This window comes from Pararge aegeria, chromosome 6 (assembly GCF_905163445.1).
Source record: "Pararge aegeria chromosome 6, ilParAegt1.1, whole genome shotgun sequence".
Classification (NCBI taxonomy): Eukaryota; Metazoa; Arthropoda; class Insecta; order Lepidoptera; family Nymphalidae; genus Pararge; species Pararge aegeria.
The window spans coordinates 7,153,620-7,225,708 of NC_053185.1; the positions used below are offsets into that span (position 1 = coordinate 7,153,620).

General features: G+C 35.2%; 3 protein-coding genes across 5 annotated transcripts; 1 reads left to right on the top strand and 2 right to left on the bottom strand.

Annotated features, from left to right (window-relative positions):
- Positions 1-551: 551 nt before the first annotated feature.
- Positions 552-25,956, bottom strand: LOC120624798. The gene is made up of 3 exons (XM_039891545.1): positions 25,879-25,956; positions 19,741-19,923; positions 552-968 (listed from the first exon to the last, which is right to left on the bottom strand). Exons 1-3 carry the CDS (start codon positions 25,951-25,953, stop codon positions 552-554), a joined length of 675 nt encoding a protein of 224 aa, XP_039747479.1. The 5' UTR covers positions 25,954-25,956.
- A 25,944-nt stretch (positions 25,957-51,900) lies between these two features.
- Positions 51,901-62,722, bottom strand: LOC120624523 (multiple inositol polyphosphate phosphatase 1-like). Of its 2 annotated transcripts, none has more exons than XM_039891121.1 (9): positions 62,606-62,722; positions 61,381-61,515; positions 60,436-60,611; positions 59,889-60,014; positions 57,779-57,929; positions 54,990-55,090; positions 54,590-54,693; positions 53,232-53,414; positions 51,901-52,652 (listed from the first exon to the last, which is right to left on the bottom strand). In XM_039891121.1, the coding sequence occupies exons 2-9, from the start codon at positions 61,490-61,492 to the stop codon at positions 52,496-52,498; spliced, it is 1,110 nt and encodes a 369-aa protein (XP_039747055.1). In that variant the 5' UTR covers positions 61,493-61,515; positions 62,606-62,722; the 3' UTR covers positions 51,901-52,495. The 2 variants fall into 2 exon arrangements, with proteins under 2 accessions (XP_039747055.1, XP_039747054.1); XM_039891120.1 differs by lacking the exon at positions 62,606-62,722 and adding an exon at positions 62,211-62,426.
- Positions 62,723-63,362: 640 nt separating this feature from the next.
- LOC120624522 lies at positions 63,363-71,983 on the top strand. 2 transcript variants are annotated; one of them, XM_039891119.1, is made up of 7 exons: positions 65,139-65,539; positions 65,646-65,816; positions 65,900-66,139; positions 67,566-67,668; positions 68,678-68,784; positions 68,971-69,096; positions 71,633-71,983. In XM_039891119.1, the coding sequence occupies exons 2-7, from the start codon at positions 65,733-65,735 to the stop codon at positions 71,981-71,983; spliced, it is 1,011 nt and encodes a 336-aa protein (XP_039747053.1). In that variant the 5' UTR covers positions 65,139-65,539; positions 65,646-65,732. The 2 variants fall into 2 exon arrangements, 1 of the variants encoding a protein (XP_039747053.1); XR_005658770.1 differs by lacking the exons at positions 67,566-67,668; positions 68,678-68,784; positions 68,971-69,096; positions 71,633-71,983 and having other exon boundaries at positions 63,363-65,539; positions 65,646-65,983.
- The last annotated feature ends 106 nt before the right edge of the window (positions 71,984-72,089 follow it).

Sequence of the window (72,089 nt, forward strand, 5' to 3'; positions counted from 1 at the left end):
AAGCATCAAAAACCAATCCAGTTTAGTAATGTTTCTCGAACAGACGGTTATTCACTCCATTCCATTTAGCAGTTGAAAGTAATTATATTACCTCTAATATTCTAAACGTTTACCATAAAATTGGAAAAATGGGAAAATTTTGTAAGCTAGCAACATTCCACGACTGTGGAATGAAATTTGAAAAAAAAATTGTGCACGGGGCGTTTTTGAGTAAAAAGGGCACAACACAACAGGAAAAATACAAGGAAACAGTAATAGTACTTAGTGCTAGGGTGCATAAGCGGCTTTATCACTTAGAGTGAATTGAAGTTGATTGAGGGATCTGTACGTTCTTAATTATGTGGTAATAATAAACGGGATAATCTTCTCCTATTCCCTGTTTCCGTACTTTAGCAAGAGGACACGATAACTGTATCCATGGTTAGGGGTTATTTTTTATCTTCTGCCTATGCTAGCCGCATAGCGCTATATGTATATCTAGTGATTCTTTTTATTAACAATTGCCTCGAATTATTAGGCATAGTAGATTCCATTTCAGATTACCAGCAATGTTATCCTATTGAATATGATCTTTTGAATATTGCGTGTCGCCTGCTTCTAAAAAATTTCCGCTTAAACTTCCTACGCGGTTGAAGCACTTTCAACCTCTCATTAACAGACATTGCTTCAGCAATATGAGACCATTTCTGGTCTAAATCCAGGTCCTCTGGAAGTTTATCGTTGATTAGTATTATAGGTTTCACGAAACATACACTTTTGTCTTCGGGTTTTCTACGCCCCTTTTTTAATGCTGAAGATATTTCCGACCAGTCCTTACGAGTTGAACCATCGGGCGTATTGACTTTGGAACTTTCTTTGCTGGATATGACTGTTATTTCTATATTGCCTTGCGACATTTCTGAAGTACGTCCATCGGCATCAGGATTTTCCGAGATGACCGCATTTAATGCTGCTTGCGCCGCCAATAACTGAAACACAAGAAAAACACAATATAAATGACTTGCTTACGATTTCTTCGTAGTAAATAGCGCAAAGAGTAAGTAACAATAAGAATCAAAAACTCTATAAGAGCTGTTTAATTACTGAAATTGCAACTACCATGTTAGTCCAGTGAATAGTTTTGTATAGCTAAGTATGATTAGGTTCCAGGTTTAAAACCCTTATTGGATCTACGGTTATTAGCTAAGAAGGTGTTCAGTTTTTCTGCCAAATAATATTATCAATAACATATGATAACAATTAAGGCTCACCAACCCGCATTGGAGCAGCGAGTTGGGTTATAAATCCCCTGTCTTAAGGACCGAAGCGGCCTGTTCCCAGTAGACTACTGATAATAAATAGCGGCTGAACGTATCAAAAGCTTTATGCTCGAATAAAAGACATTTCGCCCTATTACAAGCCCAAAGCAGGACACGGGACTTCCTCCCAGAATGCGATAGGTTTAGTAATAAAGCCGACCAGACCAGAGAAATTATAAATACACAAATTAAGAGCCTTTAAATTCTAAATAAACGGCTTTTACTTTGTCAGTACATATCATACTCTAATATTATACTAACTTACCCTCGTGTATTTATTGACTAGTTGCGGAATATTTTGCGTTTTTTGCGTTAATATTTTAAAGGTTGCTATCCCCAGCAGCACGCACTCAGGTTTTATCTAACCATTTTATGCATACTGTGGCAAAAAATCCGGGCGTGCGGTGGGCGGTGACTGCCGAATAGCATTCGGAACTTTACGGACTACAGCGGGTCATGTAAGGCGTGCGGGTGAAAAATGATTCTTTATTTGCTTTATACCCTAAGATCGTCGCAGTCTAACCTGGTATTTAAAAGCCTTGCCCGCCGTAAAAGTTTCTACGCGACATTTTTCCCGAACGCTTCGCTTTATGTCACGTCTTTGTCGGTAAGTTTATAACGAACCGCCGCGAGCGACCTCTTATAAGGCTAAATCAAGTTGGTATTCAAGAAAGGGATACAGAGTTCATGGATATTTTTTTATGAATAATATACATATATACTTATAATAATGGCCTGTACGTCTTGAGAGACGGTTCAAACACTGTCTAAGCGACACTTCTTTGTTGCCGATGCCGATGCGCGAGCGACATTCACGGCCGCAAATATGGCAGTTAAACCCTTCGGCGCAACCTGAAGATCCAGTGGTATGCCTTCGTATCCTTTTTTGAGTAAGAACACCAAGCCAAGCTCCGTCATAGATATGGCATCCCTCATTAAACTATATACTTATAATATATAGATAAACACCCGGACACTGAAAAACATTCATGTTCATCACACAAACATTGTGCAGTTGTGGGAATCGAACCCACGGATTTGGACTCAGAAAGCACGGTCGCTGCCCACTGCGCCAATCGGCCGACGACTACAAGGATTACTTTAATATTGTCGACTCTCTTATTTCAGCATTATAATACTCATTTAGGGATGTCTAGGTAAATAATGTCTCCGGTGTAATTTATTCTCTTGTGAGGGGAGAATAAACACTTTGTACGCACATTTCATGCAACAATGTATTCTACATTGTATCAACGCTGTTACAAAATGAATATCTAAGCTAAACGTATTTGGCATGCCTCCATGAGAAAACATAATGGAAAAAACGGCACTACTATATGACGACCCGTGATCGCTGTGGTCTTATCCCGAAGGTTCCCGGATTTGATCCCCAGCAGGTACAGTTTGGGAATTTATAATTTGGATATTTTCTCTGGCCTGGTCTAGTGGGTGGCTTCGGATGTGGCTAGTTACCCTATCGGCAAAGACATATCGTTAAAAGATGGCGCATGGAAACCGAGTAGAGGTTATAGGTTTAATATCTATCATCTCCTAACACGTTAACATCCTAGACTGCATTATCAATTAGCACCAGTTGATATAGCAGTAAAGGGCTAAGCTTGTAGGAGACAAAAAGAACAGTAGAAGAAGAAGAAGACAATAGTTACAGATTGGGTATGGTATTATCGGCAACTAGTATCTGTAATGTAGGTAGTTTAAATATATTAAATACTAGCGTACCCAACCCGCTTCGCCGGGCTAGATTTTGCTTTATTTTATTTAAACAATAAACTTACATCATTAAATTTTTAATTTTAGTCTCATAATATATTAAATCATTTATTTCTCTCCGTATTCATTCTCTTCTATTCTCTTCTTGAGCGGGTGAAGATCATTATCTACACCCATGTACACCCAACAATAGAATATCATCATAGTAAATAAAAGCTGTATGAACAGTTCAAAAATAGGAGTGCTCCGATCGTCACCAAACTTTACAGGATTACTCGCGAGGTCAATCCGAAGATTCCCTGAAAGTTTCATTGAAATCGGTCCAGCCGTTTCGGGGCCTATACGGAACATACCCAGAGACTTTCTTTTTTAAATATATAAGATAGATAGATAATATAGTTTTTTAAATATTAAAGTATCTATGTATTATTTTATGCAGTACAAGTATAATCGGTAGAAACATAAAATTTGGAATATTGTCTACAGTCAAATACATCGCGATTTACTACATTTTAATTGGACCGCTATTTCGAGAACAAAGGCTGCCAATGTAAACTATAGTTACTCGATTTCAGCGAAGCAAATAGCTAAAAGCAGATAGCCGTAAAGTTTAAATGCATTGGTGTGTACGCAGGATTTCCACACATTCGCTTCAGACCACAAAGTCGTCGTAAAATCGCGTGAAACGAATCTCTAGAGACTTGGTTGGTGGCAGCGGAACTAGAAAATTTAAAGTGGAGAAGCGAATTCGTCCGTGTGCGATTCGGTTTTTTTAAATCCCGCGGGAGCCGTTACTTTTTCTGGCTAAAATGTATTCTTTGTCGACAAAAATCAATTTATGCATGCACCCAACAATATAAATGAACGTCAATATCAGTGGAGAACATTACTTAATTATTTATTTATTTATTTAGTATATTTATATATTAATTTAATTATTTATTTATTTAGTATCTATGACCCATCACTACGTACTACACTATAAAATAAATAGAATAATAAAAACTAAACTAAATAAAAAAAAAACTTACATTGAATATGAATATGCAATATAATAAAAAAATTTACAAATTAAAATTTCTGCGTCCAGGCAGCTATACAATGTGACTGGCAATTTAGTTATTTATACACTTTATTCGTACACCACAAAAAGAAAAAAAAAATGGACACAACAAGAGGAAACTTAAAAAGTAGGATACAAAAGGCGTCCTTATCGCTTAGTGGCGCCCTCTCCCGGAATTCATATCTTATTTAAGTCAAAATGAGGACAGGGTTTACTGATGGGTCAAAGCTTTAGCCGCGGTCAGTTAATGTAAATAACATTAGACCATGTACCGCAACGCTCGCTCTGTTTCAATTGCCGTTAGATAGAGGTTCCAAGTGCATGTTTAATTACTTTATATAATATATTCTTTGATATCAAGTAATCTCATTATTCTTTTGGATGCGAGTCGAGAGCGATTCTTCTACAATGTGTCTAGGCACATTATTTTACACGAGAGAGAAGCAAGAAATATATAACGTTGATATGAAAAGGATAGCTATAGGTACTTAAGTGGCAATTTAGTTGCACATACATATCTAAATGAATCTGTCCGAAAACCGTTGGGGCAAACGTGCTCTGGAGTGAATACCGGTATCCGGTTAATTAACGTAATGTAGGGTGACCTCCAGATCATTATACAGATGACCTGGGTGGGACGGAGTAAAAGACCGTTGTGATAACGCACTCCCGAAAAGGTCTATATATACTACTATACTACGACAGTACACACACCGCCATCTAGTCCCAAAGTAAGCGTAGCTTGTGTTACGGGTACTAAGATAACTGATGAATATTTTTATGAATAATATACATAAATACTTATAATATACATATAAACACCCAGACACTGAAAAACATTCATGTTCTTCACACAAACATTTTCCAGTTGTGGGAATCGAACCCACGGCCTTTGACTCAGTAAGCAGGGTCGCTGCCCACTGCGCCAATCGGCCGTTTCCCCGGGGAGAGCATAAAAATGTGTCTTCCCCCACGGTTTTATCATTTATCAACCCTCAGAGCACTGTCGCACAAGTGGAAATAATATACAAATAATATATGTGTAATATAATAATAAACGGGGGTAAACTTCTCCTATTCCATGTTCCCGTGCTTTAGCATGTGGACAGGTTCATTATATCACTTGTCAGGGGATATAATCGGGGGATATAATTTTTGGCTTCCGTCCGTGCTAGCCCTGCTCTACAGGCTTCTGAACTTATGGTTGGGATTGGACAAAATTTGTAGGAGATAGAACGCACTTATCTCGAAAATACAGATTATATTCACTATTTTCATAAACCGGAAATTATCTAGACGAAACTACATTCACTATGTTTGATGACGTACATTCGTCTGCCCAGTCAACATTATGGGACATTGAATTTATTAAGTGGGTACATAAAATAATAAAAACTACAAGCTAACATTAATCCCTATCCCTTCCCTATCTCTATCCCTTCCCTATCCCTATCCCTATCCCTACTAATATTATAAATGCCAATGTTAGTTTGTTTGTTACGCTTTAGCACAAAAACTACTTAACCGATCCTCGGGAAACTTTGTAAACATATTTTTGGAGGTGTTAGAATTAATGTAGAATACTTTTTATCCCGATATTAAGCTCGGTTCCTTTGGGAGAGTTACGTTAGTTAGAGTTCCGGTTACACCATAACTCCGACAAATTATAACCGATTTAAATAATTATTTTTTGTACTATAGAGGTTATAATATGTGTTTAATTTTGCCCAACCTTTGTTTAGATCTGATGAATGTGGTTGGAAATTCAACTAAATTGAATGCCACATCAAAAAACAAAATTAAACGCAGACGAAGTCTCGGGAAATAGCTAGTATTCACATAAAATATAAGCCGTCTCAAATACTCCGTTATTTGTAATGACTACGTTCAGTCAAAAAAAGCAAGAAATTTTATGGTACATCTAGTTTACGAGTAGTTTGCGAATAGGTACCTATATGATTTGAACAGTAACCAACACAACATAGAGTGTCAGGTGTTTCAACCTTATAACTTCATAAATTTGAGTAGTTGCGATGCTTGTTGATAGTTGAGAGTTAAGTATAAGTTATAAGTGATGTTGGAAGGCTTAGTTCACATAGTTACTTCTTAGAAACTTTGCCTATGGTTTACATACAATTCACGAAGTTTAAATAGGCATCTACCACGAACGCGCTAAACTCGAAAATGTAACGCTGTAAATAACATTACTTGGCTTCTACGTATTACCTACGAGACAATAGTTTTAAGCTGTAATACAAATCTTCAATTGAGACCGAGTTGACAGGTAAGCATAAAATTAGCAATATCCTGCGGATAATTGCTCCTTCTTTTATTTTTTCCAGATAGATATTATGCTTTTAGCTAATGATAGGATAAACGACAAATTTCGTCATGACAATTTAAATATACGGATATGAGCACATTATTCTGTGGATATGACAGACATATCATAAAACAAAGTGCCTCGGCGCGTCTGTCGATACACTGGCGCGGGAATCGGGCTCTAGGTATTTTTTTTCAGATTGTTACTCATATGAACTTATGTGTTCGAGTGGGCCACTATAGTCCCTATACTTTGGAAATAAAAGTGGACCCGATAGGTGGCGCTGCAAATGGTTTCCAGATTTTTTAAAGATATAACGAATATACCGTAATAACCTATTAGATACAGACGAAGTTGCGCGGGTCAGCTTGTGACAGGTAAAAGTAAGAGACAAAACAAAATAAGGTTTCGAAATCAATATTGTATACATATGTTCAAAAGTAGTGTACCTTTGAACATATCAAACATTCCCTCTTCAACATACCTTTATTATAATATTCAAACATACCTTTGAACATATATTCTATGTATTAATTTGGCTGAAAATGGAGACATAATAAACATATGGTTACATTTTGTCCCGGGAAGTTCACGCACGAATGCCACGCGGACAAAACCACGGGCAAAAACCAACACTCAATTAAAGCTAATGTTTTATCCGAAGATGAAAATAAATGATATACCTAGTATTGCTGAACGGATTTTGATGAAATTTTGCACGCAAATAGACAATGAACAAAAATGACCTTGGTATTGGACACATAGAATACTAATGATACTTAGGTCGTTTTTACATGATATCAAATAACCGACAATGACCTTGGTAAATACACAAAGAATACTTAGGATCTCAGAAGAGAAACAGAAAATATTACTTGTAAGCAAAAGTAACATACCTAGTTGAACAGACAAGATACATAGCAACCGCGATTTAATTTTAAGTCCAAAAGTCCAACTCACTATACAGGTTTATATAGCGATTCGTCTTGTATATTGTTCTCTAAATAATTTAAAATGAAGCCGACATTCTCAACTTTCGCCTTAGAGTTCGTCGTATCGTAGAGAATTTGGCAATGAACTTAAATTGGAAATGATCGATTTAACACTCTATCGTAAAATTTAACCACATCTTTAGATCCCGGTGCTCAATCAAATTGAAAACGATTTTCAACACTTTTCATTTTAGTCTAAAATGCTACTACAATATTATTTATAATCTATAGAATAAATGAAAATTTTAAAAATCAGTTCTAAAATGTACTTACTCTCTACGCGCGTTTCGCTCTGAAAACCAGAGCATCCTCAGGAGATATATTTACTTTAAAATAAACAAATTCTTTACCTAGTTAAATAACTCATTTTGAAACTCACTTTGTAGATTAAGTAATCGTTACAGATTGTCCGGCTACTTTTATAGCGAGTATCTATTTAATACACGCGGGTGAAATCGTAGGCAAAAGTTTGTTTTATATATTACGAATTAATTGGGTTAGGTTACTGTAATAATATTATGTTTAAGTGGCATTAGGTGTGCCTACACTTGTTTGATCTTAATCTTACCTCTTCGTTATCAAAACTGACACCTATATATTTCGTGTAGTTAATGATTTGGGGTAGTTAAACACGCAATATTACAAGTGGCACACCCTTCGGTCGTATGTAAGTTTCTAAAGGTCAAAATCAAAATTATATAGAACTAGATGTAGCTTGCGACTTCGTCCGCGTTTATTTTTGTTTTTAAATTATCCCGTAGAAACTCGTGGAAACGCAGTTTATTTGGAAGATGTGTGGCATTCAATTTAGATGTAGTTCCATAGATATTTTTTTATTCTTGTAAAAAAAATCGGGTGAAGTTAAGTGAACTAACAAGAACTTTTTCAGCAGAAGTCCTTAATATTTGAAACTCGCTATAACTTCTAAATTAAATGTCCAATTGGAATAAATTAAAAAATAAATTACCCTTGATGATAAAATCCCTACTAATATTATAAATGTGAATGTAAGTTTGTTTGTTACGCTTTCACGCGAAAACTACTGAACCGATCTTCATTAAACTTTTTATACATATTGTAGGAGGTATTAAAAATAATATAGTATAGTTGAAAAAAAAAATTATGTATGATAAAAAAAAAATTATGAAAAAATCTCAAAATATTATATATGACTATGTAGCAGTACGCTACCTCCCAAAATAACGCGGGCGAAGCCGCAGGGCACATCTAGTATTTATATAAATAAGAATGAATACTACGTCACTTATGTTACCCAATTTTTTTCTACCGGTGATTCAATAAAATTAAAAACACAAAAGCTGCTATTGCGTCTTTACTTTGATACTTAGATAAATTCCCTTGCGCGTTTTTGTAGGTAATAATGGGTACTTTAATCATGTAGTATATAATTTGTATGTATAAATATAAATAAATATATATATACTTCGACAATACACACATCGCCATCTAGCCCCAAAGTAAGCGTAGCTTGTGTTATGGGTACTGAGATAGCTGATGAATATTTTTTTATGAATATAATACACATAAATACTTATAATATACAGATCATCAGTACAGATCAGTATCATGGCTAGCTTGGTAGACTACGGCCTAAACCCTTCTCTTTCTGAGAGGAGACCCATGCCTTGTAGTGAGCCGATAATGGGTTCAAGATGACGATGACGATGTACTCCTTGATCTAGTTCTTGTTTACTCACTTTCGAGGAATGAAAATAATTTGGTTCGCATTTTTTTATAAGAACAGCAATTTATCAAAGTACGTGCACGAAAATTAATTGAATTATTTTCGTGTTCATGTTAAAATCACCTACACGCGTTACCGTTATTGAATAGGTTAATTTATGGGACGTCAGTCAAAGGGCAAAGATCGATGGCGTAAAACGATTGTGAACGGGAAAATGTAAGCTGACATTTTCCAAACTTCGACCTTTACGTTAATCTAATTGTTCTTAGTTGATTCACGTCGGCTCCCATGTGGTATGCTCATTAGTATTAACCGACGACAGAAAACCTACCAATTGAAAAAAACTAACTTCTATTAAATAGTTTATATCTATACCAATACTATCCAGAGGTAAAGTTTGTGAGACTGTATGGGTAATCTCTGTATCTACTGAACCGATTTTGAAAATTCTTTCACCTATAGAAATCCACATTATTTGTCAGATCAATTCCAATTCATTCAAGGTAAACTACTATTATAAATGGGAATGTTACTTTGTTTGTTACGCTTTCACCCGAAAACTACTGAAACGATCTTCATGAAACTTTTTATACATGTTCTTGGAGGTATTAGAAATAATATAGTATGCTTTTCATTGAAGAAAAAAATTACGTAAGATTAAAAAAAATTTTAGGGTGTAGACTATGTAGCAGTACGCTGCCTCCCAAAATTACGCGGGCGAAGCCGAAGGGCACATCTAGTTGTATATAATTTTTATAACCTGTATTTCGTATTATTATTACCAGATGTTATCTTTGAGATGTCTCTCAACAAGTTTAAAGTTAAAATATAACGTGAGCTTATCGATAAATCTTTGGTATGAATTGCTCTAACTTCTGACCTAACTAACCGCATCAGATCAGTGTGGTGGACTACGGCCTACGCCCTGTTCATTCGGTAAGAAGGCCCGTGCCCTGTAGTTTGCCGGTAACGTGTTGATGATGACGAAATTTTTTATATTCTATGCGCACGAACGTAACACGAACTACAAGTAGTGACAGTGTGTAGGGGCCTTATTTATAAAACGTAGCAGAACGTATGAATTGTTATGTAGAGTTTTTTCACGCTCCGATTAGAAAGGTGCTTTCAGTTTGTGATAAAACACTACATAACTGTTCCGAGGTTAAATAAATAAATTAAATAAATAAAAAAGTCATTTATTTCTCTAAAATTTAAATTGATTTTAAATTCTGTTTTATACAAAATATACAGATAAGTCTTGTTAACCAGAGTTAATTTTTATTACCGTGCATTTACTCAGCATAAGTTTCATATTTTCATGTCAATATATATATATATATTTTTTTTACTTAATATCTTTATATTGTCACAGTTATATATATATATATATATATATATATATATGTTTTTGTCGTAGTATTTTCTTATTAGTTTGGTTTATTCTGTTTCGAGGTTATACAACCTTTATTAATCAGGCCAGCCCTTCAGGGTGATCTAGCTCTAGTTATAAAAAGCAAATCCATTTAAATAAAAAAAACGCTTAATTTATCGCCCACGTTAAGTTAGCCATACCATTTCAAGAGAAATTTGTGTAAATGTTATTTTATTTTCCAACGCGGCGCAGGTAGACAAATATTTGAATTTAATTTTCTTGGAAAATTGTATTAGAAACGTTGAAAGAACTTATTTTAGCTAACCAAAGAAACAGCCGTGGTCTGTTTCATTTAATTAATAAATTTCACCTTGTCATATCTTGCCGCCTTATCGTTTCTGAAGATCTAATTTTCGACACCTTCCAAGAGAATTTGAAGCTCCATTAAATTTGGAACTTCATCAAGTTACCTACCTTCAAATAACTTTTAGAGAATGATGTTCTACTAATGATAGCATTCAATTATTTGAATGTTATCATTAGTAGTAATAACATTCAATTATTTGAATGTTTGTGTGAGAGGTAGTACACACGTAGATTTCAAAGTTTACTGGTCTCCGAGATTTCATAATTTAGCATATGTTCTAATTTGTAAAATCCCGCGTAGGCGTTAAACACACCGTTAAAACAACTTAAACGGAAACTTCAGTTTGAGACCAACAAAAATTTGAATTGCATATGTAAATTTCGGAACGGGCAGATGTGAACTCGAATATCTTCTTCAACCGCGCCTTTGTTTTTTTTTTAATTGAATGGCAACGCTGGGAAATAGTTGTTATTTTGTGTAGTTCGGGTTGCAGAACCCAGAACTTCATCATCAGTTTCATTTGAACAATTAATGATGCTTTCCGAAAGAGAATGCCAAGTTACTATAAAACACCCCAGTTGCTATAAGCGTGGCTATAATGTATCAAGAGTTCCCTCAGTTTCTCCATTGTTTAAAAAATGGATCGTAGTAACCTCATGACAATGGGACCACCCTCATAGTATACCGTTTCACACAAAGGTTTATCTGATCTAATCGGTCATGTGACTGCGTCATTCTTAGGTAAAAATCATAAATAAATAAACAACTAAATTAAGAACCTTCTCCATTTTTTTTAAGTCGAGTCGAAAAGCGAAACTCTCAGAAAATCGTTACTACACGTTCTCCGCAAAATTTCTTATACTTAGAAAATCTTTTTGCTTTATAAATCGTTTAGGTTATCTATGGTCTTTGGTATATTATGTAGTATTATCCCAGAATAAAAAATTGAACTGCGGTATTACGGGCACGTACGAAAAAGGTTTTGCACGTCGGTGTGTGGTTTCGTAGAAAAATGTGTAGATTTAGAATAAATTCCAGATAAGTTGAAAAAAGACAGTCGAGGGCAATATCTCTTGCCTGGTAGGGTCCTGTATTTAATTTTTTTTCAAGCCATCATCATTTCATCATCATTTAGTCTAGCAGTGGACTATTATAGTTCATTGATGAAATGGCCTATAACAGTCTACTGCTGGACTAAAGGCCTCTCCCAACTGGAGGGTTTGCCCATAATCACGCAGGCAGATGGGTTGTAGCATGGAAGACGCTGCTTCCCGTTGTTGTTCCCGCATTCGCGGGAAGAGGGAGGGTGGTGACAACTTTATTCTGATCTGCCGTAACCAAACGACTTTTATGGGTCGTGTTAAATAGCCAATAACCCCAAGAATTAGACTATCAAACACAAAATAGACTTTAAGTAGTTCCATACCGGCGTCTTGCCATACCCGCGACTTCGTTCGCGTGGATTAAGGTTTTTTATACCAAAGGGAACTCTCTTATTTCCCGAGATAAAATGTAGCCTATGTTCTTTTCCATGTCAAAGGCTTCATCATGCTTGCCAAATTTCATCCAAATCTGTTTTTGCGTGAGAGTGAGTAAAAAACTTCCACACTTTTATATTTATAATATATTTATATATTCTATGAACCTGCAAAGATCTGGAATGCCCTTTGGGCCTATGTTATCTCGACCATCTTAAGTATTAGTTCTAGTTTTCAAGAAGTGGTTATATCATCTACTTTTCTAAGCTTATTATTAGTACAAAGCTCCATAGGGTGTGTCAAGCTCCAATGTATTCTCGAAAGCAACGCAGATGTAATTTCGTCATGTAAAAATTCTACGTAAGCTTCATAACTTAAATTATGTAATTATATACTCTTGCCAAAATGCATGATTTAAGCTAATCAAAAAGTACCTTGCTTATGTTTTGATGAGCAGTCAACTAATTGACTTTTAGAATGAAAACCCGTAGTATATTCATTGTTTTTACAAGAGTATGAAGCTTCTTCTAAATTCATCTTCATCAATTCATTGCTGGCCCACTATAGGGCACAAGTCTGCTTCAGATTGAGAAGGGTTTAGGCCGTAGTCCACCGAGTGCGAATTGGTAGACTTCACCCGCTCTTGAGAACATTATGGAGAACTCACAAACATGCAGGCGTCCGCACGATGTTTACCTTCAACGTCAATGTATGGTATATTTAATTCCTTAATTTAAAAATGCACATAACTCCGAAAAGTGCAGAAGACAGTAAGAAACTGGACTTACTGAATTCAGCATTCGATAATTTCAACTTGACTCGAAACACACTAACTGACTAACTGCAAGACTGTCACTTAATAGACCCGACAAAGCATCGTTTTCCAATCTTCATCATCTTATGGAACCCCATAAAGAAATATAAAGGTCCGCTGATTTGCCAAGGACGCAATAAAACTAGCTTTGAGAGTCGGAAACGTGAAACGTTGCAAGGTGTGTTCAACACCTATCAGTGATTTAAGAATCATTTAGAAGAAAGAAGGTCTAATCAGTGTCTGGAATTGCACAAATATTTAGAGACGGATTAAGCGTTGTAGTCAGAAACGTATATTTAGTGTTACGTTAGATTTAAAATAAGGTTTAAATGTATTTTGATGCTGATGATTCAGAGATCTGTATCGTCTTCTCCTGCAATCAACTACAAAAAGATCATCTTATATTCTTAAACTACGTTTTTTCAATACCCTACCAGTCTATCACCAGTCTATTCTTTTTGAAAAAGCAAAAATTAAAATTTATAAAATTTAACAGTTTGTTAAATTGAATGATTTTAATGAATAAAACTAAAACGGCAAATAAAGAATGAAACTAAATAATGAACTAAAAAACCATTATTCAATACTAAAAGTCCAGGCAGCTCTATCCACTGTGGTTACTATTCGCATTTATTGTGTCCCTTTTCCCCACTAATGTTATAAAGCTGAAGGCTTTTATGCGTGGAGAGGTTGTAGTTATAACAGGATCACGCTTTAGTTCTATCCCATATCAACTATCTATTGTCGGTTCCGAAATTTTCGTTGGCATTTTAAAATAAAACAGTTTGTTTCAATTTACTAGCCCCCGCCAAGACTTAGTTTTTATCCCTGATAAGTAGTTATTCCTGATAAGAGTCCCGTACAAAATTTTCTTCCGCTATCGTACACAATATACCCCGGCCTATCGCGTCGCCGCTCCTGCATAATGTTAGTAATGTGATGTTAAATAGCCTTTTATACTAGATAATAGTCTAATTGGAAATTTCCTCCTCTTTCAGATTTTTTTTTTAATTTCTCAAATGTTTTTTAAGTTTATGAAATATTGGCAAAAACGGAAAAGTTTTTTTTTTCATCTTCAATTGTTTTTTTTTTCATCTTCAATTGATTATAACTTTTGCATTTTTTTAGGATCTATTAGCACGCTTTTGGCACATTCCGGATCCATTGAGCTATCGCACATAATTTTAAGAGCAGTAGGTATCACTATTTTGTTCCATTTTCAACTTGTCGACTAGACTTGTCTTAGAAATATGGCGATTAAATACAATCAAGATATTTAAAATTGGGGCTGATAATCCCCTAGTTTATCGCGTTCTGACTAATAAACATAATCCCCTATTTATTTCTATTTTATATTTTGTGCTGTCGACGATAGTAACGGTCTAACCTGTTAGGAGTAATTAATTATAAGCCATACCCCTAATCGGTATATACGCGACATCGTACTGGAACGCTTAATCGCTTAGCGGCAATTCTTTGACAGTAGGTTAACTAGCCACAGACTAAAAGCAGCCCACCAGATCAGAGCAGAGAAAATTCATGATTTAAAAACTCCCAAATTGCTCTTGCCAGGGCTCGAACCCGGGACCTCAAAATTCATATTTAAAATTGAACCTTTGGGATGAAAATGGAAAAAATTCTATAGAATATTATATCCTTGAGCAAAAATTAGCCTGTCAAACACACAAAAGATTTTTTAAAATAGACAATTAAACTTTCATTTAATATTTAATCTCTTTCCCAAATAAATAATAAGTTATCTAGCAATCAAAAGGCAAAAAAGATTTTAAATTCCAACTTGTATTTCCAGAAAAAAGCGCGTTACAAAACTCTTTTACTTTATTGGGCATAAATAGATAGTATAGTTTCCTTAGAGCGTCTTAATTTAAGGATACCCGTTAATTTGAATTGTAGTTATAACGTCAAGAGTTATGTGATATCCCTATTGATCTTTCTTTTGCTGACAGTACGCGTACAAATTGAAGTAAATGTAGCTTCGGTATACAGTATTTTTAGCGCTCCAATAAATCGCTGTTTGATTCTAATGACGGAAGCTTTCAGCGATGTTTCAATTAAAATTTTCTTGACGAAAAACTTACTAACAGTTTATCAGCGGCGTGCACAGGAATTTGGACCAGGGTAAGCATAAAGAAGTAAAACGGCATAAAATGGCAAAATCCTCCTCAAAAATCCAAAAATGTTAGGGTATCCAGTGCAGTGCAGTTTTGTGCATGTATGAAGTGCACGCCACTGCAGTATATGTATCCTCAATAGCCTGTAACAGTCGACTGTTGGACTAAAGTCCTCCCATAATCACCACGCTTGGCAGACGGGATCTGCGGGTGATTGCAGTAAATGGTAGTAGTAGCACAGAGGACGCTGCTACTCGCTCTCAGTTATATTCTTAAGCTGCCTGGCACGACACCCATGGGATAACAAATCTATTCTTGTACGGCCGACTGGCACAGTGGGCAGCTATCCTGCTTTCTGAGTTTAAGGCCGTGGGCTCCATTCCCACAACTGGAAAATGTTCGTGTGATGAACATGAATGTTTTTCAGTTCTGTGTGTTTATTTGTATATTATAAGTATTTATGCGTAATATGTTCATAAAAATATTCATCTGCTATCTTAGTACTCATAACACAAGCTACGCTTACTTTTGGGCTAGACAGCGATGTGTGTATGGTCGTAGTATATTTATTCTGATCTGCCGTGACCACATGGCTACACGTATATGAATGTATGACCACGCGAAATATGAATAGTGTGTATATACATACATATATATATATAACCTTGCGGCATGCTTGAGCATTATAAACAATAAGGGAAAACAAACAAGTTCGAGCATCAATAATGTTTGTATAACATACGAGTTGCCGCTGGCCCATTATCATATATTCAATAGCTAGGAGAATTTACCTATGAGCTCGTCTCTAAAATTATACCCACCTCCACAGGAACCTGAATCTGTATTAACAATCATCATCAAATTCTAAAATTCGGTATTGATGTAGGCCTATCACAGGCACTTATTTATTTATTTATTCGTAATCAACAGCGTTACAATAAAAATATATTTGTAAATAGTATCTAAGGCCACAAAGATTACATAAACATAACAATTTTAAATAGTACGGTCTCGGATTTAGCATAAAAGTAATTAGGTATTTTGAATAAATAATATGTAAAAGATATTAATAACATAAAAGTGTGAACAAGTCGTAAAGAAACAAAGAAAACAATTAAGACTAATCGATCAAAAACAATCAAATAAAAATGTATTCGTTGCAGCATGTGAAAATGCACATATATGTGCGTGCGTGCGTGATTGCTTAAAAAGTATTTCTTATTATATAACATATTTGTTATCATAATTATTGTGAGGTAATTAATGGTGGTAACTACGTTTGCCGACTTTCGCCGCGTTAGAACATCCCACAATTAACTTAGCCGGTTATTTTTTTCTTATTACCATCTCACAGTTCATTAATATTTATCTATAGATAATGTTAGAAAAATCGTTTAAGTTATCCTTAATATTATAATTTATAATAGGATTTTTCCATAAGCTTACGTTTCACATAAACTTTAAAATTATTATCAGACATCTCAAAGATTTAATAAGTTAATTTGCTATAAAATAATATACAATTTTATGTAGCCTAGTTAACTGCATAGGTGATTTTATTTTTACTTCTTGTGGGTTCAATTCCCACTACTGGAAAATGTGTGTGTGATGAGCATGAATGTTTTTCAGTATCTGGGTGTTCATACGTATATTCTAAGTATTTATGAATATTATTCATAAAAAAAAATATTCATCAGCCATCTTAGTACCCATAACACAAGCTACATTTACTTTGGGACTAGGTGGCGATGTGTGTATTGTCTAAGTATATTTATCTATTTATCTATTTTATTGTTACAGCCCATTTTCTTTTTGAATTTTGTTATATTTATATGGAAATAAATTACATTTGTAATGTCATCATCATTATTGATCCCATTGGTCTCCAATTATTGAGAAGGGCTTAGGCAGTAGTCCAATACACTGGCCTAGTGCGGATTGACAGACTTTACACGCCTTTGAGAACATTATTAAGGTAATTATCAGGCATGCAGGTTGCCTTATTCTTCACAATTTGTTTTACTTCACTGACGAGCATCTTAAAAACGTTATATTTATTTGTTTAAAACGCACATAGCTCCTAAACTCGGGAAGCTGGTCTTAACATTCTTAACCACTAGACTATCACACGCTTCAAATTTCCGCATCGAAAGTAGTTTTATAGAACCGCCTTAAGTATTACCTCTTGTTTATTTCAAAAAAGAGGAAGTTTATCAATTCGATACGCCTGTATTGTTGGCATTACAAAATATTCACTTGTGATATTCTATTAAGACTTTCTTACAAATACACAATATTTTATATATGCAAATGTTTACATATTTCTCCCAAGAGTTTAATCGCGTTGTGTGTCCATTATTTTTTTGTTGACTTACATTTAATTTTTCTTTATTGTTAAAATTAAATTGTTACAAACATTTTCCAATAAAATTATATAAAATTTGCCATTTTCTTACAAACTTTGCGTTTATGGTGACCATCCTCACCAAGAGTTCGCAAGTTATATCTACCATACCCTTATACTTGCGCTAAGTAAATAAACATAACTTCTTACAAGTTATGTTTATGTACATAAAAGTACATATTTCGTTAAAATTTTTAGACGCAGTAAAGGACAATCATAATATGGATCCCGTGCGGACTTATTTACTCTAGAACCAAAGAGGCCATGGTCTGCAAAGGCTACGGCGCAAGCAGAAGTTGGAGTGAGTGTACTTTTTATTTCGAAAAAGGCAGAGTTCCTATGGGATATACCCAAAGAATAAACGATTTTGAATTTATATAGAAAATAGTACAGAGGACGAAGCCGCTTGCACTTCTAGTATCGAATAAATGGAGCTGGAGTTTAAGATTCTTTCTTTATATTAGCTTTTTAGTTTCTTTATTCATTATAATGTTAGAAATACAAAAAAAACTATAGGATATTATTTCATTATTTCCATTTGTTTATGGGGTGGACAATCTTACCGACCCCGGGCGCTGAATCTTAAAATACGCCATTGTACGTAACCCTAAAAAGGTCCCAAAACATTTCAATTCACAAGTACAACATAAAAAGTGAACTTCAAAATATGAGCAACAGTTAAAAGCTTATTTAAATAACGCAGCCTTGCCGGCTACGTTATTTAGCTGGCGTCTGCTCGCAAAATGAAGTGGTGAAAAGAAAAGTGATTATAGAAACTTACGAAGTTGGCTTAAAAGACCGTTTAGTAATGTTGATGTGTAAACAGTGCGGGCTGATTCATTTACCGCACGCCCGTTTATCAGGGTAAACACCGTTCTAATATAGAGTGATGCCGTTTTGACAGACTGTTTACGATGGATATACCTAGCTAGCTATTAAACGCGTTTCGATCAATAATACACTAGACTAGCTTTTGTCCGCAACTTCGCCTGCGTTAATTACTGTTATACAAATCCCTCGGGAAGGTTTTATCGTAGGTTTATACGTACTTCATTCATGTAGTACATAGTTTTTATGTATCATCAGTAGTTTTCATAGCGCATGTCATATAATGAATTTTATAGGTACAATTATGCAGCTCTAGTTTACAGTATTGCAAATTTCCTTAAGGCTCTCTAAGTATTTTGAAAAAAAATAATAGGCGTGTTACACTAATTAAAAAAAATATGGGAGTGTTACAGCGTAATTATTCAGCTTTCTACTCGTAGAACAATGGTTTAAAAACTGTCTTTTTGATATTTTCAATAGCGTTTAGCCTATGGTATAGAATGATTTCTTAGCTAACTAATAGTAGCACAATATTCCTACTGGCTACTATAAAAATTGTATTTTCCACTATAAAAATCACAGCTCTCCACCTTATTGGGATTATTTCTGATTTCTAGATGAAGTAACAAAAGTTAATTTTAATGAAATATAAATTTAAATAAATTTGTTATTCTTATTAATTAAGACAAACAAAAGAATAAGCAGGTCATAACCTTTCAGTTTCATTCACATAACTTGATTACGATTTATGCTTGAATTTGGGGGTGAAGTAAAATGGGGTTTTCACATAAGATATCTCAGATGCTAAAGCTGTCACATCATATGCTGTTTCTAATGTGTTCCAGCTTTTATCCTGTTTAACGAGCTACGCTCTGGATAAACGAGGATGTTTTGATTCGATGGGTAAGATCAACAGATAACCTCTTTCCCATCTCAATCCTTATGAAGTAGAGTATCGTTGGTGCTATCATCTGCTGATATAATGATACCCTACAATCTTGAAATCTCTGGAGATTAAGTAGAAATTTTAGTATGGAAACTCACTTCGAAAATCGATTAGTATTATCAATAAGAAACCACTTTTTTAGAACACAGTTGTAGTTTCAACTCGACACGTGTAAAGACAACAGCAAAGCAAGTAGAGTTATTTTTTACAATTATGAGGTTCGGAAACTTGAACAAGTAGATACCTGAATAAAATTAATATTAAAAAGGTTTAACAAATTAACATACCCTTTTCTTATCCCTCGACGCGGTATACAGCACCCAGCCCACGTACACGAACATGATAAGCACTGGTACCACTAGACTAGCTACCACTGGTATTCTTCGGACCCACGCGTGGTATAACGCCAGCACCAGCAAGCAGATGCCCACAAGAAGTGCAATCAGCCGTCCTGTGCGTTGTCTCTCTTCCTGGAAAAAATAAGGCGAGAAAAATAAAACTAATATTGATGGGTCAATTAACATAGACCAAGACTAAGGTCAATTAAGATAGACTTAGCAATTGTTTATTGTTAAGTCAACATCTCCTGTACGGCTAGCATAGGCAGGAGACAATGATCTCCCCGGGGAAAGGATAAAAATGTCTTCTCCCACAGCTTTATCAACTCTCAGAGCACTGGCGCACAAGTAGAACAATATGGATCCAAATAATATATGTGTTACCAGCTGTTGCCCGCGACTTCGTCTGCGTTTGATTTTGTTTTTAAAGTATTCAGTATCGCTAAGCCTTAAATGAGGGGTTTGCTGCTGTCCGCTGATGAGTTCTGCCCTCTATCTCCCAACCTCTATGGTACAAAAAGAGTTATTTAAATCGGTTATAATTTGTCCCTCTCCCAAAGGAACCGAGCTTAATGTCGGCATAAAAAGTATTCTATATTACTTGTAACACTTCCAAGAATATGTGTACAAAGTGTCATGAGGATCGGTTAAGTAGTTTTTGCGTGAAAGTGTAACAAACAAACTTAAATTGGCATTTATAATATTAGCAGGGATTATACACGGGGGTAAACTTCTCTTATTCCCTGTTCCCGTGCTTTAGCATGTGGACATGTTAATTTTATCCCTTATGGGATATATTCGGGGGATATAATGTTTGCCTCCTGCCTGACCTAGCCCTGCTGAGGATGATCCGGTTTCGTTGCGAAGCGTAATGTACTCTACATTGTGGAAGATCTGTTTGGTGTGGAGTATAAAGATTGAGGAAATTATAAATGACACCGTAAAGATTTCGTGCTTTTCACGGAGTAAAGCAAATTAAACTTGAAATCATGGAATTACGCAGTTACGTGATTCTGTAATATACATATATTAAGAAGGGCCGGGTCTCCTCCAAGAATGATGACTTTAGGCCGTTGTCCACAATGATGACCAAGCGCGAATTAGTAAACTTTACACGCCTTTGAGAGTTTTATAGGTAACTTTAAGGTGATTCGCACACGATGTTTTCGTTAACGAAATTTAGAGGTACTTGCGGGGATCGAAAATAACACTGTCACCGCTTCACCTTGATATACGACCTAAATATTCAGCTAACCATTTAAACGTTTGCCTTAAAAAATACACTGACCTAGAACAAAGGCTTTTTTTTAACATACTTCACATTTTTTAATATATTTATTTGAAATAAATACGAAGAAGCGACAACAGAATCGGTGATTTGCGCGTTCAAACAATAAAAATCTAATTCAAAATTCATTTATTTCAAGTAGGCAAATAAAATAAGCACTATTGGAACGTCTATTCTGCCTATTTGCCGAAAACCAACTAGTCTACTAATAAGTTATTGATGACGGTGAGGGCAATTAGGGAATTTACAATTTCAGAGTTTTCTGTGGTTAGCTACTAAGTAAGCGTATTATTATGTTGTGTAGAAATCAATAATGGGTATGGCTAAAACTGCCATACCCCAAAAAGATAAGCCCGTTACCATCTTAGATTACAGCATTATTTACCATGAGGTGAAATTGCGGTCAAAGGTTAATTTTGAGTGGAATGAAAATGCATCGTGTGATGAATTGTAAACGTAGAAGATAAATAAAGAAATAAATATACTACGACAATACACACATCGCCATCTAGTCCCAATGTAAGCGTAGCTTCTGTTATGGGTACCAAGAGGATTGCCGAATATTTTTATGAATAATTTATAGATAAACACTCCCAGACACTGAAAAACATTCATGTTCGTTACACAAACATTTTCCAGCTGAGGGAATCGAACCCACGGCCTTTGACTCGGAAAGCAGGGTCGCTGCCCACTGCGCCATTCGGCTGTCCAAAATCCCCCTATATGACCTATATCTGTGAACGTGAGTTGCAGCATAAACTGGCGAAACTTCCATCGAAGTTTAAACGTAAAATAAATAAACACTACGTCTCTAAATGCAGAATATTTAGCATTGTTATGTTAGAACCGCAACTTGACATCACGTTATGACCTTTAGGAACCGAGCAAACGAAGTAATAGCACGGGTGGGTGATGCGACGCGGTGGGTTTATAGGATCGAAAAAAATACACAGCCACACTAGCTGCGTGTGTTTTTTGGTTTCTTTTGTAACAAATTTGTGTAAACAATAAAGATTTCATACAAACGGACATACTACAATATTCAAACTTAACTATTGTTCTTAGATATTACGATATTTAGTAGGAGTGCGGTGTAGACCAATTATTTATCAAACATTATGGGATACAGGCAAGTGGCAAGTTCATTAGCCCAGAGGTAGACAGCCTTTAAATTTATAATGTCAATTGAACTAGGGTCCTGATTCTCTGTTAAATTATAATCACTCTTAAGCGCTCTTTGAAATAAATTAATAGTATTAGTTAGTACGAAGAATTCTTAGAACCTAAAACTTCAGCTACAGATATTTATTTCCACTAATAAATATCTGTATACCAAAATCAATCAAGCAATCAAGTGTTGATGGCCTATTGTACCCACCCACAACCGACCTTCTGCTTCACTTTTGGGGGGACCCAGTTGGGCCCCCAGCACTCACCTCTAACTTTTCGGATTTATGTAAGGTTTTTTTTTTAAATTTAAGCAATTAAAAATAACTTGCTAACGTTGAAGGAAACCATCATGAGAAAACCTGCATGCCTGAGAGTTTTCCAGTTCTTGCAATATTCTAAGATTGATTCGAAACGTAAATCCGCAGATACGCAACTAACTACGTGATTGTACTCGTACGCTTGATTTAAAAACCATTCAGAAATTGTTTAGCGCCCGTAAGGAATTCACTGAAAGCATTGCTGTAAAAATATCGTAGGCGGGAGATCACAACACGTGGCTCAGGTATTTAACAAGATTATTTCGCTAGCTGGAAATCTTGTCTCACTCACGTGATGTTAAAGTAATTTTTAAAAGCAAGTCAATGATAAAATTTTGAAATCGTGTTGTTATTTTCCAGTATTGAAACACTACAACATCAAAGTGAAATGAACCTTATACACCTGGTTTTGTGGTGGTAATTTATTTACAATAGATATTTAATCAAATCTATCTTTGTAAAAATATATAGTTAAATACACTAATTGTTTGTAATTTGTTTGTAATTTTGTCCAATAACATCACTACTTACTGTTAAACGATCGTTTATGAACGACGTCAGAACTTAGCGAACTTATATAGGACCAACAACTTTTTCCTCTCAATACCCGTACTCGGAAACGAAGATTTCGTAGTCCCCTCCTCTAACTAGATATTTCCGAGTGTAAGTAGTTGTTCTTACATAATTATGTCACATATTCAGCAGTAGTTGTCTATAGTTTGAAATGATGATGATGTTAAACCTCTTTGCACCCTAGCATTAAGTACTATTACTGTTTTCCTTGTATTTTTCCTATTGTGTTGTGTTGCAATAAAGTTTTTCTATTCTATTCAATTCTCTTTTTTAGGTTAGATTATTTATTTGTTTATTTAGGAAAACCAACAGCTAATACATTTTTCTTGTCCAAGTTTCTAGGTTGTGAGCGTAGTAAATGTTCAGCTTATTACAGATATTCACATCGTTAGCAAATAATTTCAAAATTAATTATATTTTAAATAACTCATTACATCAAACTGCATTACAAAATAAATGTTTAAAAATATTCTACTGATTAATAAGGTTATAATGCTAGAATTTAAAATAGAAATTTAAATAAAATTAAAAGTTTATTTAAAAATCGTACCGCAGTTTTTACAAAGCTATTCAAGCTTAGCTTACAATATAAAACATGCTTCAATTATGTTACAAAGAGTTCATAATTCTATGACGTTAAAAATAAATGTAAAAGCATGAATAAATGTAAAGAGATAAGTGTAAATGTAAAAAGTAAAGACTGAAATAAGTGTAAAAGAGTGTACCTATGTATTTTTGTTAGGGTAGTAATATTTTAGTCAGTTGTTAGATATTAAATTAGTTTTATACAGTTTAGAATAGCAATGTGCTAAATGTTAAAGTCCATTAAATAAAGTTGTATGTCTAAACGAATTGTATTTCTTTACGATTTCTTTACTCTCGAGTACTTACTGCACGAAATTTAACAGCACTTGCTCAGTTGAATTAATAGGGTAATAAGGATATAGTGTTGCTGATTCTATTGTACATAAATCTAGAAAGTAAACGAAATTGACACGCAAAGTACTTGCAATTCGCAATGTACAGTTTACAGATCTTTGTATATATATCAGCATTGGCATCGCTATGTCAACACCATCGAGGCCTCAAGTCAGCCCACTGCTGGACTCGAGGCCTCTCCCTACGGGAGGGTTTGCCCTAAATCACCACGCTGACAGACGGGTCGGTAATCGGAGTGGATGGTAGTAATAGCATAGAGTACGATGCAGCTCGCTCACCATTATATTCCCCAAGTCTCATAATAAGGTACCGGCCGGAAAAGGTAGGATGAGGGCAACTGTATTCTGATGTAACTAACCCAAGGGCCCCAACCAGAGAATTGATTATAAATGAAACCATTTCTAATAAATCGTTTCGTAGGCTTTCATAAATTTCTTGAATAATATTGGTGAATGTCCCGTACAGTTTAACATAAGACTTTAGAGCGCCAAAGGTTTACTAGACCAGAATCATTCTATTTGTCCTTAAACGGCATAAAGCAAAGGATCTTGGCAAATGCTAGATCATGTTATCAAAATAATATAATACCACAAGAAGTGTGATATAAGACCATCTAGAGTCTTCTTCACCTCGACATTTAGAACTTCATAGCACGTCACCTTTGCATCCATACTTCAGCGATGTCTGCGTTTAACGGTATAATGCATTCATTATGTAAGTATATGCTTTTAGTAAAGGTATAAGTCTTTGATGGCAACTTTATCTCTTCCTACAAATATAATATTATATTATATATTTATTATATTATTATTATTATTATTTATTATCTCTACTAATATTATAAATGTCAATGTAAGTTTGTTTGTTACGTTTTCACGCAAAAACTACTTAACCGATCCTCATGAAACTTGTACACATATTCTTGGAAGTGTTAGAAGTAATATAGGATACTTTTTATCCCGACATTATGCTCGGTTCCTATGGGAGAGAGGATGAGTGTTTGACGATTTTACACCATAATAACTCCGACAAATTATAACCGATTTAAATAATTATTTTTGTACTATAGAGGTTATAATATGTGTTTAATTTTGCCCAAACTGTGATTGGAGATAGAGGACAGAACTCCTCAGCGGACAGCAGCAAACCCCTCATTTAAGGATTAGAGATACTGAAAACTTTAAAGTTTTTTAGATCTACAACTAAATTTAATGTCACAACAAAATCAAACGCAGATGAAGTCGCGGGCAACAGCTAGTAATATTATAAATGTAAAAATGTGGTTGTTTGTTACTCAATCACGCAAAAACGGTTGAACGGATTTAGATGGAATTTGGCATGCATGTAGCCTTTGATATGGAAAAGAACATAAGCTACCTTTTATCCCGATTAGTTAAGTAGATCTCGAGGGAAAATTGAAAATGGTTTACGAGCCAAGCCGCGGACAGGTAGCTTTGAAATTCGGTATGCATGCCACCTATGCTATGGAAAAGGACGTGTACTTTCTCTAATAGTTCCCGTTGTGAGACAAAAAATTGTTAACGAGCGCGCAGGAATAAAAAGCTCAATCTTCGCGAACGAAATCGCGGGTATCAGCTAGTATTGAAATAAAAATAGCTCTATATGTTACTATAAGTGGGAAGTATGCATTGGTCAGCATATCTCTTAAAAACAGTGGTTAAGTAAACGGAACTTTACATCTTTAAATCAAAAACTGTTAACTAAAAACTGTTATTTAAAAATTAGTGAGAATAATTAGTAAATAAGTTACAAAGCTTATGTACAATTTATTAGAATTACCTTTACAGAAGATACAGGTGCGTTATGAAGCAAGTTGACTGAGCTTCTTACCTCGTTGGTTAGTTTCAGATTCATAGTGCTGTCAAAGGAAAGTCGCGATTAACAATTAATTAAACACTATTAAACTTCGCACGAAATAAATTACACTGTTTTATTTATATAATTTACACACTTTTTTTTTCTTACAATTTTTATTTGTGCTTTTACCTTCACTTGAAGGAGTTGTCAATTTTATAAACTTGAAATGCTTATAAATAAAATCCTGTCCTGTCCGAAATTTTTTATATGAATTTTAAATCAATAAAATTGACGTTTATTTATTTTTAGAATCAATTAAGTACTTGCAATAAAATAAACTAAGGAATTTGAACATGTCTACTTTAATTTAAATGTTATGATGTCGTTAATTTTATCAAAATAACTTTCTTTTTCCCCTACAAAACCATAATTATTAGATCCTCAATATATTTCTAGTGGTAGCAAATTAAAGCCCTGGCGATATTGCCTCTTTGAAATTAGACTTAGTAAACTTATATTACCTATCTAAGTTACTTAGTTATGTAAGTTTTTTAAATTGTATTAATCGTTGAAATCAATATTAAAAATTGGATTATGTTGTATAATAGTTTTATGTTTATTATAAAACTTTTTATTCATATTGTTTCAGAACACACCTGCCACTCATAAACACGCGTGTTGGATACGATATCCCGCGATCTCACCCACAGTGCGTATGCGCGTATCTACTCACTGTTGGACGCCGGCACACTGCAAAATTAACGTGGATGCATAATCATTTCCACCGTATTTACTTCGCTCGTTAAAAACGCGTAAACTTCTACCTCAGTGAGCAGTTACACCTACAGTCTATCATTTACGAAACGTTTTTTTGTGTAGGTGAGTATATATGTACTTTATAATTTTGGACCAATCAATGCTTCAATTTTATAAATTTTAAACACTAACTTTTAAGCACTAAGTGCTAAAACTTATTTATTGAATCAATGCACTATAATACAATTTTACTGCATAATAACTAACTCAGAGGACCGATTAACGTTCGGGCTTAAAGATGCTGGAGTAGTAAAAACGCACCGGTAACTGTAGCGTTGGTAGACGTTCACAAGGGAGACAGGTGACATATAAAACGATTGCTGGATACAATCGGCTCGGTCGGTACAAAATACCTACCCTAGGTAGGTTATGTCCAGTGGACGACTTTAAGTTCAGTTGATGTTGATGATAATGATAATGATAAAATTTATCATTTTATTATTGATAAGATAGCTTGGAAGCTTGCCACATCACATTCATCTCTTAGATGGTAGTGTTATCCAATGTTAAACATTTGATAGGAGCAGGCGTTACTTTTAGGAATTCTATGATATATTATGAAAATTAATTCGGTATACTCCGCGAAAAAAAAACCATGTTTCAGAGCCATAGTGATGACCTATGGCTCTGAAATATGGTCGTTAACTATGGGCCTCAAAAGAAGGCTCAGAGTTAACTTAATAACTTAATTTAAATTTTTAATTTTAATTTAAATTTTTTTTTTTTAATTTTTTTCCAAATTTTAATTTTAATTATTACTTTACTCAGCGGGCGATGGTGAGAGCTATGCTAAGAGTATCTCTACGCGATCGAATCATTAATGTGGAGAAGAACCAGAGTTACCGACATAGCTCAACGAGTCGCGGAGCTGAAGTGGCAACAGGCCGGGCACATAGTTCGGAGAAAGGATGGACATTGGGGTCCCAAGGTGCTGGAATGGCAGCCCCAAACTGGTAAGCGCAGCGTCGCTGACGTCTATCGGTTGATCTGATGATGATGATGACCCCGCGAAAAGCAGGAGAATCTGTATGGTGTAATTTATAAGTTCTCTTATCTTAATACTCTACACCAAACAGATCTCCGGCAATGTATTCTGCACGTTTCGCTCCGACACCGGAGCATCCTCAAGAGATGTTGACTTTACAATTGTTAGGCAACGTTGAACCATTAAACGTTGATATGATTTTATTAAAGTATAGTAAAGATTTTAGTAGTAAAGCTTTTTGTGACGTGTGAAGAAGTGGGTAAGTTGTTTTTGATAAAGTTTGTTTTATTATTATGGTATTTATTTTTGATATTAACTGGTTTACCTATAATTATATTTTTTATTAGAGTATTTTGATAATAATATATATCTTTATATATTTATTTTTATTATTAATATTATTATTACTTTTCTTTTATTTAGCATCATACTATGTGTGATATACTGTCGGCCTATGATGACGAATATTTTTCATGCTCTTCCTCTGATGAGTTCCAAAGTGTCACGAGCAATTTATCTTCTGATGATAGCTTCTCCCTTGATCGTAAACTAAACTCAATTTTTATTTCTGATTCACGCTGTCTTAATTTTGTTCATATAAATGCACAAAGCATTCCAGCTCATTACTCTGATTTTCTGGCATCTTTTAGCGGCGTCCTGGTTGATGGCATTCTCGTCTCGGAGTCCTGGTTGAAACCATCTCTTTCCTCTGAACTTTTTACTCTACCCGATTTTACACTGATACGCAACGATCGAACTGGCAAAGGAGGTGGCGGTGTTTGCATCTATCTCCGAAACAATCTACCTTTTAAAGTTATTAGTCGATCCCCATCTGCTTACTCTGGTAGTCTAGAGCATCTTTTTCTCGAAATCTGTGTTCTTAACTCAAATCTTCTTCTAGGTGTGGTATATATCCCTTCTTCTACTATCAACTATTTCGTTTCGTTTGAACAGCTCCTAGAAAATCTTACTCCTTCGTACACTGACATTATCATAATGGGTGACTTTAATACGTGTCTCCTAAAGAATGATAGTAGGTCTCAAAAATTAAGATCGTTAGTGTCTTCTATCAACTTAGATATCCTTCCTCTCTCAGAAACTCACTTCCCACCTAACTTTGATCCCTCTCTTCTTGATCTGATAATTAGCTCCAACCCTCAGAAGGTTCTTGCACACGGACAGCTCACCGCACCTTTCTCCTATCATGATCTTCTGTTTCTTCGCTATAATTTGCGTTCTCCAAAACGAAAGCATAAGGTTATTTTGCAGCGTAATTTCAAGAAAATCAATATTGAACAGCTAAATAAAGATGCGTCGAATATTGATTGGACTAGTGTATACGAGGCTACAGATATCAATGTCAAAGTCAAACTTTTTGCTTCAATTCTTATCGGTTTATTTGACAGTCATGCTCCAGTTAGACCTGTTACTATTAAGCACTTACCAGCACCCTGGCTCACTGACACAATCAAGAAGTTGATGGCTAAGCGTAATAAAGCTAAGGCAAAATGCAAGAAAGATCCGACGGTTGAAAACGTTGCTTCCTATAAAAGGTTGCGTAATCTATGCAACAGGATGTGTAGAGATGCAAAGCGCCGCTATATTCACTCTTCAATTGAAAACTCTTCTACTACTGAGAAATGGAGATTTCTTAAGTCCTTAGGTGTGGGTAAATTTCGAAACACGTCTAATATTCCATTTGACCTAAATGCACTAAATACTCATTTTTCTACTCCTCCTGTTACGCTTTCTGATTCAAAAAAAAATTTAACTCTACAGAAATTATCCAATTTCACCCCATCTTTGTGCGAATCTTTTAGTTTCCATGAAATCACAGAGAGCGTCGTTAAGAAGAGCATTCTTTCTATCTCTACTAAAGCTATTGGAAGCGATGGCCTGAGCCGTGACATGTTGGTTCTTGTGGTGGATCATATAGTGCCTATAATCTCCCACATTCTAAATTTCTCCCTGGCCTATGAGATCTTCCCTACTGACTGGAAAATGGCTCATGTCATTCCTTTACCAAAATCTCCTAATCCAAATTCTTTTTCACAGTTTCGGCCTATTTCAATTCTACCTATACTTTCAAAAGTCATTGAGAATGCTGTATTTATACAACTGTCTTCTTTCCTTTTCACTAATAATCTTTTAAGTCCCTTTCAATCAGGTTTCCGTCCTTCCCATAGTACAGTTACTGCACTACTTAAAGTCACTGATGACATTCGGTTTGCTATGGACAACAAACAGCTTACTGTTATTACGTTGTTGGATTTTAGTAATGCGTTTAACTCAGTGGACTTTGATATACTCTTTGGTATTCTTCGCTCTCTTAACATATCGCCTTCTGTGATTAACTGGTTTCACTCTTATCTTCATGGACGCCAGCAGAGAATTCGCACGGAAGAGGCATCTTCTGACTGGGCTGACCTCTCCGCTGGTGTTCCTCAAGGTGGCGTGCTTTCTCCTCTTTTTTTCACAGTCTTCATTAACGAAATTACAAAAATTCTTACTTCTCACTACCATCTTTACGCTGATGATTTGCAGCTTTATAGGCATGCAACTTTAACGGATCTGGACGCTGCAATTTTTGCTATTAACGAGGATCTGAATGCAATTAAAGACTGGGCCGAATCGTTCGGCCTACTAGTTAACCCTAATAAGTCACAGGCTATGATCATTGGTAGTAGACAGCTAAGGAGTCGTGTGACTTTTAATGATTTGCCTCCGATTTCTTATAACGGTATACCAATTGTGTATTCGTGCACTTCAAAAAATCTAGGACTTATAATTGACAGTAATTTAACTTGGTCAGCTCATATAAACCAGGTAAGTAAACGTATGCACTATGTCGTTCACTCATTGAGGAGGCTGCAGAATTTTCTTCCGCTTCATACCAAAATTTTGTTGGCCCAATCTTTATTGCTACCAATACTTGATTACGCCGACGTCTGCTATTTGGATGCCACTGAAGAGCTACTTGACAAACTTGAAAGACTTCAGAATTTGTGCATTCGCTTTATCTTCGGATTGCGCAAATTCGATCACGTTTCTGATTTTCGTCGTCAATTAAAGTGGCTGCCAATTCGTTTTCGCCGGAATGTGCATATTTTAACTGTCCTTTACAACATCCTATATAATTCTTCTTCTCCTGGATATTTGTGTGAGCGTATAAAGCTATGTCTTCCGCCTACGAGACCCTTGCGGTCTTGCGTGTCAAAAAATCCTCTTGATGTCCCTTCATATAATACTATTTTTTTCCAGAAATCTTTCTCCGTCCACGCTACACACCTTTGGAACTTACTACCAGAACATATTAGACACTGCCGATCGGTGCACTCTTTTAAACACAATGTAAAGGAGCATTATCTATCGTTGTCATAGTATATTTTTAGTATATTTATCACTGTTTACTTATTATAGATATATATTTATATTTATATTATATAAATATTTATTATATTATTTTTATGTATTTTGTATATATAGTATATTCGAATGTTATTGTATTAGTATGTCGAATTTTGTTATTATCTAGATATATTAAATATACTTAGTAGTTATGAAATATATTGTACCTTTATTTGACCTATACCACAATTAAATCATCTTACTCACATCCTGGGGTAGCTGGAAGAGATCTCTTATAGAGATAAGCTTTCCTTTGTACACTTCATGTATCTTATGTTCACAATCACAATTTATGGTACATAAATAATAAATAAAGCTCGTCCGAAGACGAACACCATGCTTATTTCTGACGCGAACCAGCTTTTGTGCAATGCTTTGTTCCGATCTGAAGAGCGTGATTGCCGGAGTAACCAAAGCTCCGAGTTGATGGACACATGGCAGCATATTGCAGGAGTGTTCCTTGCATACCCTGCTAAGTGTTGCTTTGTCAATAGGCTAGGGTTTAACCAACACGGGGGCCACCTGATTGGTACATCAATTATAACTAGAAAACATGAACAGAGAAACTGCTAAGTTCTTTGTCGGCTTCTTCACGGTAGAACTACAAGAAGACGGACTTGATGATTCCAAAGTTCAATAGTTTAGTGCCCGGTACCGTCTACTATCTACTTCCTTCGCGTAACAATGGGGCAATTAATCATTGTGAACGTAAATATCTATCGATCGCTCCGTGAAATATACCAGAGCGGTTTTTTATTGACTGCAGAATGCTAACCATCCCGCTGACTCTCTATAAACAATTTTTGCTAACATTGGGAATTTACGATATAAGAACACATTTTTAAAATTGCACGCATCTTCGGCCATGTGTTGAGTGATGGTTAGCGATTTACACATACTTAGCTGTGGTGTTTTTAGATATTACCTACTGTAATAGAAATTCCTTTAGATTTTGTATGTATAGTATAAATAAATAAATACCACGCTCTTAACCATATCTACCATATATTTTGTATTATTTATATAAGTATGTATACATTATCCCTATCTACCGAGAGTGGTGGCAACCTAATAGCTTAAGCCTTCTTTTCGAGAGGGACCGATTTCGACCACTAGTTTTTGGAAGTTATGCAAGTTTTAAAAAAGTTATGAAAGCGGTGATAGCCCAGTGGATAGCACTTCGACTTCACTTTCGGGGTGCCGAGTTCGAATGCCATCACGCAACTCTAAGATATGTGCGTAACAATTAAAATATCACTTCTTCAACGGTGAAGGAAACCTACATGCCTGAGAGTTGACCACAATGTTCACAAAGGTATGTAGAGACCACCAATCCGCACGGTGCAAGCATGGTGGACTACGGCCTTAACCCCTTCTCATTGTGGGAGGAGACCCGTGCCCTGTGGTCGGCCGGTAGTGGGTTGCTAATGATGCCGTAAGTTTTTAATTTTAGCACTCAAATTTCACTTGCCTTGCCCAGCACTGGGTCATTAATATAGGCTGTTGGTGATAATAAGTGTTTATGGAAATTTTTAAAACACCTAATTGGTTTTTTCTTAATCTCGCGGAAGAGGTGTCCGGGTGATTTATTTATGAAGAAATATATATACAACGTGTAAATGAAAACCGAAATAATACATCACAGGCTTTAGAGGTACATTATGTACTGTCTCTAAGATTTATCTGTGAAACTGAAAACCTAATAGTTTTTGAGTAAACCGCTTCTATAGTTTTTACTGAAAGAAATCAGAGACAGCCCTAACATCACATGCAAAATTAAAATCATGTGACTCGTGTCACTTTGAAAGGTACTCGTGCTATGCTTGTGTCGGTCTTTTATCTTCAATAGGGTTGTCAAAGTAAACACTTAGAATGTTTTGTATTAAAAAAATAAATATTCTCCTTTTGATTAAATATTTTTACAGGGTGATTTCTTATAAAATATACTTATGCATCCTCCAATATTATTTCGTCATTCTGTTACACGTTGTATTTATAAATAAATAAATAAATAATATATCCATTCATTAAATAAGAGCCGAAAGGATGAGATCTGAACGTTTAACCTTTTGTATTTCAGTCGACCCCTTTAAAAGTTAAGCTATATAAATACACTAAGGTCGTATCGTAATGCTCCATCATTTACATCTACTTATTCCGTGATTATTCTCTGGCGATCATTAAAACAAATGAGTTGAAAACGAAGCACCCCATTTCACGGGGAGGGACTTTGAAACTTTTCCATTATTCTATTGTCTTTTATACTTATCTAAACAGTAAACTAGCTGTGGGGTTGTTTTGTTGGTTTAACTCTTAGCTCGATTTATGGAAAATTCATATTATTTATTCAGAGTACATCCGTTGGCTTATATTACAAAAAATGTAATATACACTAATGAAAAGATATCCATGTCTCCACGTAGATAGTTTTAGGTTATTAGATACTCACCACATCAAGAATAGATTGGAATATGTTATCAAAAACTTAATTCTAGCTTAAAGTTTGCAAGTTGTTGGCACAATCTTGATAAGCGACTCCTAGAACACTTATTCGCTCCCAAGCCAACCTAACACATTCGCATAGCAAATACACCACGGACTCATTGTTTTCCTCTACATAGTTGGTACCCGCGCTAAGACCACAATATATAGCCCGGATGTATAATGCCTAGCCCAGACTTATGGGTCGCGATAGTGTAAAGTGGGTGGGTTGTATTGTACGTAAGACCCTTACTACTGAATCCAATAAGGGACCTTTTTGTAGGAGGGTCCGATAAAGGGTTCCTAAACATTTATACCAGGTCGAATTAATCAGTTCAACTGATCCTAGATTAAACAGAATTCATTACATATCTATCATATTTATTGGTTTGTATTTAAACTTTTGACGCTAGTAAAGAACGCTTACCATTACGTACGACTTTTGTACAAAAATAAAGATATAAAATTCTACTGTCAGTTTGTGACTCAAATTATTGTCCTCAATTTAGTTAAACGAAACGTTGGCAAACCTCAACATAGTCACAGGAAGCCAAGCGGTTTATGGCTCTTGAGAAATCGCTACAAAGAACCCAGCAGTCGACGTTCTTCATTTTGAAAATGATATTTTTCCTAGTTACACCCGAATTTAATATTCAATCTTATCTAAAATTTTCAAATAGCAGATTGAATTTGTAGTGCTATTCATATCTAAAGGGAAATGTAGGAAAAGGATGGCACTACTTAATTCAATCCACCATCTGAATCAACATGCGATGGAATTAACACACAGCAATTTTATTTACGTTCAGAAAGCTTTTTATTCAGTCTATTTTGTAACAGTCAAAATATAATATTAAGAACTTTAGGTACTGGACATAATTATTTATATATATAGCTTAATATTATTTATATTTTTACACCTATTGACACCTAAATACAATTAGTGTATTAGTCTTATATTATTAAAAAAAGAAAGAGAGAAAAAGATTTTCAATAGGGCAATTTATATGCTTATTATTATATATTACTAGATGATACCCGCGACTTCGTTCGCACGGATTAAGTTTTTTATTTCCGCGCTCTCGTTAACAATTTTTAATCATACTTTGTAGCGACCATAAATTTACAAATCGACGTCAGTTGTTGCTACGAAGTGCTACGAATTTTTGTTTTGAAAGTAGTACTTTATAGCTCTAATAACTGCTCTGAATTAATTTTACCAGTTAATCGACTCGTATACATAGATATACTTCTAGAAAAGTTATAACCTAAAGTGATTTTCTTGATTTTTTCACTTGAACCCGCAACAGTTTCATAAATTCATCTGCAATTTATTAAGCTTTAATAGCCACCTATAACTCAAAGTTTAATATATAAAGTTAACATAAAGTTTCAGGCTCGAAAGTAACTCAAAAAAGTACAAGTTAAAAATCTGCTATTTATAATATCAACATTATAATTTGGATTATTCCTCGGCTTTCACCGACGGTACTAGTCAATCCCTCGTATACGTAAAGCAAATTGCGTCCAGTTGGTACAAACGCGACCCATATAACCAAAATTGAATAGAAATGATCGTTCAATTCAATTTTGGATTTATGGCGCCAAAACGTAAAAAAAATATGTAACTGACATACCCCATCCATGTTAGAATGTTCCGATCTTAGATGGTCTTTCATCATCAAATTGTCAAATTGTAATAACTCGATAACTAGTCATCGGAAAAAAGTAATTAAGCTTAAAATGTTCATTGTATACAGGTATAGAATGAAGGTTGTATTTGAAAAAGATAAATTGGCAACGTGACCAAGTAGTAATACGCTTACCTACGCAATAGGACGCCCGTGGTGACATAATAATAGATATATAATATGATCAAGTTCAATATACATCTCGACAAAAAAAAATGTCACCTTATTCATATCCCACAGCTTGGGTACAGGTCTCATGGAATTAAACCTAAAAAAATTAGGAAGTCATTTCTTAAATTTTTATTTTATAAAAGTTAATTTTTATAAACCTTAAATATTTGCTTTCGCCAGATATATAAAATATTTGATTTAGATAGGAGAGAGCGAAGCAACGTGTATAGTTAATTTAATCGTGTTATAGTTAATTTTAAAATAGAAGGCCTAATATTCAGAGCATTGTCACGCGGTTGCACGCAATACAGTCTAAACATAGTAGCGATTTGTTTTGTTTGACGTCACGAACAAAACGCGTATCGCATGTCGTTAGTGCTAGACACCTATTCTAATTTAACGCACTGTGATTTATTAATAAGATAAATGATTTAAGAAGTAGGTTAACCACGTACTTACTGTTAGGTTAGGCTGGCTTCCCACCGAGTTTGTACGAGGATGCGTAGCGTAGGATGTTATTCACAGCCCACATGCATCTCTGGGAACGCTTGTTATATCAATATATAAAACAAACCTAACACACACACTACATTCCCGACTAATACACCTTTCAAACAAAAAAAAAGAAAATCAATATTGGTTCATCCGTTCTGGAGCTACGATGCAACAGGCAGACACACGCACAGACACACACATACACACATGCACACGCACATATACACGCAAACGTTTTTGCCTCATGGGTTTAAAATTAAACAAGAACATTTATATGTTAAATACTAACAGGCTTTATTTCTGTTTTATGTATTAGCTTACCCTAAGCCTTAAGCGGTTCAACAAAGCTAGCAAGAAGGCCGCCTTTGCATGCCTAAAATTTTCTGTACATTTGGTGGTATTTGTATGCTTATATGTTTTGTGTGCAATAAACTTTTGGTTAAAGGTTAAGTTAGAAAGCGCGTGGAAATCCACCATTTATTTGCATTATTTTATTAGCTTTTGTGAAAATGACACAGTTCAGTTGTTTTCAAAGAGTATGCCATTGAAACCAAAATCCGAAATCTAAACCGTCTTAGAATATCTGGTTCTTTTCTATTTTAGGCCTAAACCGTAACTTTTATGAAAACAAAGTTTGTTTTCGAAACGTGCCGAAACCGCATCCTCGGTAAGTTACTATATCAAAGTTTATACCATTATGCTACCTCCTCGGAAATGGTGTAAACTTTGATATAGTAATTTGGAAACAAGTATGAGGTAGGTTTGCTTGTCTAGTATTTCCTGAAGTCTTAGTCATTCTAAAACGCTGTGTGCTATAGGTAGCGATGAAGATAAGTATATAACATCCCATATGTTTATTATTTATTGCGATATGTACAGAGTGTCCTGTGCCAACCAGTAAGCATACACCATCATCAATCCATTACTAGCCAACTACAGAGCACGGGTCTTCTCTCAAAATGAGAAGTCTTCAGGCCGTAGTCTTCAACGCCACACGCCGTTGAGAACTTTATGGAGACCTCTGATTCATACAGGTTTCCTCGCGATGTTTGTTGTTTTCCTTTACCGTTAATGCAAGTGATATTTAAATTGCCCTAAATAAAAACGCACATAACTCCGAAAAGTCAGTGGTGCGTGGATCGAACTCGGTCTCCACGAAAGGAATGCCGAAGGCCTATGATATGATTATAGATTATATGAAATATAATAAACAAACTTAGTACAAATATAAATACCCGGTGTTTTTGCAGAAAACTTCAGATAATAGCAGTGGCCTAAGTTTTAGCGAGGTTTTCACATCATACCAAAGCTAAAACCCTCTAACCTAAAAAAAAAAAACTAAAAAATATCATACCCGCGATTTCGTCGCGTTAATTTCAGTTTTTTTATTTCTGGGAAACTACTTTAGTCACGTAGTACAGAATTTTTATGTATCATCAATAGTTTTCCCAGCGCATAACAAATGTAAAATAAAATAGATTATGGTTAAAATTGGTCCTTTACATTCCGAGCCTATAGGGTACAAAAAAATCTTTCTTTAAAATATTATAGTATTATATAGTAGGTATATAGTGCCTATCCTGGTCGGCACCCCATGCATGCCAGGTCTTATAAGCATTCCCACACTTGTCCTTACTTGTGGTGGATACAGTACCTAACTGCAGTGTTAAGTGTATGTCACTGAACTGTGGCATGCTGCCCGATGCAGTTGCCAACTCTGTGACACCATAACTCAGGTCTAGCAACGACTGCCAAAGAGAAAATACTACGTATCCGCTGCAGAGCAATCCAAGATGAAAGATATCCTATCGGTTCAAAAGTTGCTCCATAAGACGTCGCAAAAGTTATGGCTGCTATAAAATATAAAACTTATAGCAACTATAGAAATCCTGGCTTTTTTGCTCAATATAAGTTTTATTAGCCCACCAACCCTCATCGGAGTAGCGTGGTATATGCGATAAAAGCTTTTTTTCGTGATCAAACTCTAAAGTCCAAAGATGTGACCTCACATCCCATAGCACCACTTCGTAACAGGAATTCCAAACTATTTTTTTTTATTGTAATATTTTTTGTTTATATGAACCAGAAGTATTTTGTCAGAAATATAAATATAGTATAAGTATTGCTTGTGCTATAAATTTCTTTAACCATTTGACACTCATGTTAAAAAATTAGAAGGAAATGTATTTAAAAATAGGTTAAGAATATGGTTATATTAGTAAGGCATAATATGATATCAACGAATACTTCTGGATACTTTTTACGTTTTTTAAGTGTAAAGTAGGTAAATAGTCAAATGCAAAATAAACTCTTACTTATTATTCTATATTAGATAAGTACATTCCGCGCCAGAAAGTGGCAAAATATTGGCACTATTCACATGTACAGCACCAACAAATGAACACAGTTAAAGCAATAAAAATTTATTATATTCTATTGAATTATCAAGAAGATGGCCCACCTGAGGATAGGTTGAAAACCATAGCCAATAAAAATAGCAATACTTGCATAGCATGCAGGCAGGCATGTGACTGTAATTACACCGTAATGTAAACAATTTTCCAATTTCGAATTTGGCAAGGTGTCGCCATCTTTAGTAATTCTTAAAACTTACCGATGATGAATTACACAATGAAATCATTTACTTTTTCACAATGCAGATTAAGATCACTTTTCCGTAGCCATGGTACAGGTACCTACCTAAAATCCTAGGTCTTACCACAGCAATGTGATTGGTCAGAAACACTTAAAATGTAGCACCAGTCAAATATCAGAGGGTGATGAAACAATGAAGAGGTATTCCTCCGTTATCCCTCGTTTATTATTTAAATATATATAGGTAAAACGTGTAAATGAAAACCGAAAAAATACTTCACAGCCTTTGGAGGTAGATTAGGTACTATCTCTGAGTCTTATCTGTAAACGAAAACCGAATAGTTTTTGTGTAAACCACTCCTGTAGTTTTTATTGGACGAAATCAGATATAGTCCTAAATTTACAAGCAAAATTAAAATCATATGACTCCTGCCACTTTACTTTACGCGTCGCGTAGCGTAGGTACTATGCCCGTATCGGTATTTTATCTTCAATAGGGTTGTCATATGCAAACATTTAGGTTGGTTAAAATTTGTTTGTATGGATAAATAAATATGCTACTTTTGATTTAATATTTTTCCAGTGTGATTCCTTATGAAATATAGTTTTGCATCCTTCAACATTATTACGTAATTCTGTTACACGTTGTATATAGACAAAGGTGATGGCCCACCTAATGATAAGTGGAAATCCATCGCATATAAAAAAAAAAAAAGCATCACTTCGCAGGACAACCAAGGAACGCGCACTACAAACCGTCGCTCGATATTCATGAACCTGAGGCGTAGGTGTTAAACCTCTTTGCCTGTAATTACATTATACCCTTCAGCCGCAGTAATGCTGATTGGCAGTAGAACTTCTCCAGGCGAGCTCTGGCACAAAACATTCTAATAAGTACTACTATTTGACAACCGATTGGCGCAGTGGGCAGCGACCCTGCTTTCTGAGTCCAAGACGGTGACTTCGATTCCTAGAGCTGGAAAATGTTTGTGTGTTGAACATGAATGCTTTTCAGTGTTTAGGTGTTTATATGTGCCTATATTTTAAGTAGGTATATTATAAAAATATTCATCAGTCATCTTAGTACCCATAACACAAGCTTTGGGGCTAGATGGCGATGTTTGTATGTTCGTAGTATATTTATTTATTTTATTACGTTTTTTTTCAGAGTTTACAGAGCGATATCGAGCTTGTACATTGTACCTAATCTTTTATCTAAATTACTTATTATCTTCAAGACGTTTGTATTCGTGGCGCCGGCACGTTCAATTCTAAACAAATGTATTATTTAATTAGTCGTAAAAAGTGTCAGGCCCAGAATATTCCAAGGAGCTTTTATGAGCGAAATTTACAGGCGTTTTAAATCGCTTTTGACCTGATTACCCAAATTACCTTTGATATGGAAATTGGGTACGTACCCATTGAGTAGCATTTCATAACATTTTTATTAATATTTCCAGTGTCGTTATTATTTTGATAAAAGTAGATATCTATTTATAAATTCTTGATATTTTCGTAGGTAGGTTCAGATCGGTAACTCCGGTTGGTCAAACTGAGTAGATACAGTTTTTACTGCAAAAAAGAGCCTAATTTATTAATCGTATTTTGTTGCTGATGTTATAAATACTAAAGAAGCCACCTATCATATGCCCATCAGCGGGATGCAATCTATTGAAATAAAAAAACAAAGTCACGAAGACTCGCGTTGCATGATTTTTGTTCACCAAAAAAGTGCTTAACGTGCATAAAGATGTTTTCACTTTAATATTTATAGATCGCTTAAGCTGAGCCAGGAGCCAGGAGTTGGTAAATATTTTTTTAATTTTTAATCTTGAAAAAATGGTTTCCGTGTGAGAAATGTCCTTTATCTATCTCCAGAATGCAATCTAGGTAGATAAACATATCGAAAGGTGTGTAGATATGTGCCAATTAATATCGGAATGTAGGTATCAGCCAACAAATAAATAAACAGACAAATCACATTTATAATATAAATATAAATGGTCCGTAATTAAGCAAGGTTACTTTAGTTTAAATTTTAATCCCATTAGCATACTTTGTCCCCTTAACGTATTCGCAAAAGTCATAAAGCATCAGAAAGTTAAGGAAGATTAATGGATGAAATTAGCAACTCACATCCGATATAACGCGCTCCCGCAAACCTTCACATAAATTTGAAGTTTCCTGTTTACGTTAATGTCTGTTTGAGGGGTAATGTTTATCGATCTCGCACTTTTATGTTTTGCTTTAACAACCAGTTATTTTTTATGGCCAACTACTTAGTGAGTCTGCGCGATTTCGTCTGCTTGCCAGTATAGTTAAACACAACTTTTTTTATGTAGATTGTCAAATGTAGAGTCCTAAATGCTCTTCCGTAAGAACCTGGGAGTTAACTACCATCGCTTCAAGTACTTTTTTTAATATTTTAAAATGACAGATAATCCAACATACCTTCCTACCTCAACGTTTCGCTATTTCAAATTTTAGAATATTCCTTGAAGTAAGAGTATGGTTAGGAACCATACCATAAGGAGAAAAATTTAAAAATTGCCTGAAAATGTCTAAAAACAACACTTATATAAGCCCGGCCTCGTATAATAAAGATTGGAAATAAAACTGGGCCCGGTAGATGGCGCTGAAATTATGTTCTAGGTTTTTTTAAGATTTCATATCTTCCGGAACAGAGGTGGTCTCTCGGAACGGAATTTAAGACAAACGGTTTATCCTAGACCATATTTAGTAAACCTGCAGCTACGTATAAATCTGGAAAGAAAAAAATGTGAATAAAATAAACCAATAGGTATTCTGAAGGGGTGTGCTAAGAGAAAGTACGTGGAGAGGTAAAGATTGACTTACACCCTCCTAAATAAACTGACCTCAAGCTTAGTACAGTTCTCAAGTGTCGGTCAATCTATGCTTAAGAACCATTTCTAAGCTCGATGTCGGTTTAAAAATACTGGTCTTTGTTTCTTATTGGTGTTGTTATTACTTTCGACCGGTTATCTTCTAACCAATAGATATCAACCGGTAAATTAAAACCGATCCTGAGGTCTATAAATAACAAGTTGGTTTCATCACTATAACGAAAATAAGCAATAAGCATATAAGGTTTACAGATATGTTAGTAGATAAACCCAGTACCTGAAGAACAAAGTAGACTAGCATAATATTTTATAAGGTCGCAACGCTCTACATAGGTTAGTGTCGTGAACACTGAGGTAGGTTGTGTAGCTGCCACCCATTTCTCTTATGAAACATTGTAACTACTCAGTGGTTTATTAAATTTTTCACACCACCTTAAGGCTCCTTTTCCTCTTACATGAGATATATAAGTTAAGCTAGAACAAGACACAGTTTAATTAAAGAATCTATAACATTTAAAATTTTATTGCTTAAGAAATGCACTTTGTGGCGTGAATTTTGACACCTCTTGATACACGGTCCGTATTTATTAATTATTATATTATAAAGCTATTTCTATTGCCTATTGCCGTATTGAAAGTTGCAGGATTGATAGATAGATAGAATAAGTTTATTGCAACAAAACACAAAGAAACAATACAATGAAAAACAAAATAAAAAGTACAAAGTACTAGTGCTAAGAGCAGCCTTATCACTTAATGGTAGTGGAGGAGGAATGTTATTGCGTTATGCGCCGAAAAGCGTCCAATGACGTTATTTTTTTTATCAACATCACGATCATATCACGTCCCCTGCAGGGCTAGCTAGGAGATTAAAATTATATCCCCCGATTATATCCTGACGAGGGATATATTTAACGTGTCCACCTGCATACGGGTAAATGGAAAAGGAAAAGTGCACCCCCGTTTATTATTACACGTATATTATTTGGATAATATATCCACTTGTGCGCCAGTTGTCTGAGAGTGGATAAAGCTGTGGGAGAAGATAAATTTCTATCCTTTCCCCGGGGATATAATTGTCTCCTGTCTTTAATTACAAAACTTTAATGGAGCTATCTGAAGACTCTGTAAGACCCTGAGGGTAGGGTGTGCACTGCTTATTTACATATATGCAATGCACGCCACTGTGCCCACGCTAACCACGCTGGTGGACTTAGATATTATTTGGGGTTTACCACACGCCACGTTCGTGTGTCGGGAAATTCGTTGGACACTATTCACCAACTTAAGGAGTCCATGGTGTCTTGCTGATGTCGTTAGCTTGTCACGATGCTACCGTAGTTTATTGCACGGTCACTACTCATGCACCTTTGGACTTCAACGTCTATGAACTCTCCGAATTTTAGGGTTCAGTAAACCAACCCAAGTGCTAGGGTTAAGCTGTCCTTGTGCCAATCTTTCCCAATGTCTATATATCTCATGAATCGAAGTAGGTTGATATTTTCACAAATTGTAGGTAACTATTTCTATTGTCGCTATAACAACAAATACTATAAAAAATGATAAAAAAGGTGATATCTTTAACAATTACAAGAAGCTTACCTAGTGTTACAGTATTTTATAAAGTGGCTAAAGAACCAAACTTTTGATAACTATAAATTCGTATTTGCGAGATATTTTATTACATTGATTAGGATTTTACAAACACCCTAATAATTATTAATTATTTAATGGATAGTTTCCTAGAAAAATAAAAAATACATTTGATTTAATAACCAATCTTCATGACATTGAGTATTTTGATATAAATACGACTGCATTATCGATATACTTCAGTCCTACATGGATTCGAACGATACAAAGATACCTCCCGGTGTCTTAGTCATTTATCACTACCTTTTTGCTGTTTTTTGTCAATATTTTGTAACGTATCGTATTGCACCGTACTACGGAACGCTCCGTGTGCGAGTCTAAGTTAAACTTAGCCATTTTTTTAATAACTAATAATAATTAGTAATGCATTCAGAATCGTTGGTAGTAAAACTAACTGAGTCTCTGTTTTTAGTGATAGACTTTAATTTTCAAAAGTGGATGGAATGTTACTTGAACTAACTGAATTTGGTTTTGTTTTTCATTTTACATTACATTTTTGCACAAATGTGCGACCAACTTTATGAGGCTGAAAGCAGGTGAATGGGCGGACCGTAAACTTTCATAGTGTTTTGCTGTGACCGTTTTATTATACTATAGAATGTGTTATACGCTTCTGAGTTCAACATTATATTGTTGTTGTACCAACATTGTTGTAGTACTAAAATATTGTTTTATGGCCACTCGTAACAATGCGTGACGTTATTCGTAAATAATTAATTAAATCTTGTTTTTCATTTTATTCCACTACGAGTTAGAGCTTGACTGCAATCTCACTGATGGTTCAGTCTAAGATGGTAGCGGGCTAACCTGTTAGGGGTATTGTATATTAGATCAAATCGTACCGGAACGGTAAACTGCTTGCTGGCACGCTATTGCCGCTAGGATACTAGACATGGGACAATTAATGTAGTCAATCAATTTTAGTTTAGCAGTAGTAGAGCGATTTGTAACAGTGCTCGTCCAGGCAGTGGCATGCACTCCATACATGCACAAAAGCTCTGCTTTCCCTAAAATTGATATATAACTCTTGTAGGAGGATTTTTGCCATTCATGCAATTTCCCTGCTGTACGCATACCCTGGTAAGGAACCCAGTGCACGCCATTGCGTCCAGGGAAGTGAGACCGCCATGCTTATTTCGCTGCCAGCAGCATTGAAGGGTAATGTTAGCGGTATTACAGGCTCATGAGGCTCAACACCTACGCGTCAGATTGATAGACAGATGGCGGCAAATTAAAGGACGTGTTACTTGCATGCCTACTGAAGTGTTGCTATTATTATAGGCAATGGTTTCCCACTTACTATCGGGTGAGCCATATGCGTAGTCCGACAATTATAAGTATTAAAAAAAATTGGTTGTCTGTAAAGTCGGCTTACTAACGATAGTTGAACGTGACAACATCGTAAGAAAATACTGATGGAATGGTTGCATTTTTCAAAAGAAAATTTTAACTTTATTTGTTTGATAGATATTATCATTGCTATAAACAATTCACACCACATTCACTTTTCACTGCACTTCATCCTTGCCGAAAACATGTAAATGTATTATTGTATAGAAGCTGTCCACGCGGACGCATCGCTCACTCAAATAGGAGAGAGACAAATGTCGAACACGAAGGCCGACTGTGCCTCTTTGTCGCTCGTTCCGCGCTCTCGCTTGCACTTCAAGCCTTGAATGGAACGCCACAGAGCGAGGTAACGCCGCATGCGTCATGTTTTATCGTGCGTGCAGCCGGCTCCATCGAATAATGAGACGTTGTCACGTCAAAAAAAATAACATTACCTACCCCATATGAAAAAAACAAACAGCCAGCAGGGCTAGCACGTGCAGGAGATAAAAATTATATCCCCTGATTATATCCCCTGACAAGGAATATAATTAACGTGTCCACCTACTGAAGCACGGGAACATGGAATAGGAGAAGTTACCCCTGTTTTAAATCACTTCGTGAAGGGGAGACCTATAAATATCTTGGAATGTCAGAAGCACTTGGTATTGAGGTAGGGCAGAAAAAAGTTAAATGGTGAAGTTACCCCTGTTTATTATTACATATATATTATTTAAATATTATTTCACTTTTGCGCCAACGCTCTGAGAGTTGAATAAAGCTGTGGGAGAATATAAATGTATATCCTTTCCCCGGGGATATAATCGTCTCCTGCTCATGCTAGCCGTACTGGTGAATTAATAAAATATTGGCATATTCTTGAAATAAAACAACATCAATCGATCGTTAATTAATTTAAAATTTCATAACAGTTTCCAATCGCTACACATATAACAATAAAATATTAAAGCTTGCGTTATTACAGCTATAATATTATAAATATAATTTAGGTACCACTGGTACTGAAATTTATAGCTAGACAGTATTATAACTATACGAAATTTATAATTGACATAGCCACAGCATACTGTTTGTTCATCACGTTATCATAAATATATTTTCAGCGACTAAAATGTCGATTCCTTTAGATACGGACGCCTTTGTGCCGTGCCGTCTTTTTGTTAAAGGCGCCGCTGCGCTATCAAAGGAAGCCGCGTGCGGAGTACATCCGCAGGAGAATTTGGCTTTCATATCGAAGTGCCATGCCGTAGTGAAAGGTTCTGTTTATTGAATTTGGCAGAAAATGTTTTTTTTGTACTTGATGTAGTACCTGCTAGGTATCGATACTTTAGTTTTATTCAGATCGTAATGGCACTGTATCCTTAATTATTAATATGTACAGGACATAATAAACAAATAAATAAATAAATATACTACGACAACACACACACCGCCATCTAGCCCTAAAGCAAGGGTAGCTTGTGTTATGAGTACTAAGATAGCTGATGAATATTTTTATGAATATAATACACATAAATACTTATAAATATACAGATAAACACCCACCGACAATGAACCAACACTTGTGTTCACAACAACCGCGATGAAAAATAGTGTACATTTTACTTTCGTTTATCTACACATATTTTTCATTAAAATTTTCCTTTAAGTTATCTTTATTATTTATATTTGTAGTCATTACGAAACTATAACAATAAAATAGAAAAACATTTTATTCAACTAACAAGTACTCTCATTAAAAACTGTAAAATGTAAAAAGCATAAATGTAAAATACCAAAATCTCCTGACGGTGTACCGACACTATGAAATTGAAAAGACTATATATAAATTTATCACGTAAGAGTATAAAAGTTCACAGGAAATGCAAGCAATGCATACACTTTTGATGCAGTCATGGAATAGGTAACAGTATGTGTCTCCTCTCACAATCGCCTGCGCAGTAAGCAACTTTTACAATTAAATGCGATAACGTTATGTACCCATTAATAAATATTATAGTATTATGTTACAGTACATTTATAAAGTGGGTAAATAATTAAACTTTTGATAACTATAAATTCATATTTGCCAGATATTTATGTTCATGAAATTGACTTGGTATAAATACGACTATTTTTAATATTTATTTTGATATAAATACGACTGCATTATTGATGCACCGCAGTCCTACATGGACCCGAACGATGCAAAGATACCTCCCGTTGTCTTAGACATTTATCATGTACATATAGTAATTGTATTCTGAACTGCCGTGTGGTGACACGAAAACAACTGTCGCCCCCTTTTCTTCCCGTGGGTGTTACAACAGTAGTGGTGACAACTTTATTCTGATAGCAACAATACATAATAAATAATATACTAGGCTACATACAATAAGTAATTCGTTTAAAGGAAATTGCATACAATTATATAAGACAAACTACTGATTGACATATTTTAGGTGTCTCTTAATTAGTTCAAATTTTTAACGTGGGCTCATAGAAAAGTCCTAATTCCTACTAATATTATAAATGTCAATGTAAATTTTTTTGTTACGCATTCACGCAAAAACTACTTAACCGATCCTTATGTAACTTTGTACACATATTCTTGGAAGTGTTAGAAGTAATATAGGATACTTTTTATCCCGACATTTAGCTCGGTTCCTTTGGGAGAGGGGATGAAAGTGCTCGACGATTTTACACCATACATCCGACAAATTATAACCGATTTTAATAATTATTTTTGTACTATAGAGGTTAGAATATGTGTTTAATTTTGTCCAAACTGTGGTTGGAGAACTCCTCATTGAAGGCGTAGCGATACTAAAAACAAAATCAAACGCAGACGAAGTCGTGGACAACAGCTAGTTTAGTAGATTACGTAAAAGATAAAAACGCTCGGGTGTGAATAACTCTCTAACCAGGTTGCTTTTTTTATAATTTTATATTAATGCGAGATTCAGCATCAAACAAAAACAACACCCGTGACCCGGCTAAGTTTGTCGTGTGCTTCTTTTTAGCTTCGGTTAACATTAGTTTTAAGTTTACGAACATGATTATCGCCATCATTCCTCTACCATGTAATTTTTTTTTTATGTAAAGTATGCATCAAAAGTGCCGTTGATGGGCCTTATGTCATTTACTTGAATAATGTTTTATTGATGTAAAACCATGATATTTATTTATCATATCAATCCATTACCGGCCCACTACAGGGCACGGGTCTCCTTTGACAATGAGAAGGGTTTCACGGGTCTCCTTTGACATAGAGAAGAGGTTCACGGGTCTCCTTTGACAATGAGAAGGGTTTCACGGGTCTCCTTTGACATAGAGAAGAGGTTCACGGGTCTCCTTTGACAATGAGAAGGGTTAAGGCCTTAGTCCACTGGTTTTATAATACTGTTAATTAATACTGCATAGGTCAGTAAAGTTGCAGTTATGTATAGTGTTGTGGAATTGCTTCTTGAGCTCGTTTAGTGGACACAGTTTTTTCTCGCACATAGGCAGTTTAACTACTTTCTCCTGATGTAGCGTTAATATTTTATCTCCGTCCTTACATCTGGAAACAAGGTATGTAGGTATTAGAAAGAAGTACTAAACATTACGAGCAGTGAAACCTCGGCTTCTCTTTGCGGGAGACATAGTTCGGCCGTGGCTAGTTACCACCCTACCGATAAAGACGTGCCGCTAAGCGATTCAGCGTTCCGGTACGATGTCGCGTAGAAACCGTTTAGGGGTTGGGCTTAAGTCAATTACCATCTTAAACTGCTAAAAATAAAAAATAAATGTTCTATTACACCTCTAACTGTTCGGACTTATGCGCGTTTTTTTTAATTCAAGCAATTAAATATCAATTGCTTTAAGCATGAAGGAAAACAGCGTGAGGAAACCTGCATCCCTGGGAGTTCTCTATAAAACTCTAAAAGTCGTGTGAATCCGCACTCGGCCGGTGTAAAGCAGAGGAAGAAAAGTTAACATACATGTTGACTGAATGGCAATCACAAAAGGATACTACCTTTCAAGGCGTCTTGCTTTTCTGTGGTAGAATGGTGATGGAGGGACAAGATTATGAAGTTGCTGAGCGCATTCGCCAAAGTTAACTTAGTTAAGTGGACAACTTTGGTAAGATAATACTTACTTAAACAGCACAAAAGCTATATTGGAAGCGAAGCAGTCAATATCCGATGTTCTCCAGGGCCTGTTTTCGTCCATAGCGTCTCCCTTTAAATGACTATCTGGCTTATAAAGTTCCAAATGGGTAAGTAACTTCAAAACTGTACCGGAATGCGAGAAAAGGAATGTTGCGTTCCGACCGCTTTTGCTGAAAATCAAAATGATCCCCATTAAAATAAACCCGCCTGTGAGCTCACTATCGATCGCTTAAAACAGTATTATTATAATAAATACCTCTTACGCAAAAACGACGGGGTATTATAAGTTTGGCTATGTCTGTGTGCGCGTGTGCGTCTGCGTCTGCATGTGCGTGTGCGTGTGCGTGTGCGTCTTTGTGTGTGTGTGTGTGCGTGTGTCTGTGACATCAGTTAAAATCGGTTCAAGATGGCCGCCGCCACGAGCTTAACATAATGCGGCTAAGATCCATTTTACTCCGGTGTTCGAGTGTTTCCATTCTCAAAAAACGACTTTTCGATTGCGAGCAAGCAAATCTTGTACTAAGGTTACAGTTAATTGAAGGCCAAGTAAAGTGAGTATTACACTATGTTAGTTTTCTGCGAGATTTCCAGGGGGGAGGCAGCTGCCCTCCCCTGTCCCACCCTAGGTACGCCCATACCTATACATATTCAAGTTACCTTTCCTACTTTTTTAGTCAATGAAGTGGCGTGAAAAATGGGGCGTTGACACTACCCTGGCCTCCTGGCAAGCACCTGCAGTATTAGAGCTGCATTTCCCAAGTGGAACTACCGGATTTGACAAAGAGGGGTCGCCAAGTAAGTGTGCACTTATTCTCATAGTTATTGTTTTGATATTTTTCTTTATAGTAAAAAAAATTGGTTGTCTGTAAAGTCGGCTTACTGACGATAGTTGAACGTGACGACGTCGTAAGAAAATACTGATGGAATGGTTGCATTTTTCAAAAGAAAATTTTAATTTTATTTGTTTGATAGATATTATCGTTGCTATAAACAATTTTCACTGCACTTCATCCTTGCCGAAAACATGTAAATGTATTATTGTATAGAAGCTGTCCACGCGGACGCATCGCTCTCTCAAGCAGGAGAGAGACAGATGTCTGTCTCTTGTTCCGCGCTCTCGCTTGCACTTCAAGCCTTGAATGGAACGCCTCAGAGCGAGGTAACGCTGCATACGTCATGTTTTTTCTTGCGTGCAGCCGGCTCCATCGAATTATAAGACGTTGTCACGTCAAAAAAAATAACATTACCTACCTCATATGAAAAAAACAAACAGCCAGCAGGGCTAGCACGGGCAGGAGATAAAAATTATATCCCCTGATTATATCCCCTGACAATGAATATAATTAACGTGTCCACCTGCTGAAGCACGGGAACATGGAATAGGATAAGTGTACCCCTGTTTATTATTACACATATATTATTTAAATATTATTTCACTTGTGCGCCAACGCTCTGAGAGTTCAATAAAGCTGTGGAAGAATATAAATGTATATCCTTTCCCCGGGGTTATAATTATCTCCTGCCCATGCTAGCCGTACTGGTGAATTAATAAAATATTGGCATATTCTTGAAATAAAACAACATCAATCGATCGTTAATTAATTTAAAATTTCATAACAGTTTCCAATCGCTACACATATAACAATAAAATATTAAAGCTTGCGTTATTACAGCTATAATATTATAAATATAATTTAGGTACCACTGGTACAGAAATTTATAGCTAGACAGTATTATAACTATACGAAATTTATAATTGACATAGCCACAGCATACTGTTTGTTCATCAAGCGACTAAAATGTCGATTCGCTTAGATACGGACGCCTTTGTGCCGTGCCGTCTTTTTGTTAAAAGCGCCGCTGCGCTATCAAAGGAAGCCGCGTGCGGAGTACATCCGCAGGAGAATTTGGCTTTCATGTCGAAGTGCCATGCCGTAGTGAAAGGTTCTGTTTATTGAATTTGGCAGAAAATGTTTTTTTGTACTTGATGTAGTACCTGCTAGGTATATCGATGCTTTAGTTTTATTCAGATCTTAATGGCATTGGATCCTTAATTATAAATATGTACAGGACATAATAAACAAATAAATAAATAAATATACTACGACAATACACATCGCCATTTAGCCCCAAAGTAAGCGTAGCTTGTGTTATGGGTACTAAGATAGCTGATGAATATTTTTTTGAATATAATACACATAAATACTTATAATATCGCATAAACACCCACTGACAATGAACCAACACTTGTGTTGATAACAACCGCGATGAAAAATAGTGTCTATTTTACTTTCGTTTATCTACTCATTTCATTTTTCATTTGAATTTTTCTTTTAAGTTGTCTTTATTATTTATATTCATATTCATTATAAAACCATAACAATAACATAGAAATAATAACATTAAAAAACTGTCAAATGTAAAAGCATAAATGTAAAATGCAAAATTCTCCTGACGGTATACCGACGCTATGAAATTTAAACTACATATAAATTTATTTCGTAAAAGTATACAAAATTTCATAGGAAATGCCAGCAATGCATACACTTTTGATGCAGTCATTGGATAGGTAACAGTAAGCAACTTTCACAATTAAAATGCGATAACGTTATGTACCCATTAATAAATATTATAGTATTATGTTACAGTACATTTATAAAGTGGGTAAATAATTAAACTTTTGATAACTATAAATTCATATTTGCCAGATATTTATGTTCATGAAATTGACTTGGTATAAATACGACTATTTTTAATATTTATTTTGATATAAATACGACTACATTATTGATGCACCGCAGTCCTACATGGACCCGAACGATGCAAAGATACCTCCCGTTGTCTTAGACATTTATCATGTACATATAGTAATTGTATTCTGAACTGCCGTGTGGTGACACGAAAACAACTGTCGCCCCCTTTTCTTCCCGTGGGTGTTACAACAGTAGTGGTGACAACTTTATTCTGATAGCAACAATACATAATAAATAATATACTAGGCTACATACAATAAGTAATTCGTTTAAAGGAAATTGCATACAATTATATAAGACAAACTACTGGTTGACATATTTTAGGTGTCTCTTAAGGAGTCCATATTTTTAACGTAGGCTCATAGAAAAGTCCTAATCCCTACTAATATTATAAATGTCAATGTAAATTTTTTTGTTACGCATTCACGCAAAAACTACTTAACCGATCCTTATGTAACTTTGTACACATATTCTTGGAAGTGTTAGAAGTAATATAGGATACTTTTTATCCCGACATTTAGCTCGGTTCCTTTGGGAGAGGGGATGAAAGTGCTCGACGATTTTACACCATACATCCGACAAATTATAACCGATTTTAATAATTATTTTTGTACTATAGAGGTTAGAATATGTGTTTAATTTTGTCCAAACTGTGGTTGGAGAACTCCTCATTGAAGGCGTAGCGATACTAAAAACAAAATCAAACGCAGACGAAGTCGTGGACAACAGCTAGTTTAGTAGATTACGTAAAAGATAAAAACGCTCGGGTGTGAATAACTCTCTAACCAGGTTGCTTTTTTTATAATTTTATATTAATGCGAGATTCAGCATCAAACAAAAACAACACCCGTGACCCGGCTAAGTTTGTCGTGTGCTTCTTTTTAGCTTCGGTTAACATTAGTTTTAAGTTTACGAACATGATTATCGCCATCATTCCTCTACCATGTAATTTTTTTTTATGTAAAGTATGCATCAAAAGTGCCGTTGATGGGCCTTATGTCATTTACTTGAATAATGTTTTATTGATGTAAAACCATGATATTTATTTATCATATCAATCCATTACCGGCCCACTACAGGGCACGGGTCTCCTTTGACAATGAGAAGGGTTTCACGGGTCTCCTTTGACATAGAGAAGAGGTTCACGGGTCTCCTTTGACAATGAGAAGGGTTAAGGCCTTAGTCCACTGGTTTTATAATACTGTTAATTAATACTGCATAGGTCAGTAAAGTTGCAGTTATGTATAGTGTTGTGGAATTGCTTCTTGAGCTCGTTTAGTGGACACAGTTTTTTCTCGCACATAGGCAGTTTAACTACTTTCTCCTGATGTAGCGTTAATATTTTATCTCCATCCTTACATCTGGAAACAAGGTATGTAGGTATTAGAAAGAAGTACTAAACATTACGAGCAGTGAAACCTCGGCTTCTCTTTGCGGGAGACATAGTTCGGCCGTGGCTAGTTACCACCCTACCGATAAAGACGTGCCGCTAAGCGATTCAGCGTTCCAGTACGATGTCGCGTAGAAACCGTTTAGGGGTTGAGCTTAAGTCCATTACCATCTTAAACTGCTAAAAATAAAAAATAAATGTTCTATTACACCTCTAACTGTTCGGACTTATGCGCGTTTTTTTTAATTCAAGCAATTAAATATCAATTGCTTTAAGCATGAAGGAAAACAGCGTGAGGAAACCTGCATCCCTGGGAGTTCTCTATAAAACTCTAAAAGTCGTGTGAATCCGCACTCGGCCGGTGTAAAGCAGAGGAAGAAAAGTTAACATACATGTTGACTGAATGGCAATCACAAAAGGATACTACCTTTCAAGGCGTCTTGCTTTTCTGTGGTAGAATGGTGATGGAGGGACAAGATTATGAAGTTGCTGAGCGCATTCGCCAAAGTTAACTTAGTTAAGTGGACAACTTTGGTAAGATAATACTTACTTAAACAGCACAAAAGCTATATTGGAAGCGAAGCAGTCAATATCCGATGTTCTCCAGGGCCTGTTTTCGTCCATAGCGTCTCCCTTTAAATGACTATCTGGCTTATAAAGTTCCAAATGGGTAAGTAACTTCAAAACTGTACCGGAATGCGAGAAAAGGAATGTTGCGTTCCGACCGCTTTTGCTGAAAATCAAAATGATCCCCATTAAAATAAACCCGCCTGTGAGCTCACTATCGATCGCTTAAAACAGTATTATTATAATAAATACCTCTTACGCAAAAACGACGGGGTATTATAAGTTTGGCTATGTCTGTGTGCGCGTGTGCGTCTGCGTCTGCATGTGCGTGTGCGTGTGCGTGTGCGTCTTTGTGTGTGTGTGTGTGCGTGTGTCTGTGACATCAGTTAAAATCGGTTCAAGATGGCCGCCGCCACGAGCTTAACATAATGCGGCTAAGATCCATTTTACTCCGGTGTTCGAGTGTTTCTATTCTCAAAAAACGACTTTTCGATTGCGAGCAAGCAAATCTTGTACTAAGGTTACAGTTAATTGAAGGCCAAGTAAAGTGAGTATTACACTATGTTAGTTTTAATTTGGGCTTATTTGTGATTGAATTGTTTATTTGAAATTGTTAAGAAAATAATAAAAACAAAATAACAAAGATAAACTCTTTTATACACACTTTTTTTTATATTTTAAAACCTACTTTAGACTAAACATTTATGAAACGATTGTTTACATTATAAGAAAAGTTAGAATAATTTGGAGTGTAGAAGTTCTTTACAAAATTTAAAGCTTCTCGTGATGGGGTCCATAGTTGAATTTGAATGTGTCGATCTTCCTGGCGCAGTGGTTAGCGCTGAGGTCATATAAGTGGAAGGTTCCGGGTTTAATCCCCGAGTCTAACTCTGCCTTTCCCTATCCCGCAGGAACCCTTTTGTTTAGAATCAAGAATAGCTTCAAATTTAACCCGCAGAATCGGCTATAAGTAGGTATACCAAATTGCACTCCAAGGCCTTTAATGGATTCCGTAGGTACAATTTCGGAATTGATAGTTCCTGAATTTTCTATGGTCTGATGGGAAGCTTCGGCCGTGGCTAGTTGCCACCCTAATGACAAAGCCGTGCAATCAAGCTGTTTTGCGTTTCTAGTAGCCATGCAGAAACCGATTAGGGTTATAGGTGTTATATAACTTCCATATCCCTAACAGATTAGCATGCTAATTTTTACTGTTTCATCACGTACCACAAGGTGAGGAACCAGTCAAGAGCTACCCCATAGTGATATTAAAAACCATCCAAGCAGCAAAAGTGTAGTTACGAGTACGTTTAGTAAACAACGTAAGTCACGCGGTATTACCTCATAGTATCGAACATATTTTTCATCACCATACACGCAGCTTGTTGAGTATGCCCATAGCCGTCAACCCAATATTTTTTTAGATCCTCATAATATTCTAGGACCTAAAAAATAAATCCGGTTATCAAAATCACAGTGCTACTTAAAAGTTAGAAGAATCCTGATATGTATCATTTGCCCGATCCGATTATGAAATTTAGCAATTAGCAACCATACTAATATTATAAATGAGAAAGTTTCTGTTTGTTTATTTGTTACTAATCTTCGGGTTGATGATTTTTTTTAAAAACGTAGCTTTACTGGAGATTGTCCATCTCCATAGGATGTAATTTATCCCAGAAAAGATGCTTTTAAGTCACACGCCGGTTTTTAAGAATACATAGCATTCAAACAAACTTACTTTGATAGATTTCTCGTCGAACCCAAAACACCAGGGCGATTTTGTGTATTTGTGCCATGACGTCTCGTACCCACACACTCTATACATTAAGACGACTTGTTCTGGAATACAATATTAACACTATTATAAGATCAACCCATTGCAGAGCACGATTTTTTAAGCCATCAGTAAAGCAAACTTAAATTAACAAAAACATTATGTTTAAGGAATCATGACGTCTATATTAATGAAAAAGTGCATTAAAAAAATATTAATACTATCCAGAGCACGATTTTAAAGCGGAGTCAGTGAAGCAAACTTAAATTACTAGAAACATTTGGTTTAAGGAATCATGAAAAAGTGCATTAAAACAATATAAATACTAAAGAAAAACCCATACATAGCGCGATTTTGGAAGCGGACAGTGAAGCAAACTTAAATTACTAGAAACATTTGGTTTAAGGAATCATGAAAAAGTGCATTAAAACAATATAAATACTAAAGAAAAACCCATACAGAGCACGATTTTTAAAGCGGAGTCAGTGAAGCAAACTTAAATTACTGGAAAAATTTGGTTTAAGGAATTCATGGAAATATACAATAAAGTCCAATTAAAAAGACATTCAAAAAAAAATTTTAGAAGTGTTCAGTGAAAAAATTGGTCCACGGAGTCAACACAAAAGCCGCCGGCACGCTGACACAGCACAGAAATCAGCAAGTTGGCGGCTTTGGTGTGTAGACTTCATAAGAAACCAGCTGCATCAATATATGCGAAAAAGTGCGTATTTTTATATCAACAGATGAGATGGCAAACCATCTAGGTCCTTGTGGACTTATTCTAAGTAGAATCTGCATACCTACCGGATGTATCTAAGATATTATAATTATAGATTTAATTACTATAAACAGACAAGAACAAAATGACGATTATTCATTAAACCACGAGTAAGTCAGGATTAAGATTATAATACACCAAATTAATGAATAAGTACCTAACGAGATATTAGGAAAATGTAAAAAATAAAAAAATAAAATATTTAAAAAAAATCCTTTTACGGCCCGCACATTGGCATGAAACGTTGCAAACTACGAGCACTGTGGCATTCTACTATCATTAATAGGAATTAAATTTAAGTATTAATTTTAAGACTTCGTAACACGTATGGCCATAATGATGCAATATAGTATGCATTATAAGGATGTTTGTATTCTCTATCGCATACAAATTCGTTACAGAGTGCCTAATTACGTAATAATTTAAAACCCTTAAAATTCAAGGGTGGTCTTATCGTTTAAGCAATCCCTTTCAGGCAATCCTTAGATAAAGTAATTAATGAGTGTGAGTGTAGAATGAGTAAATAATGACAAAGTGAAAGCCTCGATACCCTGATCGGAAATAAGTCGGTATGTGCCGAGATGCAATAGCCTGGAATGATGTTTGCGTATTAGTTCCACAGACTATAGGAAAAAGATGTGTACTCTAGAGAAACAACAAAACCACTCACTCTTAAGTCCAGCGAATAGTTCCTATGACGCAGGTTATATGACTAATATAGTCAGTTCTTGGTACTTACAAGCTAGATTCGCAAACTTTTTGAATTGTCTTTTCTCTGTTGCAACCTTTTTCCTTTAGTCTGTGGCTTATATGTCGCGTTAAGTAAAAGGAGCACAAACGATCGACAAACACATTGGACACCGTATACAGTGGCATTAAAAGAAGTTTATGAATATTAAGTTAGTGTGAACAATTAAGCGTAAAATATACACAGGACTTTTTTCTTTTTAACAACGGCAACCCTAGTGATATGACAAATACATATCTATGTAAATTCAAATTTATTATTAAATCAGAGCATTTAAAAATATCCTATAGCGATATTGGAAAACGTGTTGCAGTGGCGGTATCACAGAATTAAGAACATACAGAATCCTCATTCAGGCTTTATTGCATGCAGTGCATTGTGTCCAAAAACAGAGAAAAAGCCCCAAGTACGTCATACTTCAAACCCGGGGAATGTTGCTACCCCACAAACATTTCCCATTTTCCTTTATATTCTACTATTAAGCGTGCGAAATTTAAAGTGCACAACAAGAGCAATCACAAGAAGACGAAGAAGACGAGAAGAACAACAGCAAACATGGTTGGAAAATCGTGTTGAGCAAGCATTGAAAAGTAATTAATTAAATTGTGGGAAACGTTTAGAACATTAGAGGTGAAATATTTATTGTCAACTACTAAATGAATAAAGTGAATAACCACCTTTTCAATAAACACTACTAAAGTGGAGTGGTTTTTAATAGTAGCCGTGTATACAGTTTCTGTACGTTTTTAATTCTGTGGGCGGTATCTCTGTTCTGGTTCTATCACTGTTCTGGTTCAAAACTCAATTAATTAATTCAATTTTAGATAGATTGATACATTATTGCACATGTACATATTCGTTATTAATAATACAAATGAAGTAATATAACGGCACAAAACCGTGGAATTTGGAACTCCCTACAAAAGACCTATGTCCAGCAGTGGACGTCTATCGGTTGATATGATGATGATATGATAAATATATTTTCAGAAAGAAAATACTAGTGATGTAAACTAAATATCTTTAAGATTGTTTAGAAATACTTAGATCGGGTAGATCGGTAATTCGACGGGTTGCGGATGTAATACAACAAAAATCTACTTTAATGAAAATCCCTCTTCTTACATGAAATGCACGATGAACTTGTTATTTAAGTCTCATTAGCAGCAAATGCGAATAGAAAAGCTAGCTACAATATTCTGCAAGCTACTGCACAAATCCACAAACCCAGGGTCAAAGCTTTGTCAAGGCCAAGTCTTTTGGACACAGACAGCAAAGTGTCGTTCATTTCTTTGCTTTGGCCGAACAAAGCTACCTCCTTATATGTGTCTGGATTTCTCTTGACCTGCTTTTGCCACCTGTCACAGTGTTTGTAAAACTGAAAAGCCCACCCGGGTGTAGGTATTTTAAAGGAAAATTTGTTAGTTTCCTATCGCAACAATATCATCACAAACTCAACAGCCATCCACAGAATTAAGAACATACAGAAACCGTTTACACGACTAATATTGAAGGATCAAAAACCACTCCACTTTAGAATGGTTTCTCGAACAAACGGTAAGTCACCTCATATTAACTAGAAGTTTACAGTAATTATTTTACCTGTAATGTTCTAGACGAAATTTGAAAGTGGAAAAAAGTTTGTGGCTAGCCGCACAAACTTTTAACATTCCGCGGGTGTTAAGTGACACGTGCGCGGGGCGTTTTTACTGTTTTTGGACACAATACACTGCGTACATTAATGGCTGAATGAGGATTCTGTATGTTCTTAATTCAATGCAGTCATCATAGTTTACTGATGTTATAAATGCGAAAGTTTGGATGAATGTTTGTTATTCAATCCCGACAGAACGGCTGAATGGAATCCTGGAAAAAATTACGTTTCCCGTGTTTGTTTTTCAAAGAGATCGAAATATTGTTGCATAGTGGTAGTTCAGGGGTCAGGAGCTAGCACGGGCAGGAGATAAAAATTATATCCCCCGATCCCGATTATATATATATATATATATATATATATTCAAGGAATATAATTCACGTGCCCACCTGCTATATCACTTTAACATGGAATAGGAGAATTTACCCCGGTTTATTAATACCCATTTCTAATATGGATGCTATTTCCACTTGTGCGCCAGTGCTCTGAGAGTTAATAAAGCTGTGGGAGAAGATAAATTTATATCCTTTCCCCAGGGATATAATTGTCTCCTGCCCATGCGAGCCGTGCTGAGAATAACACTTTTAAATATTGTGGCCCTGATACAGTAAACGTCTAAATGACACTTACCGAATTACGATATAGTTTCAAAAAGTATAGCAATAAAACTCCTTGTACTTGCCCACTGGCAACACAGTGTCATCTTTAAAGACAAGGTCAAATAAGAGGCGACCGTTTGAACAAGTATTGCGAAAAATTACATGTGTATAATATACAACGTTTGAATGAAAAACGAAATAATACTTCACTTTCGAGGTATATTATGTACTAACTTATATGTGAAACCGAAAACCTAATAGTTTGTAAACCACTGCCATAGTTTTTAATGAAAAATATCAGATACAGTCCTAACATCGCATAAAATCATGTGACTCCTCTGTCACTTTATTAGGTACGCGTCGCGTAGCGTAGATACTATGCGCGTGTTGGTTTTTTATCTTCTATAGGGTTGTCATAAGAAATCACTTAGAATGTTTTGCATAAGTTGGTATGGAAAAAAATCATGACGGCCGACTGACGCAGTGGGCTGCGACGCTGCTTTCTGAGTTTTAGGCCGTGGGTTCGATTCCCACAACTGTGGAAAATGTTTGTGTGATGAACATGATTGCTTTTTAGTGTCTGGGCGTTTATCTGTATATTATAAGTATTTGTGAATTATATTCATAAAAATATTCAACAGCTATCTTAGTACCCATAACACAAGCTACGCTTACTTTGGGGCTAGATGGCGATGTGTCTATTGTCGTAGTATATTTATTTATTTTATACTTATGTATCCATCAATATTATGACGTAATTCTGTTACACGTTGTATATGAATGAGTCCTTTTTCTATGGACGACAATGCGTTGCTAACTCGTTGCCACAACGTGAGCTAATATGGTAAGCGTAGCAGTGATTGTCGATGTTGAGCGGTTGTGTTATACACTCGTTCTTTTACCAATCATTGTTGAGCTGCTAAGTTTGCTTTTAACAGTGACGCCGGGATAACTTCTTAGTGAATAACTAGTTGAACGTCGAATGAGCGGAGGCTTTTAAAATATGTTACCTTATTGAAATAATTATGTTTTCTTCAAGTTAATTCTACAATGTTGATATCATTAAATAAAAAAAGTTCCTTACTCGTAATGTAGTATCAACTTTGAGAGCTGGTTCAAAGAAAACCTGTTGCGAATTTTTCTTGTCAAATAAACCAATTGTAAAGTATTTTGCACTTTGCTGAGCTCTTTGTGTTGCTGTATATCGGAACTGAAACAAAACATAACACATTTACTTATAATATTGTATTCTTTAGTATTCAACTAAATATATACGTATGTACGAAAATACTAACTGAACTTTACTAATAATATTTATATAATATTATATATATTTATAATTTGTTTGTACATATTTTATAATACTTTAAATCCTAAGATTACTATGACTATACTTCACATTATATTCATAATTTGAAGAACGAAATACATAGCACCCAGAGTACAGGTATTTATTTTAAAAAGTAGTCAATACACTAACACTTGGCTGCAATCAAACCTTGAAGATACCTGTTTACATATATATGAGGTATATTATAAGTAGTGGCTAAGGGCAGCCAGAAGAGCATTGTTATCTCTGGTATTAGTTTTGTCTATGGATGGCAGATTAGAAATTTCATTTATAGTCTTACCATGAAGGTCTCATTGTTGTATTTATTTTTAATAGCATTAGGGAATCTCTTTTGCATGCGCTCAGCAAGCAGTATCATTTCATCTTGACCCTCAAGGGTAAGATAGTTTTCCTGCTCCAATGGGATACCATTGCTCCAATTCTCAAACCATTGCAATTTTTCTTTATTTAATGGACCTATGACATAAAAATAAAACACTTTAACCATTACAAATAAATTGATCCATTGCCAATTAGAATTATATCTATAGAATCCTTTATTCAATTAAATAAAGATAAAATAAAATTTAGATACTACACGTGAATTGCTTGCTTTTTTTGTTTTAATAAAATACAAATAATTATTTCACAAATAGGAAAATTTTAGTTGATCTTAAATATTATTATTTTTGTGTTATATGGATTTCTAGAATAAAATCACATTAAAGTAACATGGTGGGTCTAAGCTCTATCTAGGTGCACATTAGTGCGTAAGGCCAAGTTTTGAGCCATTAAATGTTTATAACCCTCTAAACAAATTTAGTTCATGTTTCAAGAATTCTACAAAATCTATTTATGTTAAAGAAAATTGTGTTAGTTACACCATTTATAACTCAAGAACGGCTTGACCAAATTTTTATGATATTTGATTTTTTGGATTCCTGTTAGACCGGAATAGGATAATAAGTATTAAAATAAAACATTCATCAAAAAAAAAAATATCCGCGGTAAGAAGTTCTCCAGGACAGCTAGTTTGAGATAAATGTAATGCAAAACTTTAAATCCCTACAAGGAACCATCACATAATAACAAGATTTTATTTAATGGAATGGAGGTTCCTACTTTAAGATCTAATACATTCTAGCTTTCTAATACTGGGCTATATCAACCTACTCTCTGCTTAGTCTCATATTATATATTCAAATAATAAACCCTGTTTTGCATTAAAGGCTTAATATTTGCCAACCTTTTCCGCTTCTATTCCTTAATAAAATATCCACTCTCAAATCTTTTAATATAGTACTTATGGCAACAATGTCTTTAACACTGGGTAATCTTGTGCCATGTCGTGCAACCATCCATATTTTTGAATCTTTGCAATCTGTAACAAAGTTAATTTGTGTTGTAATTTTCAAAAGTATTTTTAACATCCCTTGGGAACAGTACTTTTTTCTGAATGAAAGTACTCTGTCCATTTCTATGCCTCTAAAAATGAGTATGCAAAATTCCATATTGATTGATTGAGATGTTAAGGTGTTTATTTTTTTGAGAACGGTGAACCCAATTTCATATAATTATATGAAATTAAGCTAAAATAAAGCAGTTTAAGTTTAAGAGGATTTTATTAGGGACATGTAATTTATTTTAAATACTGCTTAGTTTGCTTTGACATCTTTAACTGTATGGGCCCTGCAATTCTCAAACATGATAGCTATGCTGGATGCCCATGCTATTCTATTCTTAAGTATTATGCTATTTATAAGGTCAGTATGAGATGGCCATGCATAGTAGTGTTTGTATGGGGGTTTCACAGTACACTTCAACAATTTTATAGGAAATCAGGGTGTACTGTACAGAACTGTTAATAAAACAGTAAAACTAAATTGTGTCTTGTTTTGTTGCTTCGATGTGTCAGACAAGACTTAGCACTATGCTAGATCAAAATTAAGAAACAAGTTAAAGTAGTATGTGCCCATGATGACAATAGACAGAATAAGTCCACAGGTCCTAATTGTAATTTCTATTTAAATTGATAATTCTTATGGGCTCTGGGCCATATTACTCTATGATACTTACTTGGGAAATTTATTTTAGAGTCGTCTTTGTTGGATTTAAATCTGTAAGGGGTACGAGTTCCCAAATGATTCCGAATTTCATCTGAATTGAGAGCGGTTGCAGTCAAAGCATAACTAAATACTATGACAAGACTTATAACATAGAAAGTGCATACATAAGATAGGAAAGACTTTTTCATTTCTTAATTTTAAATTTAAAAAAACCTAAAAAAAACAAAATTTAAATGTTTGTTTTCAAACCCACAGTTCAAAACAATGACAATTTTTTTTTAATTCTACAACAGCCCTGGATTCTAGTACTCCTGAAGCTGCCACAGAGTATTTTTTTATATACAGACTGCCAACACACAAATACATTATTAAACATTTTCTGCGTAATGATCTCATATCACTAACCTCTAACAAGAGATGAGGGGGATGGTTTGGCTTTCCCTTCCTCCCAGAAGGAGACACATCGTTGTTTTAAAATTTAAATCTTTAACATGTCCAACTAAAGTTGGGATTATATTATATTGTATACGTAACGAAACAAAAAAAACAACCAGATGCCAAAAGAGGCTCGCTCCTTTGAAATGTGCGATAGAAGATTTAGAAATACACGCGGTTGAGTTATTCCGCGATGTACTATCGACACAGTACTCGGCACAACCCCATCCATAGATTATACACTATGCTAGAGACATCATATGTTCGATGCCGTAGGAATCTCATATCGTGTATATCGTATCGTAGGCGCTTCAAATCGGCACAATTTTTAGTTCAAAAAATTCAAATTCAAAATTCTAGGCCTAATTAATAAGCCCTTATGAAACGTCAAGTCTGTTTGTAGTGACTCTACCACCGGTTCAGAAGGCAGATTCCACTGAGAAGAGCCGGCAAGAAACTCAGCAGATTGCTCTTTTCCAACATCATTTTAAAGTTTAACAATCTTTAGAATTTTTCCGTTTTGTGAGAGATAAGAGCGGAGTGGCCTGCTTCCAAGCAGCCTTGTCGTTAAGGAATTCATCAATCGTGTAATAACCACGATTTATTAAATGTGTTTTAATATATTGTTTAAACTTAGGTAAAGGTAGATCTAATATTACCTTCGGTATCTTGTTATAAAAGCATATACACCCACAAAGGATTTCTGTACTTTTCTCAGACGATATGCAGATTTGTCATTTTATACGTCTGTCTAGCATACTATAGTATGATAGAGGTCACTTGTTCACAATAAATAAAAATATTGCCTGTTGTGGGCAACCTAGAGTAGGTATGTACATTAAAAATCTCAGCTAAAAAATTATTCTGTGAATTGTGACTTTAAAATTTAAGGTTAGTTTTAATACTCTGTGAGTTCCATAATGGAAATTTTGTAGTGTTTAAGTGAAGTTGTGATGACTTAATTGCTGCGGAATTATATTAGATTTTATTGCCATAAATGAGTATTTACTAAATATATTTATTCATAAACAAAGTCTTCTCATAACCTATACAGCGATGGCGACAGCATACGGGATACATTTAGGTAATAATTCAGGTTGTTTAGCAGTGTATGCCAATAGTGCCGCATCCGTATTAGCTAATGATGCGGGGGACAGAGTGACACCAGCTATTGTTGCCTTAAATGGCGTCGAATGGGAGATTGGTCTCACAGCAAAGTCTGGACAAGCCTCTTCAAAGTCCATAATAAAACACAACAAACGTCTCATGAACAATGACTTCAGTGAAGATGATCTCACTTATGTCGAGAGCTCTTCGTCATGTCGTGTCCAAAATGATAATAACCTAGTGTACGAATTCGAAACGTCGGAAACAAAACTCTATTCCAATCCTGATAACATAGCAACAAAGATTTATGCCAAATTGTACACCATTGCAAGTCATTCTGTACAAAATGAAGGAGATCTAAAACTTGTGCTAGCTGCACCCTTAAGCTGGTCCAGTGCAAGTAGAGAAAGATTAGTGAAATGTGCTGAGTTAGCTGGATTTGACGTTTTACAAGTTATTAGTGAGCCAGCAGCTGCCTTATTAGCATACAATATAGAAGATTTGCCAGAAGATGTTAATGTCCTTGTTTATAGACTTGGAGGATCAACCTGTGCTGCATCTGTTGTCAAAGTATCGAATGGATTTATGTCTGTAGAGAAAAATATTACTAGAGCCGATCTTGGAGGGCAGTGTCTAACAAAAGACTTGGCTGACTATATAGCACAAGAATTCAGACAAAAATGGAAGTTAGACCCTCATGAAAGCCGTAGAGCTATGTCTAAACTGTTAAATCATGCTGACAACTGTAAGCATGTGCTGTCAACATTAAATTCTGCTCATGTCTTTATTGAGTCTCTTTTAGATGGTGTTGATTGGAGTCAAAATGTGACCAGAGCAAGGTTTGAAAATATTATATCATCCAAGATCTCCTCATACATAGAGCCTGCTAAAAAAGTCATTGAGAATTTTAAAGGGAAAATAACTAAAATTGTTCTATGTGGAGGCAGCATGAAGATACCCAAGTTACAGTCAGTGATAGCAAATTTGCTGCCAGAAGCTGAAGTCCTTTCTGGTATTAATCCTGATGAAGTTATTGCTGTTGGCTGTGCTAAACAAGCTGGAATGATATTGGATTTGCCTGAATTATCCTTAACTGATACTAGTACAGAAGTTGAATTCCTTGGAAAGGATATTTATTTGAAGTATTTGGATGAGACAGTAAAATTGTTCAAAGAAGGAACACCTCCATTTGCTCATAATATTTGTAATGTTGATGTCAAAAAGGATACAAAAGATGTCAGTTTCACTCTGCATGATAATCCAGACACTGAAAAGTTTGCTGAAGAGATTTTTAATGTAGAAAGCTTAAGTAGACCTTTTAAATTAAAAGCCACATTACAACCAGCAAATGTCTTACTACAGGTTGAATAATTTTGTAAATTGCAAATGTATCTAATTTATAAATAAATAGTTTTTTTATAATATTGGCAATCTTAATAAGTTTTTTATTGGTAAATCATGTAGTACAGTACAAATTATCACATTTATATCATGGTATTCACATTATCCTCCTTAGAATTTTATTATAATAGTAATAACAAAGTAACATGGATAACCCAAATTATTCCCAGTTGGTAATTATGTGAAGAGAAGCCTTTTACTTAGTCACAAAAACTGCTATTTCTTGCCCGCCAAAGTAACTGCCTAATATCTTATGGCACGATCGTGAAGGCAGCAGGGTTAAAACCCAAAATCGACCGACTGAAGTTATCAGTAGTATACTGATACTATTGTAACCTTCGCACCAGCAGATGACTGAAAATTTAAATGTGCTGACGAGTGACGATGATTGTTAAGGTTGGTTTGGTTAAATGGTATATTTTATTAAGTCGGTTGGTTAGTACACAGAGTACTTTTAAGTTTATTTATTTAATAGACACTAATAAATTGTTTTGTCTTCTAGGTTATTAGTCTGTGACTTGTAAGAATGGCGGGAAATTTAAACTGTGCTATTGATCAATTTAAAAAACGAGTAAAATAAAAAACAATAATGGAATCTAAACATAAAATCGAAATGAAAACCGATAGCGAACGATTACAAAACATGGTAAACAGTTTAACGAAGTGCAAAGTTGTAAGGATTGCTTTCCTACCCGAATAATAGAGAAGGTGCACCGGTAAAATTATTTATTTTAAACGAAATTATATTATGTTTAGGATTTTATTACCGAAAAGGAGGAATGCAAAAAATTAAAAGAAGTAAACTCAAAGCTAGAATTGGAACTAAAAGAAACACGCGAACTAGAGAAATCCCATCGATACCATTTGCAAAATTCACGTGAAATGATAGAAAATCTACAGGAGACAGTGTCACAGTTGGTTTACCTCAAAAGGGATGTAAAAAAAATAAGGGATGAGATTGTTTCAAAAGATATAAATATTGCATCTTTAGAAAAGGTTGTATTTTTATACTCCCAACTACAATACTTTTAATATTTCGGTAGATACTAAGTGACAAGTGTTTGCTTTAAAGTATGTTTTTTTATATGTGACTTTTAAATGAATTTAATAATTCTGTCAAGGTGGACTTTTTGCGGTGATCATTCAATTATTTGTATGACCAGGTTGTCAACCGGTGTCCTTCGTTCAAAACGCATGATTAGACAGTAGTGGTTGTGCTGCTTGCCTTGTGAGGTATTTACCACACTCCAGCCAGGATTTGTTCCAAAATTCGTGTATGGCGAACGCGATAATTGACGGCAACCTGGCCGATGCCGAATCCTATATCTTCCAGGGCCTGCCATTTATTGGCCATTAACTCCATTTATGCAACGTTCGAAGGCCGGTAAATCCTATACCCTGAGTACGAGATTTGCTGGCTGATTTTGCTCGCAATCGAGGAGTCCTTTTATTCGAAATACTTGAACATCAGAATAAAATGGACCTTGTCTCGCCTTCTCTAGCTACGGCGAGCGAAAGAATCAGAATCATAACTACAGCTCAAAAATGTCCCATAACTTAAAGAGAGCCTCGGGGGGAGTGGCTTATGAAGTGTGCCACGCATGCTTCTAGTTCGCTAGTCATGATGCTGATAGATTAACTGCCGGCCAATAACGGCTGGTCCTGTGCTGCATGACATACAGTTGAACCATTACCTGTATTTTCTATTCAATTCATGGTGCTGGCGCATATGATTGGTATCCATTTCAAATGACAATTTGTTAGAAGGGCGACTTCTATCTTTGTTTTTGGTTCGCTGGCTTTTGACAGATCGTTTGTAAAATGAAAATCAGAAATACATGTTTGTGACTCATTTTCAAAATTAGGCCCATTTTACTTTGATAGAGTTTGATGTGCAAAACTCCTCGTTTGCGAGCGAGCAAATCATGTACTGCCTACTGGAGGTCGTCGTTTGTAATCCGGTACCTGTTGCCTCTCCTGAATACGGTGTTACCGCCAGGACTTATCTATACTCAATATCACTGGTGTGATCCTAACCTTAATTCAAGAACAAAGTATATTAGTTCATCAATAGCCTATAACAGTCCACTGCTGGATTAAAGGCCTGTGCCAACGTGAGGGTTTTCCCATAATCACCATGCTGCGAAAACGGGTTTTTGATCGCATTAGATGAGAATAGTAGAAAGTTGTGGCAAAGAGGACGCTGCTACCCTTTCTCCGTTATATCCCTTAGTCTAGTTGCCTCGTACCACACCTGCGGGAAGAGAAGCGGTGGTGAGAACTGTATTCTCATATGCCGTGACTACACGGCACAAATATATCTATTATTATACTGATAAGTATAAAATACCCTTAATGTAATTAATTAAAATAGTGGAAATGAATTGCGATATTTTTATGAATCATGTTGTTCTACAAATAGGATAAAGAGAATACTCAACACAATTACAACGAAAGTATCGCGGAATTACGTAAAGCACACGAGGGTCATATCGAAGAATTAATATCCATCAACGACAGAAAAGGTAACTAGTCAACTAACTATTTAAACATATAAATTTATGACATTAATATCATCATTCATCACAGTCCTATTCATTAACTTCTCTTACTAATTGGTAGAACAAATAACGAATCTTTGCCTAATTTGGCAGCGCCATGCGGGTTTTCAATATCGTCAATTGTTGTGTGTCATTATGAATCATCGTAATCAGTCTCATGTATACAATCAAAATAAAATTCAATTTGCTATTCTCCGCGAAAAGCAGGATATTCTGTTCGGTGTGATTTATAATTTTTCAATCTTTATACTCTACAAACAAAAAGATCTTTGGCAATCCAAATGACACCGGAGCAAGCTCAGGAGATGTTGACTTTGCAGTGAACAATTGTTAAGACACCAAGTGTTAAGAGTTAACATTTGTTGTTAGCATCCGGCTCCGCTTTCATCTCTCACAAAATAGAAAAATGAATGTTAAATATAAAATGTAAATAGTTGATGTTGGAAAAGAGCAACTGCTGAGTTTCTTGCCTTCCGAACCGGTGGGTAGAGTCACTACAAACAGACTTTTCAAAAGTGCTTATATGAATCCTACTTGAAACTCAAAGTAACGCCTGCTTCAATCCAATAGCATCCTCATTTTCTTGCTTGGCACGTGCCATAGGCTTCCTCTTTTGTAGCAGAGGGATTCTAAATGGTGTAAATCTACCTATTTAATAGCAGAGAGGCTGCTATTAAATAGGTAGATTTTCGCCGTTCGACCCTACACACTCTGTCTAATGTGGGTTAGGTTAGGTTAGGTTATACTTGATAATTGATCAACAAATTGCCCTGTACGGGCACGGACTCCTTTACAGTTCGAGGATAAACTACATTAAAAAAAAAGATAACCGACCATACCTTTTATACGAAATTTTGTACGGTTATAGGCTCCGGTTTTAGGTCGCTTTTAGGACGCAAGAACACTGAAATTCGTTTTTTTTTAATTTATACTTGGCAACGAATATTTATCTACTTATTATCTGTGTTCTCAGTCGAACAGGTGCGATATGATTCCGATACCAAAATCGCTCAATTCACCTGTGTCATCGAAGAACTAAGAAGTAAATTGAAAGATTTGGAACAAGAACACAGAGACAAGGTATAATCTTAAAAAAATAATATCATTAAAACCTTTACTTTGGAACTAAAAAATTGAAAAAGCAACTGCAGAGTCACTACAAACAGACAGACTTGACGTTTCGAATGTGCTTACCTATATACTGTAAGCCTTTTCAAAATTTGTTAAAAGCATAGGTAATTATTTTCTTTTATATGATCTCCAAAGATGAACGTAGTGGTGTTAGAATATGAAGAGAAGATTCAGAGAAGCGCTGTAGAGGTGACACACCTACAGGAGCAACTCAGGATGCAGACTGCGCGGACCGATGCCAACATCGACGTATATCGTAGGGCGAGTAACTCTCTTTTCAGTATATTTTCAGTAGTGTTGGTGATCCAGTTTTATGGCGGTTAACTTTTCCACCTAGTATAACGGACCGTCACTTTAGATAAGTATACAGGGTTCAATAAAAATACCTGAAAACTCTAAGCCTTGTAGTTCCTATGATTAAAACTAACAACTTTTGTCCTACGAATTTTCAAAATTCGATGTTAATTTATTTCATTAAGAAAATTATATCATGTTGTTTCTGGAAAGTGACATTACACTGTCAAAACCAATACATTTAATTCGACAACGTCGCGTATTTGTGTACGTAGCCGCGTGCTGTTGCCTATGTAACATTACAGACTATTAACAAGTAAAGGATCTATGTCAAATATCCAATATTGAATATTACATAAACTATCGAGTAAAAAAAGAGTCTTATTACAAAACTTGTTACATTTAATGTAAACAATAACAGGTCGAGAGCTTTCTGGCATTTTTTATTTAACCCTGTTTTATTTAAAACGAGTGTAATTTAATTGACTACTAATTCTGGCAGAGGTATTGGAAATAAACTGTTTTGTGTATATTCCTAGTAGTTCTGCCAGCATTAGTGGTTACTGATATATGAAAGTGGCTTCAGAAAATGTAGCATGGTCCATTTTCTATATAAATGTGACGAAGGATGTTCTGTTCTGTTCAACAATGCAAAACTTAAAGAAGGTAACACATTTACCTAAACTTTATACGCATATGATCTCATAGTTACCACCTCCTGCTGACAAGAGAGCGCAAACTAACTGAGATTGCGCTTGTCGACTCTGCTACTGTTCTCCACAGTTAAACAACTTTGAGTCATATTATAATGGCTGCATTTACTTAGTATGATGGCTGACTGTTAGTACGTACGTGTTTAAAACACTAGACCTCACTCAAATAGGGATAAATAATTGTTTGCTTTCATAACAGTGAAATTGTTTGGGTATTGACAGCGTCTAAGATTACGTCTCACTCTGTAATTGTAATGCGCTGGAAAGTGCAAATAATTTGTAAAACAAATGCTAGCGCCGCACGCGTCTTGCGTCTCCATGCGATACACAAACGGCCAGGTCAGTGCCCGCTACACTCCGTTGATGTGTGATGTAGAGTAAAAAATATGAATTGGTAAGTCAAATAAATACGACTGTTTCATTTGTAAGGTAGATAGGCAAGCACATTTAACTTAAATAAAGAAATACATAGATGAAAAACGAGATGTCTACGGGGAATTAAGAACCCTCTTTCCTTTTTCCAATCTATATTTTTTTATCTATATCTGGTGGGAGGTTAGACAAATATACAACTAGCTAGGTGCAAACAGGTTAGGAAGCTACAATTTTAGACTCCATCATCACTTTTCACCAGATTCGATTTCAGTCAGGTACTTATAAAAAATAAAAATAAATAAAGTAAAAATAAAAAAGCCATCTTAAGATTAATATTATTGTTATTAGGTATTTCATATTGTTATTATACAACATAATTTATTAAATTATTTATTCCTTCATTTTTATAAACATTATTATAGTTATATTTATATATATATATATATATATATATATATATATATATTATATATATATATATATATATATATATTTTATTTATATTTATATATTTGTATAATTTTTAAATCTTATTTATTGCACCACCTACCTCTTTTCTACGTTTTTTCCTTTTACGCCATTGGTTGCCTGGAAGAAATCGCTATGTAGCGATAAGGCCACCAAATTGTACTCTCTTGGTTGTATTTAAATCTTTGTAACTACTTTTTGTTTCTTTGGTGTACAATAAAATGTATTCATTCAACATTATACACAATTACAATACATAAAAGAATGCAGGTAGGTAGACTAAAAAATACTAAGGTGGTAGTACTGCGCCATTGGAACTATTAATCCAATTAAACAATCACAAAAACTAAAGACATCCGCTTCGTGTTAGGTAATTGGGTTCGACTGGACGCAGAGAAAGAAGTAAAATCATTAGGGTAGACAGCACTTACGTGCATATATGAAGTGCACGCCACTGACTGGACGAGTAGATAGGTTCTGCATATCAACATGGCTCAATATATATATTAGGTAGCTATAAGAATTCACTAAAGTATCTATTGAAAGCTTGTTGTTTATAAAAGTTTCTAATAAAATTATTTAATTAGAAATCGGTGACCGATTGGGCTCTGTGCATTTTTTGAGGATACTTTACTAGGTACGTAGGTTCTAGGTACCGCCCTTAGTAAAAGACCAGAGCTTCATCGATTCCTGTTGCCAAAATTTAACAAATTAAACAAAATTGATCTAAGTTTGTAACAGGATCGGTAACCTACGTTAGTCATCCGTTAGTGCCAAATGGATTCGACTTATCCATATTGTGAATGACACTACTTTTATACCTTAGAGTTTAGTTTAAATTCGGCATTTACATTAATTTCTGCACCTCAGAGAATAAGTCAAACCGCCGGAGTACGTCTTTATCACTCACACCTTGTATATTTCTTGTTCTTATTTCACTGATACAGAAACTGGAAGACTTGGAAGAGAAGCTGAAACAGAATCAATTCAAAGAATACTTGGCGCATAGCAACTATCCTACACAAAGTGCACACTCCCAGTTTGAAAATAGGGTAGAACGTCCTTACTCCAGCCGAAGTGATTACACGGATACAAGTGAATTTAATTCCATACCAGTTCGCCCCAGCCCTAAACCTATACCGAACCAAGCACCGAATAGGAATTCCAAAACCCCAACGCTACAGGTTACGTACCAGGATAACAGAACACAGAATGTGCGTAGAAACGAGAAAAAGGGTATTTTCAACATAACTAAGAAGAGAAAACTTTATAACGAAAAGGACTTTCTAAATCAGTAATTAACTAAGTAGGTATAGCTGTTTTAAGTACATTAGTTCTATATTAGGTACATTTAATAATGAAATTCACTTCCTAGATCTTAACTATAAACTTTGAAACTGAAAT

Coding starts and splice junctions, on each gene's coding strand:
- LOC120624798 (XM_039891545.1), bottom strand. CDS start 25,953: ATGAATCTGAAACTAACCAACGAGGTAAGAAGCTCAGTCAACTTGCTT. Junction 19,924..25,878: donor CACCTGTATCTTCTGTAAAG/GTAATTCTAATA, acceptor TATTTTTTCCAG/GAAGAGAGACAACGCACAGG. Junction 969..19,740: donor CGTCGAGGGATAAGAAAAGG/GTATGTTAATTT, acceptor CTTGTGTTTCAG/TTATTGGCGGCGCAAGCAGC.
- LOC120624523 (XM_039891120.1), bottom strand. CDS start 62,388: ATGAAAAAGTCTTTCCTATCTTATGTATGCACTTTCTATGTTATAAGT. Junction 61,516..62,210: donor CTCTAAAATAAATTTCCCAA/GTAAGTATCATA, acceptor ACTTTGTTACAG/ATTGCAAAGATTCAAAAATA. Junction 54,694..54,989: donor TCGACGAGAAATCTATCAAA/GTAAGTTTGTTT, acceptor TTTATTTTTTAG/GTCCTAGAATATTATGAGGA.
- LOC120624522 (XM_039891119.1), top strand. CDS start 65,733: ATGGAATCTAAACATAAAATCGAAATGAAAACCGATAGCGAACGATTA. Junction 66,140..67,565: donor ATATTGCATCTTTAGAAAAG/GTTGTATTTTTA, acceptor TTCTACAAATAG/GATAAAGAGAATACTCAACA. Junction 67,669..68,677: donor ATCCATCAACGACAGAAAAG/GTAACTAGTCAA, acceptor CTGTGTTCTCAG/TCGAACAGGTGCGATATGAT.